This window comes from Oncorhynchus gorbuscha, unplaced genomic scaffold (assembly GCF_021184085.1).
Source record: "Oncorhynchus gorbuscha isolate QuinsamMale2020 ecotype Even-year unplaced genomic scaffold, OgorEven_v1.0 Un_scaffold_797, whole genome shotgun sequence".
NCBI classification, from domain to species: Eukaryota; Metazoa; Chordata; class Actinopteri; order Salmoniformes; family Salmonidae; genus Oncorhynchus; species Oncorhynchus gorbuscha.
Window position 1 is genome coordinate 1 of NW_025745814.1, and position 70,000 is coordinate 70,000.

Consider the following 70,000-nt stretch of genomic DNA (forward strand, 5'->3'; position numbering starts at 1 on the left):
GGAGCGATGTTTCAGATCTAGCCCCGCCCCTGTCACTCGGGGACGATGTTTCAGATCTAGCCTCGCCCCTGTCACTCGGGAGCGATGTTTCAGATCTAGCCCGCCCCCTGTCACTCGGGACGATGTTTCAGATCTCGCCCGCCCCCCTGTCACTCGAGGGAGCGATGTTTCAGATCTAGCCCCGCCCCCTGTCACTCGGGGCTTGATGTTTCAGATCTAGCCTCGCCCCTGTCACTCGAGGAAGCGATGTTTCAGATCTAGCCCTGCCCCCCTGTCTCTCGGGGGCGATGTTTCAGATCTAGCCCCGCCCCCTGTCACTCGGGAGCGATGTTTCAGATCTAGCCCCGTCCCCTGTCACCGGGGAGCGTTGTTTCAGATCTAGCCCCGCACCCTGTCATCGGGGAGCGATGTTTTGCTAGACCAGGAGGGGACCACCACTTCACACACTAGTCTTGTGTTCAAGACTTTGATGACAACTATGCAGCTGTTCTATAACTTTTCATTCATTGTCATGTCAAACAACACCGTAGGATGTCGAACAACACCGTAGGATGCCGAACAACACCGTAGGATGCCGACAACACCGTAGGATGTCGAACAACACCGTAGGATGTGAACAACACCGTGGGATGCCAAACAACACCGTGGGATGCCAAACAACACCCGTGGGGCCTGTCAAACACCGTAGGATGCCAAACAGATGTCGAACAACACTATAGGATGGCAAACAACACCGTAGGATGTCAAAACAACACTGTAGGATGCCAAACAACACCGTAGGATGTCAAAACACCGTAGGATGTCAAACAGATGTCGAACACTTGTGTAGGATGCCTAACAACACCGTAGGATGCCAAACAACACCGTAGGATGTCGAACAACACCGTGGATGTCGAACAAACACCGTGGGATGTCAAACAACACCGTAGGATGTCGAACAACACCGTAGGATGCCAAACAACACCGTAGGATGTCGAACAACACCGTAGGATGCCAAACAACACCGTAGGATGTCAAAACAACACCGTAGGATGTCAAACAGATGTCGAACAACACCGTAGGATGTTAGAACAACACTGTAGGATGCCAAACAACACCGTAGGATGCCAAACAACACTGTATTCAAAGTGCCCACTATTATATTCTAACTATAGAATTAGAATATTCATCCTATTTCCATGATTCTAACAGTTTTGTGTTTTGATCTAAATCGCAATTGCAATATTTGGTTAAAAAAAACACGGCTGCGATTGTTTGCCCATATCGTGCTGCCCTATTGTGGCAGTGTGGAAATGATCTCAAATTGAGTGCAGGAATTGCAAGAAACGTATGAACATGCTAAAGATGGTTATTTTGTTTGAAGTTTTATTGAACAGTTTATTAAACCAATCAGAATGGAGAATTATTTCACTATTCAAATAATATCATGCTTTCTTTTCAGCTATCAGATTGCGGTTCTTAGGGTGCTATTCAGATGTGTGTTTTTGGCTAACAGCAACAGTGTTTGGGCTAGCAGTAGCCTAGGCTAACAGTAACAGTGTTTGGGCTAGCAGTAGCCTAGGCTAACAGTGTTTGGGCTAGCAGTAGCCTAGGCTAACAGCAACAGTCTTTGGGCTAACAGTAGCCTAGGCTAGCAGCAACAGTGTTTGGCTAACAGTAGCCTCGGCTAACAGCAACAGTGTTTGGCTAACAGTAGCCTAGGCTAACAGCAACAGTGTTTGGCTAACAGTAGCCTAGGCTAACAGCAACAGTGTTTGGGCTAACAGTAGCCTAGGCTAACAGCAACAGTGTTTGGGCTAGCAGTAGCCTAGGCTAACAGCAACAGTGTTTGGGCTAACAGAAGCCTAGGCTAACAGCAACAGTGTTTGGCTAACAGTAGCCTAGGCTAACAGCAGTGTTTGGCTAACAGTAGCCTCGGCTAACAGCAACAGTGTTTGGCTAACAGTAGCCTCGGCTAAAAGCAACAGTGTTTGGCTAAGAGTAGCCTCGGCTAACAGCAACAGTGTTTGGCTAACAGTAGCCTAGGCTAACAGCAGCAGTGTTTGGCTAACAGTAGCCTAGGCTAACAGCAACAGTGTTTGGCTAACAGTAGCCTCGGCTAACAGCAACAGTGTTTGGCTAACAGTAGCCTCGGCTAAAAGCAACAGTGTTTGGCTAATGTTAGAGTTGCGTAAATTCAAATCTGGTATCAGGATAAATATAACAATGAGTCACCGATTTTATACTATGTATTTTTTATTAGCTAAGTCATAAATGGCAAATGCAATTTTTGTATATACGGGCTCACTGTAATACCACGCAGGGCAGAACAGGGAACTGACAAGACGTATGTAAAACAGTATTCTTTATACTGTGATAGACAGTTCCAACCCGTCTGTTGGCCTATCACAGTAGAGACTGGGCGTGGTTTAAACTTGCTCAGCCTATTGCAGGCGTTCAGGCGGGTCCCCGCCTCTTGGCGCTTCTGTTGATAGATGTAAATGTTGCTTGAAGAACATCCAGGGTCTCATGCTCCATACCGTTATCTCGCACCTGGCTCCTGTTATCTAACAAAAGACCGCTTGTTCTCGCAACACCCTGCTCTGAATGTGCCCCCTCCCCCAACTCATTGAACAGTTCCTGTCTTCATGCTACTCTGTATTTTTCCATCATGAGAAAATCCCATGGCCCTGAAACTGTTAACAATGTTTCATGTCAGCTATGTTGCATAACACATACATACATCCACACAAGCCAACAGCAGATAATATTCAATCATATATATGGTAATGGCTATAATGTAAAATACAGGATCCAACACTAACAATAGCCTCGGCTAACAGCAACAGTGTTTGTCTAACAGTAGCCTCGGCTAACAGCAGCCTGTTTGTCTAACAGTAGCCTGTTTGTCTAACAGTAGCCTAGGCTAACAGCAGCAGTGTTTGTCTAACAGTAGCCTCGGCTAACAGTCCTCAGAGCTGTAGGCTAACATTTAAAGTGTTTGTCTAAACAGTGCCTGTCAACAGCAGCAGTGTTTGTCTAAAGTAGCCTAGGCTAACAGTCCTCAGAGCTCCCAGCCTACATTTCTGCCAACCCTAAACAATGTCTGTCAACAATGTAACATGTTCATTAAATGCCCTACCATATCTCCCAGCCCTACCATATCTCCCAGCCCTACCATATCTCCCAGCCCTACCATATCGCCCAGCCCTACCATATTGTCCAGCCCTATTCAGCTCTCTACAGTATTACAATAACCACCAATTGTTAGTGACCAAAGCTAAAGAACTGCCATCTAAATAGACGGTTTCTCTACAAATGAAATGATCAGACATACACACCTGCAGCGATGAACACCGAAGCCTTACATATCTGATTCTGTAGAGGAAATAGGAAAAGTTGGTTTCTGTCAGTCAATGGATATATTATATTATGATTAACTCTCTTACACACGCACACACACGCACACACACACACACACACACACACACACACACACACACACACACACACACACACACACACACACACACACACACACACACACACACACACACACACACACACACACACACACACACACACACACACAGACACACACACAGAGAAGTCAGATTCTGAAAGAGAACTTAGCAACGTGTGGGACTCTACACCTGTACTTTAACTACTAACTATACCAGTAACTCACCCCAGGTGTACTCCTCTAACTACACTAGTAACTCACCCCAGGTGTACTCCTCTAACTACTAACTACACTAGTAACTCACCCCAGGTGTACTCCTCTAACTACACTAGTAACTCACCCCAGGTGTACTCCTCTAACTACTAACTACACTAGTAACTCACCCCAGGTGTACTCCTCTAACTACACTAGTAACTCACCCCAGGTGTACTCCTATAACTACTAACTACACTAGTAACTCACCCCAGGTGTACTCCTCTAACTACTAACTACACTAGTAACTCACCCCAGGTGTACTCCTCTAACTACACTAGTAACTCACCCCAGGTGTACTCCTCTAACTACACTAGTAACTCACCCCAGGTGTACTCTTCTAACTACACTAGTAACTCACCCCAGGTGTACTCCTCTAACTACACTAGTAACTCACCCCAGGTGTACTCCTCTAACTACACTAGTAACTCACCCCAGGTGTAGGTCTTCAGATTCTTCAGGTGACGGACTCTGCAGGTGTACTCCTCTAACTACACTAGTAACTCACCCCAGGTGTACTCCTCTAACTACACTAGTAACTCACCCCAGGTGTAGGTCTTCAGATTCTTCAGGTGACGGACTCTGCAGGTGTACTCCTCTAACTACACTAGTAACTCACCCCAGGTGTACTCCTCTAACTACACTAGTAACTCACCCCAGATGTAGGTATTCAGATTCTTCAGGTGACGGACTCTACAGGTGTACTCCTCTCCGCTGGCTGGTGTGAATCCAACACTCTTGGTGAGGTGGAACTGCCATCCCTGTTGGAAGGCCAGGTCTGTCTGCTTGGCGTCGGGGATCTCCACGCCGTTCTTCAGGAGCTGGATGCTGATGTCAGGGGGGTGGAAGCCACTCACGTGACAGATCAGGGTGTTGTCTTTCCCATATTCCCCTGGGTTACGGCTGTACACCTTCACCATGGGGGGAGCTACAGGTGGAAGAGGGAATCTTACAGTCAGGCAGGCGCCCGCACACACATAATCTGTATCACAGAAGTTTATTATCTTATTCTCACTATAAAAAATAAAATAGTAATCTCTCTGCTCAATATACATTTGCTTAAAAAGTGTAACCCATACAAAGTACACATTTGCTGTCGATTTAAGACATAAATTAAGGAAATACATAATTGTTTTCAGGAACGTCGTTGGTGAAATCAAATTAAGATCGTACACAACACAATCCCACCAATATAGCCGAATCATAATTACAAAGTCATTCCTATACTTTACTTACATTCTCGTGCGTTTATGGTCACCAACACGACGCAGAAAGCAACTACGGAAAAAAACGTTTTCATGATTTATTTTTTTCAAAGTCTTTCCAACGCTGAAAAATATGTCAAACTGGACAAAACCAACTGTCGCAAACAAAGAAATGAAACTGAAAGTCAAATATATATTTTCCTCTGTGTAGTGAAGCCACACCCTCTTTCGATTTATGCACCAATTGAAAATCCTACTTCACAGTTGCTATGCAGTCTTCTCCTGTTGATGCTTCTCCAGGCAGCCTGATGCAGTCAGTTACAAAGTTGACGCAGTCTTCATTTTATTAGTTACAATGTTGCACATATAAAGCATTGAGATAAAAGTATGTTGAAAAGCAAGGACATGTACAGTATAGTCACTATAAAGTATGGTGAAAGGCAAGGTACAGTATAGTCACTATAAAGTATGGTGAAAGGCAAGGTACAGTATAGTCACTATAAAGTATGGTTAAAGGCTAGGTACAGTATAGTCACTATAAAGTATGGTGAAAGGCTAGGTACAGTATAGTCACTATAAAGTATGGTGAAAGGCTAGGTACAGTATAGTCACTATAAAGTATGGTTAAAGGCTAGGTACAGTATAGTCACTATAAAGTATGGTGAAAGGCTAGGTACAGTATAGTCACTATAAAGTATGGTTAAAGGCTAGGTACAGTATAGTCACTATAAAGTATGGTTAAAGGCTAGGTACAGTATAGTCACTATAAAGTATGGTTAAAGGCTAGGTACAGTATAGTCACTATAAAGTATGGTGAAAGGCTAGGTACAGTATAGTCATAGTAAAGTATATCTCAAGGCTAGGTATAGTATAGTCATAGTAAAGTATGGTTAAAGGCTAGGTACAGTATAGTTATAGTAAATTATGGTTAAAGGCTAGGTACAGTATAGTCATAGTAAAGTATGGTTAAAGGCTAGGTACAGTATAGTTATAGTAAATTATGGTTAAAGGCTAGGTACAGTATAGTCATAGTAAAGTATGGTTAAAGGCTAGGTACAGTATAGTTATAGTAAATTATGGTTAAAGGCTAGGTACAGTATAGTCATAGTAAAGTATGGTTAAAGGCTAGGTACAGTATAGTTATAGTAAATTATGGTTAAAGGCTAGGTACAGTATAGTCATAGTAAAGTATGGTTAAAGGCTAGGTACAGTATAGTTATAGTAAATTATGGTTAAAGGCTAGGTACAGTATAGTCATAGTAAAGTATGGTTAAAGGCTAGGTACAGTATAGTTATAGTAAATTATGGTTAAAGGCTAGGTACAGTATAGTCATAGTAAAGTATGGTTAAAGGCTAGGTACAGTATAGTTATAGTAAAGTATGGTTAAAGGCTAGGTACAGTATAGCTACAATAAAGTATGGTTAAAGGCTAGGTACAGTATAGCCATAGTAAAGTATGGTTAAAGGCTAGGTACAGTATAGTCATAGTAAAGTATGGTTAAAGGCTAGGTACAGTATAGTTATAGTAAATTATGGTTAAAGGCTAGGTATAGTATAGTCATAGTAAATTATGGTTAAAGGCTAGGTATAGTATAGTCATAGTAAATTATGGTTAAAGGCTAGGTACAGTATAGTCATAGTAAAGTATGGTTAAAGGCTAGGTACAGTATAGTTATAGTAAAGTATGGTTAAAGGCTAGGTACAGTATAGCTACAATAAAGTATGGTTAAAGGCTAGGTACAGTATAGCCATAGTAAAGTATGGTTAAAGGCTAGGTACAGTATAGTCATAGTAAAGTATGGTTAAGGGCTAGGTACAGTATAGTCATAGTAAAGTATGGTTAAAGGCTAGGTACAGTATAGCCATAGTAAAGTATGGTTAAAGGCTAGGTACAGTATAGCCATAGTAAAGTATGGTTAAAGGCTAGGTACAGTATAGTCATAGTAAAGTATGGTTAAAGGCTAGGTACAGTATAGTTATAGTAAAGTATGGTTAAAGGCTAGGTACAGTATAGTCATAGTAAAGTATGGTTAAAGGCTAGGTACAGTATAGCCATAGTAAAGTATGGTTAAAGGCTAGGTACAGTATAGTTATAGTAAAGTATGGTTAAAGGCTAGGTACAGTATAGTCATAGTAAAGTATGGTTAAAGGCTAGGTACAGTATAGTCATAGTAAAGTATGGTTAAAGGCTAGGTACAGTATAGTTATAGTAAAGTATGGTTAAAGGCTAGGTACAGTATAGTTATAGTAAATTATGGTTAAAGGCTAGGTACAGTATAGTTATAGTAAAGTATGGTTAAAGGCTAGGTACAGTATAGTCATAGTAAAGTATGGTTAAAGGCTAGGTACAGTATAGTCATAGTAAAGTATGGTTAAAGGCTAGGTACAGTATAGCTACAATAAAGTATGGTTAAAGGCTAGGTACAGTATAGCCATAGTAAAGTATGGTTAAAGGCTAGGTACAGTATAGCCATAGTAAAGTATGGTTAAAGGCTAGGTACAGTATAGTCATAGTAAAGTATGGTTAAAGGCTAGGTACAGTATAGTCATAGTAAAGTATGGTTAAAGGCTAGGTACAGTATAGTTATAGTAAAGTATGGTTAAAGGCTAGGTACAGTATAGCTACAATAAAGTATGGTGAAAGGCTAGGTACAGTATAGTCATAGTAAAGTATGGTTAAAGGCTAGGTACAGTATAGTCATAGTAAAGTATGGTTAAAGGCTAGGTACAGTATAGTCATAGTAAAGTATGGTGAAAGGCTAGGTACAGTATAGTCATAGTAAAGTATGGTTAAAGGCTAGGTACAGTATAGTTATAGTAAAGTATGGTTAAAGGCTAGGTACAGTATAGCCATAGTAAAGTATGGTTAAAGGCTAGGTACAGTATAGCCATAGTAAAGTATGGTGAAAGGCTAGGTACAGTATAGTCATAGTAAAGTATGGTTAAAGGCTAGGTACAGTATAGTTATAGTAAATTATGGTTAAAGGCTAGGTACAGTATAGTCATAGTAAAGTATGGTTAAAGGCTAGGTACAGTATAGCCATAGTAAAGTATGGTTAAAGGCTAGGTACAGTATAGCCATAGTAAAGTATGGTTAAAGGCTAGGTACAGTATAGCCATAGTAAAGTATGGTGAAAGGCTAGGTACAGTATAGTCATAGTAAAGTATGGTTAAAGGCTAGGTACAGTATAGTCATAGTAAATTATGGTTAAAGGCTAGGTACAGTATAGTTATAGTAAAGTATGGTTAAAGGCAAGGTACAGTATAGCCATAGTAAAGTATGGTTAAAGGCTAGGTACAGTATAGTTATAGTAAAGTATGGTTAAAGGCTAGGTACAGTATAGTCATAGTAAAGTATGGTTAAAGGCTAGGTACAGTATAGTTATAGTAAAGTATGGTTAAAGGCTAGGTACAGTATAGCTACAATAAAGTATGGTGAAAGGCTAGGTACAGTATAGTCATAGTAAAGTATGGTTAAAGGCTAGGTACAGTATAGTTATAGTAAAGTATGGTTAAAGGCTAGGTACAGTATAGTCATAGTAAAGTATGGTTAAAGGCTAGGTACAGTATAGTTATAGTAAAGTATGGTTAAAGGCTAGGTACAGTATAGCTACAATAAAGTATGGTGAAAGGCTAGGTACAGTATAGTCATAGTAAAGTATGGTGAAAGGCTAGGTACAGTATAGTCATAGTAAAGTATGGTTAAAGGCTAGGTACAGTATAGTTATAGTAAAGTATGGTTAAAGGCTAGGTACAGTATAGCTACAATAAAGTATGGTGAAAGGCTAGGTACAGTATAGTCATAGTAAAGTATGGTTAAAGGCTAGGTACAGTATAGTCATAGTAAAGTATGGTTAAAGGCTAGGTACAGTATAGCCATAGTAAAGTATGGTTAAAGGCTAGGTACAGTATAGTCATAGTAAAGTATGGTTAAAGGCTAGGTACAGTATAGCCATAGTAAAGTATGGTTAAAGGCTAGGTACAGTATAGTCATAGTAAAGTATGGTTAAAGGCTAGGTACAGTATAGTTATAGTAAAGTATGGTTAAAGGCTAGGTACAGTATAGTCATAGTAAAGTATGGTTAAAGGCTAGGTACAGTATAGTTATAGTAAAGTATGGTTAAAGGCTAGGTACAGTATAGTCATAGTAAAGTATGGTTAAAGGCTAGGTACAGTATAGCCATAGTAAAGTATGGTTAAAGGCTAAGTACAGTATAGTCATAGTAAAGTATGGTTAAAGGCTAGGTACAGTATAGTTATAGTAAAGTATGGTTAAAGGCTAGGTACAGTATAGTCATAGTAAAGTATGGTTAAAGGCTAGGTACAGTATAGTCATAGTAAAGTATGGTTAAAGGCTAGGTACAGTATAGTCATAGTAAAGTATGGTGAAAGGCTAGGTACAGTATAGTCATAGTAAAGTATGGTTAAAGGCTAGGTACAGTATAGCCATAGTAAAGTATGGTTAAAGGCTAGGTACAGTATAGTCATAGTAAAGTATGGTTAAAGGCTAGGTACAGTATAGTCATAGTAAAGTATGGTGAAAGGCTAGGTACAGTATAGTTATAGTAAAGTATGGCGAAAGGCTAGGTACAGTATAGTCATAGTAAAGTATGGTTAAAGGCTAGGTACAGTATAGTCATAGTAAAGTATGGTTAAAGGCTAGGTACAGTATAGTTATAGTAAAGTATGGTTAAAGGCTAGGTACAGTATAGTCATAGTAAAGTATGGTTAAAGGCTAGGTACAGTATAGCCATAGTAAAGTATGGTTAAAGGCTAGGTACAGTATAGTCATAGTAAAGTATGGTGAACAAAAATATAAAACCAATATGTAGTGTTGGTCCCATGTTTCATGAGTTGAAATAAAAGATCACAGAAATGATCCATATGAACAAAAAGCTTACTGCTCTCAATTGTTGTTCACACATTTGTTTACATCCCTATTGGTGAGCATTTCTCCTTTGCCAAGATATTCTATTCACCTGACAGGTGTGGCATAGTAAGAAGCTGATAAAACAGCATGCTAATTCCACAGGTGCACCTTGTGCTGGGGTAATAAAAGGTCATTAAAATATTATTATTTGTTATTTATCCTCTTGCTCTTTTGCACCCCAGTATCTCTACTTCACTACTACTCCTCTACATCATCATCTGCACATCTATCACTCCAGTGTTAATGTTAAATTGTAATTATTAGAGATGATGTCACAGTAGGTGGCAGCATTGAAACCCTGAGAGATGCACTGCCACAGTAGGTGGCAGCATAGAAACCGAGAGATGCACTGTTCTGAGAGATGATGTCACAGTAGGTGGCACCATAGAAACCCAGAGAGATGCACTGCTCCGAGAGATGATGTCACAGTAGGTGGCACCATAGAAACCCTGAGAGATAATGTCACAGTAGGTGGCAGCATAGAAACCGAGAGATGCACTGCTCTGAAAGATGATGTCACAGTAGGTGGCACCATAGAAACCCAGAGAGATGCACTGCTCCGAGAGATGATGTCACAGTAGGTGGCTCCATAGAAACCCTGAGAGATGATGTCACAGTAGGTGGCACCATAGAAACCCTGAGAGATGCACTGTTCTGAGAGATGATGTCGCCAGTAGGTGGCTCCATAGAAACCCTGAGAGATGATGTCACAGTAGGTGGCACCATAGAAACCCTGAGAGATGCACTGTTCTGAGAGATGATGTCACAGTAGGTGGCTCCATAGAAACCCTGAGAGATGATGTCACAGCTGGACCCTGTTGGGGCTTATTTTCAGTGGAGGGAGGGAGAGAGGAGGGTGGGAGAGAGGAGGGAGGGAGAGAGAGGAGGGTGGGAGAGAGGAGGGTGGGAGAGAGGAGGGGGAGGGAGAGAGGAGGGTGGGAGAGAGGAGGGAGGGAGAGAGGAGGGAGGGAGAGAGGAGGGTAGGAGAGAGGAGGGTGGGAGAGAGGAGGGAGGGAGAGAGGAGGGTGGGAGAGAGGAGGGTGGGAGAGAGGGGAGGGAGAGAGAGGGAGGGTGGGAGAGAGGAGGGAGGGAGAGAGAGGGAGGGAGTCCCCACACGTCTAAAAAATAAATATCATGAATATACTTGATCCATCATTAATTATTGTTTTTATAGAAGAGAATGTGATTCTCAGCCAGAAATACCAGCAGATTTTCTAGAAGAGGTCACCCACACATTGTATTCTCAGCCAGAAGTACTGGCAGATTTTCTAGAAGAGGTCACCCACACATTGTATTCTCAGCCAGAAGTACTGGCAGATTTTCTAGAAGAGGTCACCCACACATTGGATTCTCAGCCAGAAGTACAGACAGATTTTCTAGAAGAGGTCACCCACACATTGTATTCTCAGCCAGAAGTACAGACAGATTTTCTAGAAGGGGTCACCCACACATTTGATTCTCAGCCAGAAATACCGGCAGATTTTCTAGAAGAGGTCACCCACACATTGGATTCTCAGCCAGAATTACTGGCAGATTTTCTAGAAGAGGTCACCCACACATAGTATTCTCAGCCAGAAGTACTGGCAGATTTTCTAGAAGAGGTGACCCACACATTGTATTCTCAGCCAGAAGTACTGGCAGATTTTCTAGAAGAGGTCACCCACACATTGTTTTCTCAGCCAGAAGTACTGGCAGATTTTCTAGAAGTGGTCACCCACACATTGTATTCTCAGCCAGAAGTACTGGCAGATTTTCTAGAAGAGGTCACCCACACATTGTATTCTCAGCCAGAAGTACTGGCAGATTTTCTAGAAGAGGTCACCCACACAACTGTAATCATTGAATTATTTAGTAATGATTCTCTACAACTTGAAACCCTTGAAACTGGCACCTTGGCACAAAGTGTTATCAAAAATGAAAATGAAAGCCCATGTTGAGCAGGGAAAATTACAGTCATCTCAGATCTAGTGTAGGGCTGGTCACAGATGGAATGGCCCCCTGTTCAGAAAGATGGGTAAAGGTAGGAGTTTTAGTTATGATTTAATCTAGTTACAGTTAATCTAATTAGATACAGTTTCAATAAATACATTCAAAAGTTTGGGGTCACTTCGAAATGTCCTTGTTTTCCATGAAAACAGTTTCATGAAATTAGTTTAAAAATGAATAGGAAATATAGTCAAGACGTTGACAAGGTTTTATAAATACCGATTTTTAATTGAAATAATAATTGTGTCCTTCAAACTTTGCTTTTTGCAGCAATTACAGCCTAGCAGATCTTTGGCATTATAGTTGTCAGTTTGTTGAAGTCATTTGAAGAGATTTCACCCCATGCTTCCTGAAGAACCTCAAACTAGACACTAATGTACTTGTCCTCTTGCTCAATTGTGCACCGGGGCCTCCCACTCCTCTTTCTATTCTGGTTAGCGCCAGTTTCCTCTGTTCTGTGAAGGGAGTAGGACACAGTGTTGTACGCGATCTTCAGTTTCTTGGCAATTTCTCGCATGGAATAGCCTTCATTTCTCAGAACAATAATACACTGACACGTTTCAGAAGAAAGTTATTTGTTTCTGGCCATTTTGAGCCTGTAATCGAACCCACAAATGCTGATGCTCCAGATACTCAACTAGTCTAAAGAAGGCCAGTTGTATTGCTTCTTTAATCAGAACAACAGTTTTCAGCTGTGCTAACATAATTGCAAAAGGGGTTTCTAATGATCAATTAGCCTTTTAAAATGATAAACTTGGATTAGCTAACACAACGTGCCATTGGAACACAGGAGTGATGGTTGCTGATAATGGGCCTCTGTACACCTATGTAGATATTCCATTAAAAAGCATCCGTTTCCAGCTACAATAGTCATTTACAACATTAACAATGTCTACACTGTATTTCTGATCAATTTGATGTTATTTAATGGACAAAAAAAACGAGTTTCTTTCAAAAACAAGGAAATTTCTAAGTGACCCCAAACTGAATGGTAGTGTACAGACACGCATGACTGTAAATCACATTGGATTAAAACATCTACAAAATGGCATATATTACTATTATAAATAAATATAAATGAATCTGAATACCTACCATTATGTCCTGCTCCAGATCCTTACATATCTGCCTCTGGAGAACACAACAACAACAGAGACAGAACTGTCATTGTTTTTACATTCAGACTCCCAACTTCTAACTACTAACTACACTAGTAACTCACCCCAGGTGTACTCCTCTAACTACACTAGTAACTCACCCCAGGTGTACTCCTCTAACTACACTAGTAACTCACCCCAGGTGTACTCCTCTAACTACACTAGTAGCTCACCCGAGGTGTACTCCTCTAAATACACTAGTAACTCACCCCAGGTGTACTCCTCTAACTACACTAGTAACTCACCCCAGGTGTACTCCTCTAACTACACTAGTAACTCACCCCAGGTGTAGGTCTTCAGATTCTTCAGGTGTCGGACTCTGCAGGTGTACTCCTCTCCGCTGGCTGGTGGAATCCAGCTCACTCTCCATCCCTGTTCAGTATATATATTGTCCAGTCTACCTCACCAGCTCACTCTCCATCCCTGTCCAGTCTACCTCACCAGCTCACTCTCCATCCCTGTTCAGTATATATATTGTCCAGTCTACCTCACCAGCTCACTCTCCATCCCTGTCCAGTCTACCTCACCAGCTCACTCTCCATCCCTGTTCAGTATATATATTGTCCAGTCTACCTCACCAGCTCACTCTCCATCCCTGTCCAGTCTACCTCACCAGCTCACTCTCCATCCCTGTCCAGTCTACCTCACCAGCTCACTCTCCATCCCTGTTCAGTATATATATTGTCCAGTCTACCTCACCAGCTCACTCTCCATCCCTGTCCAGTCTACCTCACCAGCTCACTCTCCATCCCTGTTCAGTATATATATTGTCCAGTCTACCTCACCAGCTCACTCTCCATCCCTGTCCAGTCTACCTCACCAGCTCACTCTCCATCCCTGTTCAGTATATATATTGTCCAGTCTACCTCAACAGCTCACTCTCCATCCCTGTCCAGTCTACCTCACCAGCTCACTCTCCATCCCTGTCCAGTCTACCTCACCAGCTCACTCTCCATCCCTGTTCAGTATATGTATTGTCCAGTCTACCTCACCAGCTCACTCTCCATCCCTGTCCAGTCTACCTCACCAGCTCACTCTCCATCCCTGTCCAGTCTACCTCACCAGCTCACTCTCCATCCCTGTCCAGTTTACCTCACCAGCTCACTCTCCATCCCTGTCCAGTCTACCTCACCAGCTCACTCTCCATCCCTGTCCAGTATATGTATTGTCCAGTCTACCTCACCAGCTCACTCTCCATCCCTGTCCAGTATATATATTGACCAGTCTACCTCACCAGCTCACTCTCCATCCCTGTCCAGTATATGTATTGTCCAGTCTACCTCACCAGCTCACTCTCCATCCCTGTCTAGTCTACCTCACCAGCTCACTCTCCATCCCTGTCTAGTCTACCTCACCAGCTCACTCTCCATCCCTGTCCAGTCTACCTCACCAGCTCACTCTCCATCCCTGTTCAGTATATATATTGTCCAGTCTACCTCACCAGCTCACTCTCCATCCCTGTCCAGTCTACCTCACCAGCTCACTCTCCATCCCTGTCCAGTCTACCTCACCAGCTCACTCTCCATCCCTGTCCAGTCTACCTCACCAGCTCACTCTCCATCCCTGTTCAGTATATATATTGTCCAGTCTACCTCACCAGCTCACTCTCCATCCCTGTCCAGTCTACCTCACCAGCTCACTCTCCATCCCTGTCCAGTCTACCTCACCAGCTCACTCTCCATCCCTGTTCAGTATATATATTGTCCAGTCTACCTCACCAGCTCACTCTCCATCCCTGTTCAGTATATATATATTGTCCAGTCTACCTCACCAGCTCACTCTCCATCCCTGTCCAGTCTACCTCACCAGCTCACTCTCCATCCCTGTCCAGTCTACCTCACCAGCTCACTCTCCATCCCTGTCCAGTCTACCTCACCAGCTCACTCTCCATCCCTGTTCAGTATATATATTGTCCAGTCTACCTCACCAGCTCACTCTCCATCCCTGTCCAGTCTACCTCACCAGCTCACTCTCCATCCCTGTCCAGTCTACCTCACCAGCTCACTCTCCATCCCTGTTCAGTATATATATTGTCCAGTCTACCTCACCAGCTCACTCTCCATCCCTGTTCAGTATATATATTGTCCAGTCTACCTCACCAGCTCACTCTCCATCCCTGTCCAGTCTACCTCACCAGCTCACTCTCCATCCCTGTCCAGTCTACCTCACCAGCTCACTCTCCATCCCTGTCCAGTCTACCTCACCAGCTCACTCTCCATCCCTGTCCAGTCTACCTCACCAGCTCACTCTCCATCCCTGTTCAGTATATATATTGTCCAGTCTACCTCACCAGCTCACTCTCCATCCCTGTCCAGTCTACCTCACCAGCTCACTCTCCATCCCTGTCCAGTCTACCTCACCAGCTCACTCTCCATCCCTGTTCAGTATATATATTGTCCAGTCTACCTCACCAGCTCACTCTCCATCCCTGTTCAGTATATATATTGTCCAGTCTACCTCACCAGCTCACTCTCCATCCCTGTCCAGTCTACCTCACCAGCTCACTCTCCATCCCTGTCCAGTCTACCTCACCAGCTCACTCTCCATCCCTGTCCAGTCTACCTCACCAGCTCACTCTCCATCCCTGTTCAGTATATATATTGTCCAGTCTACCTCACCAGCTCACTCTCCATCCCTGTCCAGTCTACCTCACCAGCTCACTCTCCATCCCTGTCCAGTCTACCTCACCAGCTCACTCTCCATCCCTGTTCAGTATATATATTGTCCAGTCTACCTCACCAGCTCACTCTCCATCCCTGTTCAGTATATATATTGTCCAGTCTACCTCACCAGCTCACTCTCCATCCCTGTCCAGTCTACCTCACCAGCTCACTCTCCATCCCTGTCCAGTCTACCTCACCAGCTCACTCTCCATCCCTGTCCAGTCTACCTCACCAGCTCACTCTCCATCCCTGTCCAGTCTACCTCACCAGCTCACTCTCCATCCCTGTCCAGTCTACCTCACCAGCTCACTCTCCATCCCTGTCCAGTCTACCTCACCAGCTCACTCTCCATCCCTGTCCAGTCTACCTCACCAGCTCACTCTCCATCCCTGTTCAGTATATATATTGTCCAGTCTACCTCACCAGCTCACTCTCCATCCCTGTCCAGTCTACCTCACCAGCTCACTCTCCATCCCTGTTCAGTCTACCTCACCAGCTCACTCTCCATCCCTGTCCAGTCTACCTCACCAGCTCACTCTCCATCCCTGTCCAGTCTACCTCACCAGCTCACTCTCCATCCCTGTTCAGTATATATATTGTCCAGTCTACCTCACCAGCTCACTCTCCATCCCTGTCCAGTCTACCTCACCAGCTCACTCTCCATCCCTGTTCAGTATATGTATTGACCAGCCTACCTCACCAGCTAACTCTCCATCCCTGTTCAGTATATATATATTGTCCAGTCTACCTCACCAGCTCACTCTCCATCCCTGTCCAGTCTACCTCACCAGCTCACTCTCCATCCCTGTGGACATTCTGAAGTCAGTAGGTCGTATGACCAAGGAGATATTGAAATACAAATGTAAAAAAAAGTTTGTACTTTGTTTACGCTCCCTAACTAACGAGGACTACAACATTTTGTTCACATTTCCACATGTTTATTCGCTTTGGAAAGCGAATTCATGTCAAAATCGTGAAAATAAGACCTGTGCAATGTTGTGCTGCAATGTTTTCCAACATCATGACACTTATTTGGAGTCTGTGGCTCAAGTGGTTTGAAAGCTATTGAGGTTTGAAATCGCGAATAGCCGTTGAATATCCAACTTGAAACTGTCTTTACCTCGGTAAACTATTATGACCCCTCTATAGAAAGGGAAGACTCTCACAAACACGTTTTGCACCTAGGTGTCATGACTCTTCAACACATACAAACGAATGGAAGTATGGAGGTAGCTTTGTGCCTACAAAAATAAGGGGTTAAATGACATATAGATCTAAAACAAACACTTCAAAAACCTTACGATTTATTTTTAGACTTTTTTTTGCTATTTAAGAATGTTATTCAATGCATATACAGTGCCTTGCGAAAGTATTCGGCCCCCTTGAACTTTGCGACCTTTTGCCACATTTCAGGCTTCAAACATAAAGATATAAAACTGTATTTTTTGTGAAGAATCAACAACAAGTGGGACACAATCATGAAGTGGAACGACATTTATTGGATATTTCAAACTTTTTTATCAAATCAAAAACTGAAAAATTGGGCGTGCAAAATTATTCAGCCCCCTTAAGTTAATACTTTGTAGCGCCAACTTTTGCTGCGATTACAGCTGTAAATCGCTTGGGGTATGTCTCTATCAGTTTTGCACATTGAGAGACTGAAATTTTTCCCATTCCTCCTTGCAAAACAGCTCGAGCTCAGTGTGCTACTTACATGCGTATATGGGCACTAATAGTAAACATCACATTCAATATTATATCAAGTAATAATAGCTGCCTAATACTTTGTTTATTGTTTCCTTAAAACAATGTTAAGGAAATATCTAACTGTTTTCACGAAGGTCATGGGTGACAAAGACAATCCCTTCAATAATTATGACAAAGTGATAACTCTTATCCTCCTACATTTTGCGTTTATGAACCCCAGGAAGACGCAGAAAGCGATCACGGACAAAACAGTTTATGATTTCTTTCCAAGGCTGAAAAAAATATAAAACTGCGACAAACAAAACAGACTTTGCAGCCGGTGTCTGAAAGCAAGCAAAATATATATTCTTCGTGATATGTAGTGAAGCCGCACCCACTTCGATTAATGCGCCAATTGAAAATCGTACTTCACAGTTGCTATGCAGGCTTCACCTCTCGATGTTTCTCTAGGTTGATCCAGGGTCGTCGCTAGTTAATACAGCCACAAAGTAATAATTATGGCTAAACCCCACCCATTTATCTGATTTTAAACCCAACCGTAACCACAGTTGCTATTAACTTTGTGCCTAACCTTAAATTGAGACCCAAAAGGTTACAGGGCTTAGAAGAGAAACAGCTTTTGTGAAATGAACGTGAGAATTGACTTTTTATAGCAGGTTAGGAGAATTTGGATAAGGTTTGGAAAAGGGTTTGCTGAAATGCAAAAGAAGAAAAAAACATGAATTTGACAAAAGCTGTATCCCTTCTAGCCATGGCAGTTTGTTACAAAGTTGACAAAAGCTGTATCCCTTCTAGCCATGGCAGTCTGTTACAAAGTTGACAAAAGCTGTATCCCTTCTAGCCATGGCAGTCTGTTACAAAGTTGACAAAAGCTGTATCCCTTCTAGCCATGGCAGTCTGTTACAAAGTTGACAAAAGCTGTATCCCTTCTAGCCATGGCAGTCTGTTACAAAGTTGACAAAAGCTGTATCCCTTCTAGCCATGGCAGTCTGTTACAAAGTTGACAAAAGCTGTATCCCTTCTAGCCATGGCAGTCTGTTACAAAGTTGACAAAAGCTGTATCCCTTCTAGCCATGGCAGTCTGTTACAAAGTTGACAAAAGCTGTATCCCTTCTAGCCATGGCAGTCTGTTACAAAGTTGACGCAATCTTCCTTTTACCAGTTACAATGCTGGACATGCATTGCATTGAGACAAAGTATGGTAATAAAGTATAGTGTATGATCTGATATGTCAACATGGTATCATCACCCATTATAATGCTGTAGACTACAGCTCTGCACGCATTGCCTACCTGCCTTGGCAATGTGAGTAGCTTATTACAAGTACATTACCGATTGAATGATTAATATAACTTATCAAAACGGACGTTTGAACATGACTGAGTCGATCACAACAAGTTCTTACAGTTAAGAGACATTTAATCAAGAAATATCATAAAAATGTCATGTTTGTCATTTATTATCATGTCTTGTCCCTGTGCTCCCCATTCTGTTCGTTTCCCTCTGCTGGTCTTATTGGGTTCTTTCCCTCTTTCTATCCCTCTCTCTCCCCCTCCCCCTCTCACTCTCTCGCTCTCTCTTCTCTCTATCGTTCCGTTCCTGCTCCCAGCTGTTCCTATTCCCCTAATCATCATTTAGTCTTCCCACACCTGTTCCCGATCCTTTCCCCTGATTAGAGTCCCTATTTATTCCTTTGTGTTCCGTTCCTGTCCCGTCGGTTCCTTGTTTAGTATTCACCATGCTGTGATTGCGTTTCGCCCTGTCCTGTCGTGTTTTTGCTGTGATTGTGTATCGCCCTGTCCTGTCGTGTTTTTTGCCTTCATCAGATGCTGCGTGTGAGCAGGTGTCTCTGTCTACTACGGCCTGCGCCTACCCGAAGCGACCTGCAGTCTGTGGCCGCTTCTCCAGTTATTCCCCTCTACAGACTAGAGGATTTCTGTTATTCCCTGTTTGGACTTAAATAAACGCTGTTTCTGTTAAGTCGCTTTTGGGTCCTCTTTCACCTGCATGACAGAAGGAACCGACCAAGGAATGGACCCAGCGACTTCAGACGCTCGTTACACTGCCGTCAAGATCCAAGGAGCCATGCTCGGCAGACACGAGCAGGAATTGTCTGCTGCTCGCCATGCCGTGGAGAACCTGGCCGCTCAGGTTTCCGACCTCTCTGGACAGTTCCAGAGTCTACGTCTCGTGCCACCTGTTACTTCCTGGCCTGCCGAGCCTCCAGAACCTAGGGTTAATAACCCACCTTGCTACTCCGGGCAGCCCACTGAGTGCCGCTCCTTTCTCACGCAGTGTGAGATTGTGTTCTCTCTCCAACCCAACACATACTCTAGAGAGAGCTCGGGTTGCTTACGTCATTTCACTCCTTACTGGCCGGGCTCGAGAATGGGGCACAGCTATCTGGGAGGCAAGGGCTGATTGCTCTAACAAGTTCCAGAACTTTAAAGAGGAGATGATTCGGGTTTTTGACCGTTCAGTTTTTGGTAGGGAGGCTTCTAGGGCCCTGGCTTCCTTATGCCAAGGTGAACGGTCCATAACGGATTATTCTATTGAGTTTCGCACTCTTGCTGCCTCTAGTGAGTGGAACGAGCCGGCGCTGCTCGCTCGTTTTCTGGAGGGACTCACGCAGTGGTTAAGGATGAGATTCTCTCCCGGGAGGTTCCTTCAGATGTGGACTCTTTGATTGCTCTCGCCATCCGCATAGAACGACGGGTAGATCTTCGTCACCGGGCTCGTGGAAGAGAGCTCGCATCAACGGTGTTTCCCTGCTCCGCATCGCAACCATCTCCCTCCTCTGGCTTTGAGACTGAGCCCATGCAGCTGGGAGGGATTCGCATCTCGACTAAGGAGAGGGAACGGAGGATCACCAACCGCCTGTGCCTCTATTGCGGAGTTGCTGGACATTTTGTTAATTCATGTCCAGTAAGAGGCCAGAGCCCATCAGTAAGCGGAGGGCTACTGGTGAGCGCTACTACTCAGGTCTCTTCATCTAGATCTTGTACTACTATGTCGGTCCATCTACGCTGGACCGGTTCGGGTGCTACATGCAGTGCCTTGATTGACTCTGGGGCTGAGGGTTGTTTCATGGACGAAGCATGGGTTCGGAAACATAACATTCCTTTCAGACCGTTAGACAAGCCTACGCCCATGTTTGCCTTAGATGGTAGTCATCTTCCCAGTATCAAATTTGAGACACTACCTTTAACTCTCACAGTATCTGGTAACCACAGTGAGACTATTTCTTTTTTGATTTTCCGTTCACCGTTTACACCTGTTGTTTTGGGTCATCCCTGGCTAGTATGTCATAATCCTTCTATTAATTGGTCTAGTAATTCTATCCTATCCTGGAACGTTTCTTGTCATGTGAAGTGTTTAATGTCTGCCATCCCTCCCGTTTCTTCTGTCCCTACTTCTCAGGAGGAACCTGGCGATTTGACAGGAGTGCCGGAGGAATATCATGATCTGCGCACGGTCTTCAGTCGGTCCCGAGCCAACTCCCTTCCTCCTCACCGGTCGTATGATTGTAGTATTGATCTCCTTCCGGGGACCACTCCTCCTCGAGGTAGACTATACTCTCTGTCGGCTCCCGAACGTAAGGCTCTCGAGGATTATTTGTCTGTGTCTCTTGGCGCCGGTACCATAGTGCCTTCTTCTTCTCCGGCCGGGGCGGGGTTCTTTTTGTTAAGAAGAAGGACGGTACTCTGCGCCCCTGCGTGGATTATCGAGGCTGAATGACATAACGGTTAAGAATCGTTATCCGCTTCCCCTTATGTCATCAGCCTTCGAGATTCTGCAGGGAGCCAGGTGCTTTACTAAGTTGGACCTTCGTAACGCTTACCATCTCGTGCGCATCAGAGAGGGGACGAGTGGAAAACGGCGTTTAACACTCCGTTAGGGCATTTTGAGTACCGGGTTCTGCCGTTCGGTCTCGCCAATGCGCCAGCTGTTTTTCAGGCATTAGTTAATGATGTTCTGAGAGACATGCTGAACATCTTTGTTTTTGTCTATCTTGACGATATCCTGATTTTTCTCCGTCACTCGAGATTCATGTTCAGCACGTTCGACGTGTTCTACAGCGCCTTTTAGAGAATTGTCTCTACGTAAAGGCTGAGAAGTGCTCTTTTCATGTCTCCTCCGTTACTTTTCTCGGTTCCGTTATTTCCGCTGAAGGCATTCAGATGGATTCCGCTAAGGTCAAGCTGTCAGTGATTGGCCCGTTCCAAGGTCACGTGTCGAGTTGCAGCGCTTTTTAGGTTTCGCTAATTTCTATCGGCGTTTCATTCGTAATTTCGGTCAAGTTGCTGCTCCTCTCACAGCTCTTACTTCTGTCAAGACGTGTTTTAAGTGGTCCGGTTCCGCCCAGGGAGCTTTTGATCTTCTAAAAGAACGTTTTACGTCCGCTCCTATCCTCGTTACTCCTGACGTCACTAGACAATTCATTGTCGAGGTTGGCCTTCAGAGGTAGGCGTGGGAGCCATTCTATCCCAGCGCTTCCAGTCTGACGATAAGGTTCATCCTTGCGCTTATTTTCTCATCGCCTGTCGCCATCTGAGCGCAACTATGATGTGGGTAACCGTGAACTGCTCGCCATCCGCTTAGCCCTAGGCGAATGGCGACAGTGGTTGGAGGGCGACCGTTCCTTTTGTCGTTTGGACAGACCATAAGAACCTTGAGTACATCCGTTCTGCCAAACGACTTAATGCCCGTCAAGCTCGTTGGGCGTTGTTTTTCGCTCGTTTCGAGTTTGTGATTTCTTACCGTCCGGGTAGCAAGAACACCAAGCCTGATGCCTTATCCCGTCTGTTTAGTTCTTCTGTGGCTTCTACTGATCCCGAGGGGATTCTTCCTTATGGGCGTGTTGTCGGGTTAACAGTCTGGGGAATTGAAAGACAGGTTAAGCAAGCACTCACGCACACTGCGTCGCCGCGCGCTTGTCCTAGTAACCTCCTTTTCGTTCCTGTTTCCACTCGTCTGGCTGTTCTTCAGTGGGCTCACTCTGCCAAGTTAGCTGGTCATCCCGGTGTTCGAGGCACTCTTGCGTCTATTCGCCAGCGCTTTTGGTGGCCGACTCAGGAGCGTGACACGCGCCGTTTCGTGGCTGCTTGTTCGGACTGCGCGCAGACTAAGTCGGGTAACTCTCCTCCTGCCGGTCGTCTCAGACCGCTCCCATTCCTTCTCGACCATGGTCTCACATCGCCTTAGGCTTCACTACCGGTCTGCCTTTGTCTGCGGGGAAGACTGTGAGAGCCGCCAATAAACGCAGGATTAAGAGTCCAAGGTATTGTTGCGGCCAGAGAGTGTGGCTTTCCACTCGCAACCTTCCTCTTACGACAGCTTCTCGTAAGTTGACTCCGCGGTTCATTGGTCCGTTCCGTGTCTCCCAGGTCGTCAATCCTGTCGCTGTGCGACTGCTTCTTCCGCGACATCTTCGTCGCGTCCATCCTGTCTTCCATGTCTCCTGTGTTAAGCCCTTTCTTCGCACCCCCGTTCGTCTTCCCTCCCCCTCCCGTCCTTGTCGAGAGCGCACCTATTTACAAGGTACATAAGATCATGGACATGCGTTCTCGGGGACGGGGTCACCAATACTTAGTGGATTGGGAGGGTTACGGTCCTGAGGAGAGGAGTTGGGTTCCGTCTCGGGACGTGCTGGACCGTTCACTCATCGATGATTTCCTCCGTTGCCGCCAGGATTCCTCCTCGAGTGCGCCAGGAGCGCTCGGTGAGTGGGGGTACTGTCATGTTTGTCATTTATTATCATGTCTTGTCCCTGTGCTCCCCATTCTGTTCGTTTCCCTCTGCTGGTCTTATTGGGTTCTTTCCCTCTTTCTATCCCTCTCTCTCCCCCTCCCCCTCTCTCGCTCTCTCTTCTCTCTATCGTTCCGTTCCTGCTCCCAGCTGTTCCTATTCCCCTAATCATCATTTAGTCTTCCCACACCTGTTCCCGATCCTTTCCCCTGATTAGAGTCCCTATTTATTCCTTTGTGTTCCGTTCCTGTCCCGTCGGTTCCTTGTTTAGTATTCACCATGCTGTGATTGCGTTTCGCCCTGTCCTGTCGTGTTTTTGCTGTGATTGTGTATCGCCCTGTCCTGTCGTGTTTTTTGCCTTCATCAGATGCTGCGTGTGAGCAGGTGTCTCTGTCTACTACGGCCTGCGCCTACCCGAAGCGACCTGCAGTCTGTGGCCGCTTCTCCAGTTATTCCCCTCTACAGACTAGAGGATTTCTGTTATTCCCTGTTTGGACTTAAATAAACGCTGTTTCTGTTAAGTCGCTTTTGGGTCCTCTTTCACCTGCATGACAAAAAAGCGCACATTTTTTGGTCACAATGATTTTGTATTTCTTTAACTTAAAAATATTTAGTCAAATAGTTGTCCAGTGTCAATAGTTTACCATTTATTTATTTAATCAAACTGAACAGAAAAGTGTTGTATAATACACCGAAAGACAGAACATATCTTTTTATTTTTTAAGTAATGTAAATACAGTTCTCTACTTGGCAAAATGTGCCTGTAAAAAGACCCCATTTATTACTGTTGATAATTGGTCAGGAATGTTGAAGGATAGACAGAAGATGAGATGTTATATTGATAAATGACTTCAAACCAAAATGAACGTTGATATTTACAGGTCACACAAATGCATATCCCATGGGCTTCCTCTGAAATAATTAGGGTTTAAAAAAATAAAATGCTGATCAAATATCAGACTTTACATTACACACTGTTGCTTATAGCTAAAACCACAGTCAAATAGTGCAAGTTATGGAGTTTGTTTATTTATTTATGAGAAAAAGTGTTCAAATCTAATGGTACCAATTTAAAGGAAATTAAAGTTTTTGTTTTTTAAAATCTAAAAATAAAGTACTTGATAAAAGCCTTTATTGTTTTTGAAAGAAGTGACTTTGAGAATGTTCATCAGAAGCTGTGCCATTTGTCAATTAAAAATATCTTGCCCCCCCCACAAAAAAAAAAAAATCTTAACAATTTTGTGTGTAAGTGTTTTAGTAATGATTGTCAATTTCAAAACCCTTGAAACTGGCACCGGCGCACAAAGTGTTACCAGAAAACGAAAACAAAAACCCAAGTTTGTCATCTCAGCTCTAGTTCAAGGCTGGCACGGATTGGACAAGCACAGATGGAATGTCTGCCTGTTAAGAAAGAAGGGTAAAGATATGAAGTTTAATTCTGTTTTAATCTAGTTAGCTACAGTTCATGTAATTAGCTACGGTTTCAACAAATAAATATACATAAATTCATCTGAATACCTACCATTATGTCCTGCTCCAGATCCTTACATATCTGCCTCTGGAGAACACAACAACAACAGAGACAGCATTGTTATTGTTTTACAGACTTCCACAAACTACATGTCTACATGAAATCAGTCTCTTACTGTAACTAATGGCTCATCAACTGGTATCTAAATCAATGACCACATAATGAACCTAGCTCTCCAGGGCCCTGTCCAGAAACAACTCCTGTAACTCACCCCAGGTGTACTCCTCTAACTACTAACTACACTAGTAACTCACCCCAGGTGTACTCCTCTAACTACACTAGGTGTACTCCTCTAACTACACTAGTAACTCACCCCAGGTATACTCCTCTAACTATTAACTACACTAGTAACTCACCCCAGGTATACTCCTCTAACTACACTAGTAACTCACCTCAGGTGTACTCCTCTAACTACACTAGTAACTCACCCCAGGTGTACTCCTCTAACTACACTAGTAACTCACCCCAGGTGTACTCCTCTAACTACACTAGTAACTCACCCCAGGTGTAGCTCTTCATATTCTTCAGGTGACGGACTCTGCAGGTGTACTCCTCTAACTACACTAGTAACTCACCCCAGGTGTACTCCTCTAACTACACTAGTAACTCACCCCAGGTGTACTCCTCTAACTACACTAGTAACTCACCCCAGGTGTACTCCTCTAACTACTAACTAAACCAGTAACTCACCCCAGGTGTACTCCTCTAACTACTAACTACACTAGTAACTCACCCCAGGTGTACTCCTCTAACTACACTAGTAACTCACCCCAGGTGTACTCCTCTAACTATACTAGTAACTCACCCCAGGTGTACTCCTCTAACTACACTAGTAACTCACCCCAGGTGTACTCCTCTAACTACACTAGTAACTCACCCCAGGTGTACTCCTCTAACTACTAACTAAACCAGTAACTCACCCCAGGTGTACTCCTCTAACTACTAACTACACTAGTAACTCACCCCAGGTGTACTCCTCTAACTACACTAGTAACTCACCCCAGGTGTACTCCTCTAACTATACTAGTAACTCACCCCAGGTGTACTCCTCTAACTACTAACTACACTAGTAACTCACCCCAGGTGTACTCCTCTAACTACACTAGTAACTCACCCCAGGTGTACTCCTCTAACTACACTAGTAACTCACCCCAGGTGTACTCCTCTAACTATACTAGTAACTCACCCCAGGTGTACTCCTCTAACTATACTAGTAACTCACCCCAGGTGTATACTCCTCTAACTATTAACTACACTACTAACTCACTCCAGGTATACTCCTCTAACTACACTAGTAACTCACCCCAGGTGTACTCCTCTAACTACACTAGTAACTCACCCCAGGTGTAGCTCTTCAGATTCTTCAGGTGACGGACTCAACAGGTGTACTCCTCTAACTACACTAGTAACTCACCCCAGGTGTACTCCTCTAACTACACTAGTAACTCACCCCAGGTGTACTCCTCTAACTATACTAGTAACTCACCCCAGGTGTACTCCTCTAACTACTAACTACACTAGTAACTCACCCCAGGTGTACTCCTCTAACTACACTAGTAACTCACCCCAGGTGTACTCCTCTAACTATACTAGTAACTCACCCCAGGTGTACTCCTCTAACTATACTAGTAACTCACCCCAGGTGTACTCCTCTAACTATACTAGTAACTCACCCCAGGTGTACTCCTCTAACTATTAACTACACTACTAACTCACTCCAGGTGTACTCCTCTAACTACACTAGTAACTCACCCCAGGTGTAGCTCTTCAGATTCTTCAGGTGACGGACTCAACAGGTGTACTCCTATAACTACACTAGTAACTCACCCCAGGTGTACTCCTCTAACTACACTAGTAACTCACCCCAGGTGTACTCCTCTAACTACACTAGTAACTCACCCCAGGTGTACTCCTCTAACTATACTAGTAACTCACCCCAGGTGTACTCCTCTAACTATACTAGTAACTCACCCCAGGTGTAGGTCTTCAGATTCTTCAGGTGACGGACTCTGCAGGTGTACTCCTCTCCGCTGGCTGGTGTGAATCCAACACTCTTGGTGAGGTGGAACTGCCATCCCTGTTCGAAGGCCAGGTCTGTCTGCTTGGCGTCGGGGATCTCCACGCCGTTCTTCAGGAGCTGGATGCTGATGTCAGGGGGGTGGAAGCCACTCACGTGACAGATCAGGGTGTTCTTATCGCCAAAGTTGCCAGGGTTACGGCTGTACACCTGCACCTTGGGGTGAGCTGGTAGAAATGCGAAAAGAAACGCCATAGGGAGATTCATAGGTTTTCATTCGTTTTAAAAGTTTTATTATTCAATTTGTAGGTATCGGAATACATAAATATATTCCTTTACATTTCACACAGGTAGGTGTAACAGTATAACATTAGACCGTCCCCTCGCCCATACCCGGGCGCGAACCAGGGACCCTCTGCACACATCAACAAAAGTCACCCAGCATCGTTACCCATCGCTCCACAAAAGCGCCGCCCTTGCTGAGCAAGTGACGTCACCGATTGAAACGCTATTTAGCGCGCACCACCGCTAACAAAGCTAGCCGTTTCACATCCGTTACATAGGCTATATATTTTAATAAAGTTATTTTAAAGTAAAGTACACTTAGGGACAAAGGTCTGTGAATGATCAGACATTCATTATGGCTCGAGCCAATACTGTCCGCCAAAGACAGCAGCCATTTCATTAAAAGTGAAAGTAAAATCTGGAGGGGATTACCAGCCATAACAAAATGTGGCGTCATGTCATTGTCGCCCTATACCAGGTAGGCTATAATATAACCTATCCACTGAAACAATCACTTAACGTTATATTTTGATCAGGTTAAAAACGTTACATTAGGTTTACATTACATGAACTTTACATTATGTAACATCACACTTCTCACAAAAATGTACAGGCATGCCAGCGAATAGTTGAGGAAAAATGACAAAAATGGCAAAAGGTTCATGCAAATTATTTAGCTAGGGCTCGAAGTTGTGGTGTCCTTCCTCCCACATGACATGACAATGTAGGGTTAACAAGAAACAGTGTTTAATAAACAAACCAAAAAAAAGCTACAGAAAAGTTATACGTTTGGTATTTAAATAAATATCCTAGTAAAAAAACGTAAAACTAAAATATAAACAGCGTACAAACAAACTGATGGTAAGAAATCGATAAAGACGTGCATTTCCAAACGTTGCGTTGATTTTATAAAACAAGATACTTACATTCTTTGGCCTCCACAGCGCTGTAAATGAGCCCAAGTACAACGATTGACAGAATAGACTTCATATTTGGTGTAATTCGGAATTATTCGTCCTCAAATAAAATAGAGAATGGAAAGATCCGTCTGCCTGTGCCTGGCTGTGGAAATAACTGAAAGTAATAGAAATAGACAGTCGTATAAATGCTCTCCAGGACCGCCTCCTCTCTGTTTTTAAAAGCCAATCAAAAATGGTAGATTTCTGTTGTTAGGCTAAAGAAAGCCGCACAGGTTAAACAGTTTATTAGGGAGGACTATAGTCTGCAAATAACCTGAAATCCAGGTGAGTTACCATAATAGCAATTTCGATGTATGTCGTGAGATATTATTATTTGACCATGCTGGTCATTTATGAACATTTTAACATCTTGGCCATGTTCTGTTATAATCTCCATCCGGCACAGCCAGAAGAGAACTGGCCACCCCTCATAGCCTGGTTCCTCTCTAGGTTTCTTCCTAGGTTTTGGCCTTTCTAGGGAGTTTTTCCTAGCCACCGTGCTTCTACACCTGCATTGCTTGCTGTTTGGGGTTTTAGGCTGGGTTTCTGTACAGTACTTTAAGATATCAGCTGATGTAAGAAGGGCTTTATAAATACATTTGATTTGAAATTTGATTTCATAATGTCATTTCACCTAGGCATCCATTTTGAGAAAAAAAAAATAGAATAGAATAGTTGTTTGGCCTTTTCAATATTTTGTGTCTCCATTGATCTAATTGTATTTGTATTTATTTAACTTTTATTTAACTAGGCAAGTCAGTTAAGAACAAATTCTTATTTACAATGATGGCCAACCCCGGACGACGCTGGGTCAATTGTGCGCAGCCCTATGGGATGTGCTACAGCCTCGAATCGAACCAGGGACTGTAGTGACGCCTCTTGCACTGAGATGCAGTGCATTAAGACTGCTGCGCCACTCGGGACCACAAATATATGAGTATGAGTAGAGTGAAAAGTTGCTAGAATGGTTACACAACATTACTTGTGTTGTGTAACCATAATACAATATTACAATGCATGTATCTCTTTAAAAATATGTGTATTTATATGCTATTTTCAGATTTTATTGAACAGAGGGAGGATGACAGTGTGGAAAGATAGTTTATATCAGGCAGCCACCGTAGACGTGCGGCATAGACCACCCTAGACCACAATACACGTACCTCTTTTAAATATGTTTTTTTGTTTTTGTTTTGAGTTATAGCATAAAGTTGAACATTGTCTACTCAACCGCTTTAATAGTTCCCTGAAAAAAAAGACCCTTTATCAACAGTTAGTGGTGTGTTGCGCTATTGCAGGTTTCACAGAAATCACGAGCCATGTCACATGACGAACGTGTACAAACCAAGCCGGAAGTGGAGTGACGAACTGACGCACGACGTCAACCGGAACAGCTGTGCAACGGCCCCAAAACAGAAAACATCAAGACAGTATTTTAGTCTGAATTAAAGCTGGATCAAGATGACTACACCTGAAAAATACCCCAGGTCTTCAATTGAAGATGATTTCAACTATGGAACAAATGTTGCGACAGCGAGTGTGCAAATCCGGATGGGTAAGAGAAGACCCGTTGTAAAGTCTATTTACCTAGCTAGCCTAGCTGATGATGGTTGCTAACTAGCAATCTTTTCAATATGTCTAGATCATGCCTTGCCAAATGAAATAAACGACGTGACATTTATCGTGGTGGCAACTAACTAAACGACCGAATCAAATACATCTGCTGCTATAGAATGTAACTAAATAAATCATGATTTTTCAATGAGCCTACTTCGCTGTCTTATCTATTTATTCTCTCCCCGGAAAAGATTTCCTGCGCAAGGTATACACCATCCTGTCTCTTCAGATCATCCTGACCACTGCTACCTCTGCTCTCTTCATGTACTGTGACACCATCAAGGACTTTGTCCATTCAAGGTAAATTGTGAACTATTAGTAGGCCTGCATAAATTGTGAACTATTAGTAGGCCTGCATAAATTGTGAACTATTAGTAGGCCTGCATAAATTGTGAACTATTAGTAGGCCTGCATAAATTGTGAACTATTAGTAGGCCTGCGTAATTCAATGGGCATATCTGGGAAACACTGTGGTAGAAGGGTAATGAGGGTGGGTATAATTTGTGTTATGTTCCAACAGGAATCTGTTCCAAAAATACCTTCGTAAATAACATGGTTGCCAACAAACAACGCATAGACAGTTGTATAGCGGCAGAATAAGATACCGGGTAGAGAGGGTGGGCTATTTCATTAAGTTTTTCACTCGCCACGTTTATTCCAAAAAATATCTGTCCTCTCTCTGGTAGCCTACGGACAAACATTAAGAATAAGCTGCGTGGTGAGTTGATGCCTATTCGGCAGCTAGTTAGCTAGGGAATTGATCATGATACTTTGCATGCGTTGTTTGTTTGGCATCCTTGTACTTTACAAAGTTTTTGGTTCAGATTCCTGTTGGAACATAACACAAATTATTACCTGGGTAATGATATTGGTATGATATCCAATCCTCCACCCCCAAATAGCCCTTTACACCAGCATTGTGCCTGTATGTATATACTGTAAGGAGACTTGTATTTTGGCTACCCGATGACATCAAATGCCGATTATTCTAATCTCTCCAGCCTGGGAGTCAGTCTGTTTCTGTCATGTTGTCGACTCCTCATGGCACTTTCAATGGAGTATGCAAGGGACAAGAGTCCAACCAGATGTGCAATAGTATAATCTGTCCCAACACGCTGCCTGGTTGGCTTGGTTCTGACTCTCTCATTGGTTCTGTACCCCCTCCAGTCCAGCGGTTGTGTTGGTGTCAGCCATTGGCTCCCTGGTGTTGATCATTGCCCTGGCCTTCTACAGACATCAACATCCCATTAACCTGTACCTGCTTGCCGCATTCGTAAGTTCTGGTTTGCACAGATTGTATCCCAAATGGCACCCTATTCCCTACATAGTGCACTACTTTTGACCAGGGCCCATAGGGTTCTGGTTGAAAGTAGTGCACTATATAGGAATAGTGGGCCTGGTTAAAAGTAGTGCACTATATATGGAATAGTGGCCCTGGTTAAAAGTAGTGCACTATATAGGGAATAGTGGCCCTGGTTAAAAGTAGTGCACTATATAGGGAATAGTGGCCCTGGTTAAAAGTAGTGCACTATATAGGGAATAGTGGCCCTGGTTAAAAGTAGTGCACTATATAGGGAATAGTGGCCCTGGTTAAAAGTAGTGCACTATATAGGGAATAGTGGCCCTGGTTAAAAGTAGTGCACTATATAGGGAATAGTGGCCCTGGTTAAAAGTAGTGCACTATATAGGGAATAGTGGCCCTGGTTAAAAGTAGTGCACTATATAGGGAATAGTGGCCCTGGTTAAAAGTAGTGCACTATATAGGGAATAGTGGCCCTGGTTAAAAAGTAGTGCACTATATAGGGAATAGTGGCCCTGGTTAAAAGTAGTGCACTATATAGGGAATAGTGGCCCTGGTTAAAAGTAGTGCACTATATAGGGAATAGTGGCCCTGGTTAAAAGTAGTGCACTATATAGGGAATAGTGGCCCTGGTTAAAAGTAGTGCACTATATAGGGAATAGTGGCCCTGGTTAAAAGTAGTGCACTATATAGGGAATAGTGGCCCTGGTTAAAAGTAGTGCACTATGTAATGAGTTTGTTTCAGCGAACATTGTTTTCTTTCTCTCTTTCAGACTCTGTTGGAGTCGGTCTCTGTTGCTACCGCAGGTGAGTTCTGCCTTTGCTTGATGTTGATTAATCTTTTGAGAAGTTTTCTTTTCTTTTTAGTTCAAAATATCCACCGCTTCTATATAAATTATAAATTATATTCATGTCTCAATAAATAGTCAATTAGTTAATCTACTGTGAGACACCTGTGACCTCATTAGTAATATGATTATTCATAGTTTATTATTCCCCTCAGGAAATATCGACCCCCTACTGTGTTTCCATAGCAACACCACAGGCTTCACTCCTGCCTGCATCTGACATGGTATCCTATTCACTATATAGGGAATAAGGTGCACTAATTAGTGCCCTTTGTAGGGAATAGGGTGCACTAATTAGTGCCCTTTGTAGGGAATAAGGTGCACTAATTAGTGCCCTTTGTAGGGAATAGGGTGCACTAATTAGTGCCCTTTGTAGGGAATAAGGTGCACTAATTAGTGCCCTTTATAGGGAATAGGGTGCACTAATTAGTGCCCTTTATAGGGAATAGGGTGCACTAATTAGTGCCCTTTATAGGGAATATTGTGCACTAATTAGTGCCCTTTATAGGGAATAGGGTGCACTAATTAGTGCCCTTTGTAGGGAATAGGGTGCACTAATTAGTGCCCTTTGTAGGGAATAGAGTGCACTAATTAGTGCCCTTTGTAGGAATAGAGTGCACTAATTAGTGCCCTTTGTAGGGAAAAGGGTGCACTAATTAGTGACCTTTATAGGAAATACGTTTCAATTTCAGACGCAGTCCTCGTTGTTTGTTCCCTCCTATACATTGTGAAACAGGCATGTGTTTGTGTTGTTGTCTCTGTAGTGACCTTCTATGAGTATTCCATCGTGCTCCAGGCCTTCTTCCTCACAGCAGCTGTGTTCCTTGGGCTGACTGCCTACACCTTCCAGTCTAAGAGAGACTTCAGTAAACTGGGAGCTGGGTAAGAGGCCTTAAACTCCTCTCATACACCTGGCTGTGTCTGAAATAGCACCCTCTTTTTCAACAGTAGTGCACTATGTAGGGAATAGGGTCAGGGTTCCATTTTTGATGCAAACCTACCTGTTAGCTGCTCACTGTTAGATATATATTACCTATTTATTATAGCTGCTACACTGTTACAGATATATTACCTATTTATTATAGCTGTTTCACTGTTACAGATATATTACCTATTTATTATAGCTGTTACACTGTTACAGATATATTACCTATTTATTATAGCTGTTACACTGTTACAGATATATTACCTATTTATTATAGCTGTTACATATATATTATCTATTTATTATAGCTGTTACAGATATATTACCTATTTATTATACCTGTTACAGATATATTACCTATTTATTATAGCTGTTACAGATATATTACCTATTTATTATAGCTGTTACAGATATATTACCTATTTATTATAGCTGTTACAGATATATTACCTATTTATTATAGCTGTTACACTGTTACAGATATATTACCTATTTATTATAGCTGTTACACTGTTACAGATATATTACCTATTTATTATAGCTGTTACATATATATTATCTATTTATTATAGCTGTTACAGATATATTACCTATTTATTATAGCTGTTACACTGTTGCAGATATATTACCTATTTATTATAGCTGTTACACTGTTACAGATATATTACCTATTTATTATAGCTGTTACACTGTTACAGATATATTACCTATTTATTATAGCTGTTACACTGTTACAGATATATTACCTATTTATTATAGCTGTTACAGATATATTACCTATTTATTATAGCTGTTACATATATATTATCTATTTATTATAGCTGTTACAGATATATTACCTATTTATTATAGCTGTTACAGATATATTACCTATTTATTATACCTGTTACAGATATATTACCTATTTATTATAGCTGTTACAGATATATTATCTATTTATTATACCTGTTACAGATATATTACCTATTTATTATAGCTGTTACATATATATTATCTATATATTATACCTGTTACAGATATATTACCTATTTATTATACCTGTTACAGATATATTACCTATTTATTATAGCTGTTACAGATATATTACCTATTTATTATAGCTGTTACACTGTTGCAGATATATTACCTATTTATTATAGCTGTTACAGATATATAACCTATTTATTATAGCTGTTACACTGTTACAGATATATTACCTATTTATTATAGCTGTTACAGATATATTACCTATTTATTATAGCTGTTACAGATATATTACCTATTTATTATAGCTGTTACAGATATATTACCTATTTATTATAGCTGTTACAGATATATTACCTATTTATTATAGCTGTTACAGATATATTACCTATTTATTATAGCTGTTACAGATATATTACCTATTTATTATAGCTGTTACAGATATATTACCTATTTATTATAGCTGCTACAGATATATTACCTATTTATTATAGCTGTTACAGATATATTACCTATTTATTATAGCTGTTACAGATATATTACCTATTTATTATAGCTGTTACAGATATATTACCTATTTATTATAGCTGTTACAGATATATTACCTATTTATTATAGCTGTTACAGATATATTACCTATTTATTATAGCTGTTACAGATATATTACCTATTTATTATAGCTGTTACAGATATATTACCTATTTATTATAGCTGTTACAGATATATTACCTATGTGTTTTCAGAGGTTATTTCTAAACACTAAGCATGGTCTCAGGTTTGTTAGTGCTGTCTTGATGACAACGTCCACAGGAGCCACTAACACCCCTCCTTGATAAAGCTTCACCCACAACTGTATGGTTGTCAACTACAGCCAGAGTGTATTAGGGTACCTGCTGGTTGAACAGAATCTGAATCTTCACTGTGTTCCAGACTGTTCTCCTGCCTGTGGATCCTGATCATCGCTGGTTTCATGAAGGTGAGTTATGTCCGTTTTACAGTTTCTGTTACCTGTTAAAATTCTGTTTTCCTTCAGGTTACTACAGTAGAGGTGGTTTCAGGTAGTGGTTACTATGGTAGAGGTGGTTACTATGGTAGAGGTGGTTACTATGGTAGAGGTGGTTACTGTGGTAGAGGTGGTTACTACGTGGTAGAGGTGGTTACTACGTGGTAGAGGTGGTTACTACGTGGTAGAGGTGGTTACTACGTGGTAGAGGTGGTTACTACGTGGTAGAGGTGGTTACTACGTGGTAGAGGTGGTTACTACGTGGTAGAGGTGGTTACTACGTGGTAGAGGTGGTTACTACGTGGTAGAGGTGGTTACTACGTGGTAGAGGTGGTTACTACGTGGTAGAGGTGGTTACTACGTGGTAGAGGTGGTTACTACGTGGTAGAGGTGGTTACTACGTGGTAGAGGTGGTTACTACGTGGTAGAGGTGGTTACTACGTGGTAGAGGTGGTTACTGTGGTAGAGGTGGTTACTACGTGGTAGAGGTGGTTACTACGTGGTAGAGGTGGTTACTACGTGGTAGAGGTGGTTACTACGTGGTAGAGGTAGGTCATTACCACTCTTTTCAATATCCATTATCTCCTAATTTTGCATTATTTTTCTTATAAGTAGTCATTCCTCATTAACGCCTTGTCAGTCAGTCATCCATCTATCATCCGTCCATTCAGACATCCTTAATCTATCCGTCAATCATCCATCTATCATCCGTCCATCCAGACATCCTTAATCTATCCGTCAATCAGTCATCCATCTATCATCTGTCCATTCAGACATCCTTAATCTATCCATCAATCATCCATCTATCATCCGTCCATTCAGACATCCTTAATCTATCCATCAATCATCCATCTATCATCCGTCCATTCAGACATCCTTAATCTATCCATCAATCAATCCATCTATCATCTGTCCATTCAGACATCCTTAATCTATCCATCAGTCAATCCATCTATCCACAGTTTAATCTGAGTCTCCTCCTCCTCTCCTCCCCCCCAGCTCTTCTTCCAGAACGACACAGTGGAGCTGCTGTTTGCTGGTGCGGGAGCTCTGTTGTTCTGTGGCTTCATCATCTCGACACCCACCTCCTGATGCACCAGCTGTCCCCTGAGGAGCACGTCCTGGCCTCCATTAACCTGTACCTGGACATCGTTAACCTCTTCCTGCACATCCTCCGCATGCTGGACTCCATGAAGAAAACTGACCTTCTATTACCTCATTTAGTGCACTACGTTTTGACCAGGGCCCTGTATGAACGTGAGTGCACAGTGAAGAATAGTGTGTGGTTTGGGACTTGGCCCCCGATTTAGGTGATCAGCTGCTTGGCTCACAGGGTGACATGGGATCGATTCAGTTCTCAATCCAGTAACATTTTCTTGGAATTATTTATAAAATCCTCATAGAAAAGAAAATGGGCATTTATCGATTCACCTCCATGAATTAAAAACTGATTTGCCCTCCATCTCTGATAGCCAACCCTGCTGTAGATCCTTCCAGTGATTGTGAAACATTAACCCGTGGTCTAAGTTTAACCCCTGGAGATAATATTATATTATAACCGGTGCCATTTTGTTTTTTAAGCATTTTGGATCTGGCTGTGTTTTGGACTTCTGTTTTTGTTCTTATTCTGTTTATTATTCTGAATGTAAAACAAACAACAAAACATCCTATTTAATTGTGGGCAGCTCGCTCAGTGAATGATTCCTTTCTGAATATTCAGGCATACGGATTACATAAGGTTGTTTTGGTGTAAAAATCGTTCTACTTTAGTTTTAACTTCCATCCCCCTCGCTTGCTGGTATACTGAATAAACTGGCCATGATCCTTCTAGAAAGACTTGAATAGTAGTCACAGAAAAGTTTGATAAAATACACTATTCTCCACTATTGACTTCACCAGAGAAAATGTATCACATAGCAACCTATTCCCTATATAGTGCACTACTTTTTACCAGAGGCCATGTCCCAAATGGGACCCTATACCCTATATAGTGCACTACTTTTGACCAGGGTCCACATCCCAAATGGGACCCTATTCCCTATATAGCGCACTACTTTTGACCAGGGGCCGCATCCCAAATGGGACCCTATTCCCTATATAGTGCACTACTTTTGACCAGGGTCCGCATCCCAAATGGGACCCTATTCCCTATATAGTGCACTACTTTTGTCCCAAATGGGACCCTATTCCCTATATAGTGCACTACTTTTGACCGGGTTCCGCATCCCAAATGGGACCCTATTCCCTATATAGCGCACTACTTTTGACCAGGGGCCACATCCCAAATGGGACCCTATTCCCTATATAGCGCACTACTTTTGACCAGGGGCCGCATCCCAAATGGGACCCTATTCCCTATATAGTGCACTACTTTTGACCAAAGCCATATGGGGCATTTGATGACAGAGATTTGATATGCCAGCAAACAGAGGGATCCTCTGGGACCAGGAAACTACCTGGTGGGCAGAAGAATGTACAGTAGAATACTACCACATCAGATGTCAGGAAAGGGAATCTGAAGAACACTACAGGTCTGAACACCAAGAGGTTTCCATTAGACATTGTGTAAATACTAATGAAGAGATTTTACTAGGCTCTATATTCTGTTTCCTCAGTCATTCATTTATTAACAAACTTGCAAGTTGCCACGTGGAATGTAAAGTAGTTGCACATCTATTCGGTAAACTGTGAATCAACCGTCTATTGTATATGCTTTGACTTCTTGATTAAATTGTAAAGTGGAGTGTTTTAGATTTTCATGTAGGTACGTCTGCTTCCTCTAAGACTCACAGCTGGAATCAATGCCAAAGGTGATTCAAACAGGTGTCGACTCAGGGAGCTGAATACTTACACAACAACTATATTTTAGTTATAAAACATTTATTCATCAAAAAAATTTTTTTTTTTTTTTAAATCTTCCACTTTGACCTTAGAGTATTTTGTGTAGATTGTTGACAAAAAAATGGATTAAATCCATTTTAATCCCACTTTGTAGCACCATACAATGTGAAGAAATCCAAGGGGTCAGAATACTTCTGCAAGGCACTGAATATACGGTCTAAACTATGTTTGGCTGATAAGTAGGAGCCCACTGTGTTGCTATGGTAAATCGGCTCTGTTATAATGTTTGGTCACAAATTCCATTCAACCTGCTCTAAACCTAAATATGTTCATACATTCCAAACACATTGAGTGTTTTGAGGAAGGGAAAGGCTAGCCTGATCTCATCTTGATGACCATAGGAGTTGGTTAGACAGCACAAATAGATCTTGGACCAGGCTAGGAAAAGGCTACATTTGGTCGACATAAAGCGCTGTGACCAATGAGTTCAGAGTAGGGACAAGTTCCATCAGATGCTCTAAGCTTCTAGTCACCAATGAGTTCAGGGTAGGGACAAGTTCCATTCAAATGCTCTGAGCTTCTAGAGTCACCAATGAGTTCAGAGTAGGGACAAGTTCCATTCAAATACTCTGAGCTTCTAGAGTCACCAATGAGTTCAGAGTAGGGACAAGTTCCATTCAAATACTCTAAGCTTCTAGAGTCACCAATGAGTTCAGAGTAGGGACAAGTTCCATTCAAATACTCTTGAGCTTCTAGAGTCACCAATGAGTTCAGAGTAGGGACAAGTTCCATTCAGATGTTCTGAGCTTCTAGAGTCACCAATGAGTTCAGGGTAGGGACAAGTTCCATTCAAATACTCTGAGCTTCTAGAGTCACCAATGAGTTCAGAGTAGGGACAAGTTCCATTCAAATACTCTAAGCTTCTAGAGTCACCAATGAGTTCAGGGTAGGGACAAGTTCCATTCAGATGCTCTGAGCTTCTAGAGTCACCAATGAGTTCAGGGTAGGGACAAGTTCCATTCAAATACTCTGAGCTTCTAGAGTCACCAATGAGTTCAGGGTAGGGACAAGTTCCATTCAAATACTCTGAGCTTCTAGAGTCACCAATGAGTTCAGAGTAGGGACAAGTTCCAATTCAAATACTCTGAGCTTCTAGAGTCACCAATGAGTTCAGAGTAGGGACAAGTTCCATTCAAATACTCTAAGCTTCTAGAGTCACCAATGAGTTCAGGGTAGGGACAAGTTCCATTCAAATACTCTGAGCTTCTAGAGTCACCAATGAGTTCAGAGTAGGGACAAGTTCCATTCAAATACTCTGAGCTTCTAGAGTCACCAATGAGTTCAGAGTAGGGACAAGTTCCATTCAAATACTCTGAGCTTCTAGAGTCACCAATGAGTTCAGAGTAGGGACAAGTTCCATTCAAATACTCTGAGCTTCTAGAGTCACCAATGAGTTCAGAGTAGGGACAAGTTCCATTCAAATACTCTGAGCTTCTAGAGTCACCAATGAGTTCAGAGTAGGGACAAGTTCCATTCAAATACTCTAAGCTTCTAGAGTCACCAATGAGTTCAGAGTAGGGACAAGTTCCATTCAAATACTCTAAGCTTCTAGAGTCACCAATGAGTTCAGGGTAGGGACAAGTTCCATTCAAATACTCTAAGCTTCTAGAGTCACCAATGAGTTCAGGGTAGGGACAAGTTCCATTCAGATGCTCTGAGCTTCTAGAGTCACCAATGAGTTCAGGGTAGGGACAAGTTCCATTCAAATACTCTGAGCTTCTAGAGTCACCAATGAGTTCAGGGTAGGGACAAGTTCCATTCAAATACTCTGAGCTTCTAGAGTCACCAATGAGTTCAGAGTAGGGACAAGTTCCATTCAAATACTCTTGAGCTTCTAGAGTCACCAATGAGTTCAGAGTAGGGACAAGTTCCATTCAAATGCTCTGAGCTTCTAGAGTCACCAATGAGTTCAGAGTAGGGACAAGTTCCATTCAAATACTCTAAGCTTCTAGAGTCACCAATGAGTTCAGAGTAGGGACAAGTTCCATTCAGATACTTTTAAGTCAGTGGTATTCAACATGTTTCAATGGGGACCTCATTTTCTCCTCAAGAATTTATTGCGACCTCACCCCGTATAACGTTAAATTCATTGTGTTTTCACACCCTCATCAAAATGAAAAGAAACAAACAAATACATTTATTCAATAAACATTGAAAAAAAAAATCTTTATTTAAAAAAAATATATATATTTGTCCCACACAATAATATGTACTCTTTATAATAATAAGTATTCTTAATTCGCGACCCCATTGCAGTTCCCCGAACCTGACTGAAGTCCACTGTTCTAGAGCCACTAACGAGTTCAGAGCAAGGGAGGGGGTTGGGGGGGGCTACATTTGGTCAACAGAAAGTCCATTATTCAGTAGCCTGTTATGCATAAAGCTTCTCAGAGTATGAGAGCTGATCTAGGATCAGGTCATCCCCCCCCCCTGTCCATGTAATCTGATTCATTGTGATCTAAATGATACAACTGATCCTAGGTCAACATTCTGAGACGGTTGATGAGTCCCAGCTCCTTCAGTAAGTCAGGCTGTTGTCTGAGGTCTGTCTTCAGTGACTCGGGGATGTCCAGTCTGCCGTAGTCCTCCTCTTCTACCAGATTACGGATTAGCATCAGACAACACTCCTGCAGAGAGTACACTGGAACACAGAGAGAAACAATGATGTCTGTGAAACCTATCAACAGTCCTGTAGAGAGTACACTGGAACACAGAGAGAAACAATGATGTCTGTGAAACCTATCAACAGTCCTGTAGAGAGTACACTGGAACACAAAGAGAAACAATGATGTCTGTGAAACCTATCAACAGTCCTGTAGAGAGTACACTGGAACACAGAGAGAAACAATGATGTCTGTGAAACCTATCAACAGTCCTGTAGAGAGTACACTGGAACACAGAGAGAAACAATGATGTCTGTGAAACCTATCAACAGTCCTGTAGAGAGCACACTGGAACACAGAGAGAAACAATGATGTCTGTGAAACCTATCAACAGTCCTGTAGAGAGTACACTAGAACACAGAGAGAAACAATGATGTCTGTGAAACCTATCAACAGTCCTGTAGAGAGTACACTGGAACACAGAGAGAAACAATGATGTCTGTGAAACCTATCAACAGTCCTGTAGAGAGTACACTGGAACACAGAGAGAAACAATGATGTCTGTGAAACCTATCAACAGTCCTGTAGAGAGTACACTGGAACACAGAGAGAAACAATGATGTCTGTGAAACCTATCAACACTCCTGCAGAGTACACTGGAACACAGAGAGAAACAATGATGTCTGTGAAACCTATCAACAGTCCTGTAGAGAGCACACTGGAACACAGAGAGAAACAATGATGTCTGTGAAACCTATCAACAGTCTTGCAGAGAGTACACTGGAACACAGAGAGAAACAATGACGTCTTTGAAACTTGACGTGTTTTTACACATTCCTGGTCAGAGCTGGTCCCAGATCTGTCAATACTCCCTGGACATTGTTGGTCCCAGGCCTGTCAACACTCCTGGACAGAGCTGGTCCCAGGCCTGTCAACACTCCTGGACAGAGCTGGTCCCAGATCTGTCAACACTCCTGGTCAGAGCTGGTCCCAGGTCTGATTGTGCTTTTTGTCTACTCAATCGCCAAGCCAAATGATTTGTTACGACAATTCCATCAGGAGTTGGCCAGATCAGAAAAAGACCAGGCTACTATAAAGACCAGGGACCCAGGTTACTATAAAGGCCAGGGACCCAGGCTACTGTAAAGACCAGGGACCCAGGCTACTATAAAGACCAGAGACCCAGGCTACTATAAAGACCAGGGACCCAGGCTACTATAAAGACCAGGGACCCAGGCTACTATAAAGACCAGGGACCCAGGCTACTGTAAAGACCAGGGACCCAGGCTACTGTAAAGACCAGGGACCCAGGCTACTATAAAGACCAGGGACCCAGGCTACTATAAAGACCAGGGACCCAGGCTACTGTAAAGACCAGGGACCCAGGCTACTATAAAGACCAGGGACCCAGGCTACTATAAAGACCAGGGACCCAGGCTACTATAAAGACCAGGGACCCAGGCTACTATAAAGACCAGGGACCCAGGCTACTATAAAGACCAGGGACCCAGGCTACTATAAAGACCAGGGACCCAGGCTACTATAAAGACCAGGGACCCAGGCTACTATAAAGACCAGGGACCCAGGCTACTATAAAGACCAGGGACCCAGGCTACTATAAAGACCAGGGACCCAGGCTACTATAAAGACCAGGGACCCAGGCTACTATAAAGACCAGGGACCCAGGCTACTATAAAGACCAGGGACCCAGGCTCCTATAAAGACCAGGGACCCAGGCTCCTATAAAGACCAGGGACCCAGGCTCCTATAAAGACCAGGGACCCAGGCTACTATAAAGACCAGGGACCCAGGCTACTATAAAGACCAGGGACCCAGGCTACTATAAAGACCAGGGACCCAGGCTGCTATAAAGACCAGGGACCCAGGCTACTATAAAGACCAGGGACCCAGGCTACTATAAAGACCAGGGACCCAGGCTACTATAAAGACCAGGGACCCAGGCTACTATAAAGACCAGGGACCCAGGCTACTATAAAGACCAGGGACCCAGGCTACTATAAAGACCAGGGACCCAGGCTACTATAAAGACCAGGGACCCAGGCTACTATAAAGACCAGGGACCCAGGCTGCTATAAAGACCAGGGACCCAGGCTGCTATAAAGATCAGGGACCCAGGCTACTATAAAGACCAGGGACCCAGGCTGCTATAAAGACCAGGGACCCAGGCTACTATAAAGACCAGGGACCCAGGCTACTATAAAGACCAGGGACCCAGGCTACTATAAAGACCAGGGACCCAGGCTACTATAAAGACCAGGGACCCAGGCTGCCCCAGGGACCCAGGCTGCTAAAAGACCAGGGACCCAGGCTGCTATAAAGACCAGGGACCCAGGCTACTATAAAGACCAGGGACCCAGGCTACTATAAAGACCAGGGACCCAGGCTACTATAAAGACCAGGGACCCAGGCTACTATAAAAGACCAGGGACCCAGGCTACTATAAAGACCAGGGACCCAGGCTACCAGGGACCCAGGCTACTATAAAGACCAGGGACCCAGGCTACTATAAAGACCAGGGACCCAGGCTACCCAGGGACTACTATAAAGACCAGGGACCCAGGCTACTATAAAGACCAGGGACCCAGGCTACTATAAAGACCAGGGACCCAGGCTACTATAAAGACCAGGGACCCAGGCTACTATAAAGACCAGGGACCCAGGCTACTATAAAGACCAGGGACCCAGGCTACTATAAAGACCAGGGACCCAGGCTACTATAAAGACCAGGGACCCAGGCTACTATAAAGACCAGGGACCCAGGCTACTATAAAGACCAGGGACCCAGGCTGCTATAAAGACCAGGGATCCAGGCTGCTATAAAGACCAGGGACCCAGGCTACTATAAAGACCAGGGACCCAGGCTACTATAAAGACCAGGGACCCAGGCTACTATAAAGACCAGGGACCCAGGCTACTATAAAGACCAGGGACCCAGGCTGCTATAAAGACCAGGGACCCAGGCTACTATAAAGACCAGGGACCCAGGCTACTATAAAGACCAGGGACCCAGGCTACTATAAAGACCAGGGACCCAGGCTACTATAAAGACCAGGGACCCAGGCTACTATAAAGATCAGGGACCCAGGCTACTATAAAGATCAGGGACCCAGGCTACTATAAAGACCAGGGACCCAGGCTACTATAAAGACCAGGGACCCAGGCTACTATAAAGACCAGGGACCCAGGCTACTATAAAGACCAGGGACCCAGGCTACTATAAAGACCAGGGACCCAGGCTACTATAAAGACCAGGGACCCAGGCTACTATAAAGACCAGGGACCCAGGCTACTATAAAGACCAGGGACCCAGGCTACTATAAAGACCAGGGACCCAGGCTACTATAAAGACCAGGGACCCAGGCTACTATAAAGACCAGGGACCCAGGCTACTATAAAGACCAGGGACCCAGGCTACTATAAAGACCAGGGACCCAGGCTGCTATAAAGACCAGGGACCCAGGCTACTATAAAGACCAGGGACCCAGGCTGCTATAAAGACCAGGGACCCAGGCTGCTATAAAGACCAGGGACCCAGGCTACTATAAAGACCAGGGACCCAGGCTACTATAAAGACCAGGGACCCAGGCTACTATAAAGACCAGGGACCCAGGCTACTATAAAGACCAGGGACCCAGGCTACTATAAAGACCAGGGACCCAGGCTACTATAAAGACCAGGGACCCAGGCTACTATAAAGACCAGGGACCCAGGCTACTATAAAGACCAGGGACCCAGGCTACTATAAAGACCAGGGACCCAGGCTACTATAAAGACCAGGGACCCAGGCTACTATAAAGACCAGGGACCCAGGCTACTATAAAGACCAGGGACCCAGGCTACTATAAAGACCAGGGACCCAGGCTACTATAAAGACCAGGGACCCAGGCTACTATAAAGACCAGGGACCCAGGCTACTATAAAGACCAGGGACCCAGGCTACTATAAAGACCAGGGACCCAGGCTACTATAAAGACCAGGGATCCAGGCTGCTATAAAGACCAGGGACCCAGGCTACTATAAAGATCAGGGACCCAGGCTACTATAAAGACCAGGGACCCAGGCTACTATAAAGACCAGGGACCCAGGCTACTATAAAGACCAGGGACCCAGGCTACTATAAAGACCAGGGACCCAGGCTACTATAAAGACCAGGGACCCAGGCTACTATAAAGACCAGGGACCCAGGCTACTATAAAGACCAGGGACCCAGGCTACTATAAAGACCAGGGACCCAGGCTACTATAAAGACCAGGGACCCAGGCTACTATAAAGACCAGGGACCCAGGCTACTATAAAGACCAGGGACCCAGGCTACTATAAAGACCAGGGACCCAGGCTACTATAGAGACCAGGGACCCAGGCTACTATAAAGACCAGGGACCCAGGCTACTATAAAGACCAGGGACCCAGGCTACTATAAAGACCAGGGACCCAGGCTACTATAAAGACCAGGGACCCAGGCTACTATAAAGACCAGGGACCCAGGCTACTATAAAGACCAGGGACCCAGGCTACTATAAAGACCAGGGACCCAGGCTACTATAAAGACCAGGGACCCAGGCTACTATAAAGACCAGGGACCCAGGCTACTATAAAGACCAGGGACCCAGGCTACTATAAAGACCAGGGACCCAGGCTACTATAAAGACCAGGGACCCAGGCTGCTATAAAGACCAGGGACCCAGGCTACTATAAAGACCAGGGACCCAGGCTGCTATAAAGACCAGGGACCCAGGCTGCTATAAAGACCAGGGACCCAGGCTACTATAAAGACCAGGGACCCAGGCTACTATAAAGACCAGGGACCCAGGCTCCTATAAAGACCAGGGACCCAGGCTACTATAAAGACCAGGGACCCAGGCTCCTATAAAGACCAGGGACCCAGGCTACTATAAAGACCAGGGACCCAGGCTACTATAAAGACCAGGGACCCAGGCTACTATAAAGACCAGGGACCCAGGCTACTATAAAGACCAGGGACCCAGGCTACTATAAAGACCAGGGACCCAGGCTACTATAAAGACCAGGGACCCAGGCTACTATAAAGACCAGGGACCCAGGCTACTATAAAGACCAGGGACCCAGGCTACTATAAAGACCAGGGACCCAGGCTACTATAAAGACCAGGGACCCAGGCTGCTATAAAGACCAGGGACCCAGGCTGCTATAAAGACCAGGGACCCAGGCTACTATAAAGACCAGGGACCCAGGCTACTATAAAGACCAGGGACCCAGGCTCCTATAAAGACCAGGGACCCAGGCTACTATAAAGACCAGGGACCCAGGCTCCTATAAAGACCAGGGACCCAGGCTACTATAAAGACCAGGGACCCAGGCTACTATAAAGACCAGGGACCCAGGCTACTATAAAGACCAGGGACCCAGGCTCCTATAAAGACCAGGGACCCAGGCTACTATAAAGACCAGGGACCCAGGCTACTATAAAGACCAGGGACCCAGGCTACTATAAAGACCAGGGACCCAGGCTACTATAAAGACCAGGGACCCAGGCTACTATAAAGACCAGGGACCCAGGCTACTATAAAGACCAGGGACCCAGGCTACTATAAAGACCAGGGACCCAGGCTACTATAAAGACCAGGGACCCAGGCTACTATAAAGACCAGGGACCCAGGCTACTATAAAGACCAGGGACCCAGGCTACTATAAAGACCAGGGACCCAGGCTACTATAAAGACCAGGGACCCAGGCTACTATAAAGACCAGGGACCCAGGCTACTATAAAGACCAGGGACCCAGGCTGCTATAAAGACCAGGGACCCAGGCTGCTATAAAGACCAGGGACCCAGGCTACTATAAAGACCAGGGACCCAGGCTACTATAAAGACCAGGGACCCAGGCTCCTATAAAGACCAGGGACCCAGGCTACTATAAAGACCAGGGACCCAGGCTCCTATAAAGACCAGGGACCCAGGCTACTATAAAGACCAGGGACCCAGGCTACTATAAAGACCAGGGACCCAGGCTCCTATAAAGACCAGGGACCCAGGCTACTATAAAGACCAGGGACCCAGGCTACTATAAAGACCAGGGACCCAGGCTACTATAAAGACCAGGGACCCAGGCTCCTATAAAGACCAGGGACCCAGGCTACTATAAAGACCAGGGACCCAGGCTACTATAAAGACCAGGGACCCAGGCTACTATAAAGACCAGGGACCCAGGCTACTATAAAGACCAGGGACCCAGGCTACTATAAAGACCAGGGACCCAGGCTACTATAAAGACCAGGGACCCAGGCTACTATAAAGACCAGGGACCCAGGCTCCTATAAAGACCAGGGACCCAGGCTACTATAAAGACCAGGGACCCAGGCTACTATAAAGACCAGGGACCCAGGCTACTATAAAGACCAGGGACCCAGGCTACTATAAAGACCAGGGACCCAGGCTACTATAAAGACCAGGGACCCAGGCTACTATAAAGACCAGGGACCCAGGCTGCTACAAACAATACTGGAACACAGAAAGAAACAATCAAAATAACTTTTTGAAACAAGTAATGCATGTGTGGGTGGTGACAGGAACAACAACTTGAGGGGAAGTCTCTCAATAGTCTAGGTTTTCATCTCCTTGTCTGTTGCCTAGGCCTACCATTTATTTATTTTTAAACAGCCTATTTAATTTTTTTATTTTTTATTTTACCTTTATTTTACTAGGCAAGTCAGTTAAGAACAAATTCTTATTTTCAATGACGGCCTAGGGACACTGTGTTATTGACTTGTTAATTGTTTACTCCATGTGTAACTCTGTGTTGTCTGTTCACACTGCTATGCTTTATCTTGGCCAGGTCGCAGTTGCAAATGAGAACTTGTTCTCAACTAGCCTACCTGGTTAAATAAAGGTGAAATAAAAATATAAAAAATAAACTGCCTGTTCAGGGGCAGAACGACAGACTTGTACCTTATCAGCTCGGGGATTTGAACCTAGTAGCCTGGGACAGGGAACATGTCAATGCTATTATTGGTTTGACTCCTTTATATCGAGGTAGGTGACAACGAGGAAAGGAAACGACAGCACTAGGAAGTGTAGTGTACAACAGGTGTCTGTCAACGGGGTTGATGGGAAGCAACATAGAGAGGGACACACCTGGGGTAGCTATGACAACATTCAGAAACCTGGGGTCACCGTCCTCTTCATATTCGGTGGCAGCTGTTGGCATATAAACATCTTGCTGATTAGCTAAAAGTTTCGCCCCATTTCGAGCGGCTCTGAAAACCCATGGATGCGCTGCGGAGAGAGTGGGAATGAGATGGAGGGAAATTACATGTCACGAACAACAGCTTTCGGCTACAAATCATTCAATTCAACATTTGGGAAAGGCTCATAGCCGAGTAATGTTTTGTTGGGGTTTAACTGTCCTCTTGGTTCAACCCATAGCTAAATTACATTACATGTTAAACGTAATACAGATCAAGTATTTGAGTAACACAAAAAAGACATGAGGGAGGGACTCACTCAGAAAAGTATTCATACTTAATAACCCGTTCGTTCGTATATCGCCATAAGAAACTGGATGTCCGGAATAATCCAACCACCATGCTCGGGCGCTTTGTTTCGACTGATTAATAAAATTAACGTGGGTTTTGATGTCAGCATTTAGAGACCGGAGAGCTTTATTTTCCACGCTCACTACTTCCTGCTCCTCCATGACGATAATGCCACGACGATGTCATTCCCTAAACCAATCACGAGAGGTCGCTGTTGTTCAGCGCTCTGACGGGTCAGACATGAAACGTCATTCTCGGAACAACAGATGCCAATTGTCCAATAGAGTCCAATATAGTCTTATAGAGTCCAGTATAGTCCAATAGAGTCCAGTAGAGTCCAATATAGTCTAATAGAGTCCAGTATAGTCCAGTATAGTCCAATAGAGTCCAGTATAGTCCAATAGAGTCCAGTATAGTCCAGTATAGTCCAATAGAGTCCAGTAGAGTCCAGTAGAGTCTAATAGAGTCCAATAGAGTCCAGTAGAGTCCAGTAGAGTCCAATAGAGTCCAGTAGAGCCCAATAGAGTCCAGTAGAGCCCAATAGAGTCCAGTAGAGTCCAATGGAGTCTAATAGACTCCAAAAGAGTAATGTAATTTTATAGACTCCAATGGAGTCTAAAATAATCTTATAGAATCCAATAGAGTCCTCTTAAAGATCTCTGAGGGAGTCCTGTGTTATGCAGTAGTTAATGATGTGTAGTCCAGTAGAGTCCAATAGAGTCCTCTTAAAGATCTCTGAGGGAGTCCTGTGTTATGCAGTAGTTAATAATGTGTAGTCCAGTAGAGTCCAATAGAGTCCAGTATAGTCCAATAGAGTCCTCTTAAAGATCTCTGAGGGAGTCCTGTGTTATGCAGTAGTTAATGATGTGTTAACAACATTAAGGGTGTGTGTGTGTGTGTGTGTGTGTGTGTGTGTGTGTGTGTGTGTGTGTGTGTGTGTGTGTGTGTGTGTGTGTGTGTGTGTGTGTGTGTGTGTGTGTGTGTGTGTGTGTGTGTGTGTGTGTGTGTGTGTACTTGCAAGTAGAAAAAAACATGTTGACTCACCGTACTTGTAGAGACACGCCAGCAATGCCATCCTCCTCTTTCATGTTGCCTAAACGGTCTTTGACTCTTGTCACACAGGACACGCTTTTAGTTGTTGTTGACCCTGGCTATCTGGATAAAATGCTCCTTTCATGGGCAACGATGCGCCAGGCCAGCTAGTTAACATTAACAAGCTACATCTGGCTACACGTTGAACTTCCACCCTCTCAGGCCAGGGGCACAATGTATGAATTTACGGTTGGCTTGTCACGGCCGTCGTTCAAGGAACACCCGCGGTGCAGCGTGGTGGGCGTACATTTTCTTTTTTTTTTGTAAAATGTCACCAACAAAACAAGAAATAGCAAACACGACCGTGCCGCTTACAAGGGCTATAGTGCCCCTAACAAAGACAACTTCCCACAATCACAACAGGGGAAAGGCTGCCTAAGTATGATTCCCAATCGGAGAAAACAATAGACAGCTGTCCCTGATTGAGAACCATACCCGGCCAAAACATAGAAATACAAAAACATAGAATGCCCACCCAAATCACACCCCGACCAAAGCAAAATAGAGTTATAAAAAGTCTCTCTAAGGTCAGGGTGTGACATGGATCAGAATTGCCGTTATAATCATTGCCAGAATGGAGAATTAAGTAACACCACAAGTCCAAATCCCTATCTCCATCCATGGCAAATTTAGGAATGGGACAATTTTAGCTAGCTAGCTAGCCACCGGAGGTAACATGGTGTTACCTTGGATTGTAAACTGTCATGGTCAAAACATATAGATTCAATGGTTGTAAAGACGGGGAAAGGTCTGTAATAAAGAGATGCTCAGCTTTTTTGACACCACACTCCACAAAGCAAGTCCTGCAGCCTCTAGTTTTATCTCATCTTGATTATTGCCCGGTCATATGGTCAGGTGCTGCAAAGAAGGGCCTAGAAAAAGGGCAGCTGGTCCAGAACAGAGTGGCAGTGTAATCAGAGGGCTAATTATCAACACTACACCTGTCAGTCTCTCTTGGCTAAGAGTTGAGGACAGACCGGACTGACTGCATCACTTCTTCATTATCAACACTACGCCTGTCAGTCTCTCTTGGCTAAGAGTTGAGGACAGACCGGACTGACTGCATCACTTCTTCATTATCAACACTACGCCTGTCAGTCTCTCTTGGCTAAGAGTTGAGGACAGACCGGACTGACTGCATCACTTCTTCATTATCAACACTACGCCTGTCAGTCTCTCTTGGCTAAGAGTTGAGGACAGACCGGACTGACTGCATCACTTCTTCATTATCAACACTACGCCTGTCAGTCTCTCTTGGCTAAGAGTTGAGGACAGACCGGACTGACTGCATCACTTCTTCATTATCAACACTACGCCTGTCAGTCTCTCTTGGCTAAGAGTTGAGGACAGACCGGACTGACTGCATCACTTCTTCATTATCAACACTACGCCTGTCAGTCTCTCTTGGCTAAGAGTTGAGGACAGACCGGACTGACTGCATCACTTCTTCAATATCAACACTACGCCTGTCAGTCTCTCTTGGCTAAGAGTTGAGGACAGACCGGACTGACTGCATCACTTCTTCATTATCAACACTACGCCTGTCAGTCTCTCTTGGCTAAGAGTTGAGGACAGACCGGACTGACTGCATCACTTCTTCATTATCGACACTACGCCTGTCAGTCTCTCTTGCCTAAGAGTTGAGGACAGACCGGACTGACTGCATCACTTCTTCATTATCGACACTACGCCTGTCAGTCTCTCTTGGCTAAGAGTTGAGGACAGACCGGACTGACTGCATCACTTCTTCATTATCAACACTACGCCTGTCAGTCTCTCTTGGCTAAGAGTTGAGGACAGACCGGACTGACTGCATCACTTCTTCATTATCAACACTACGCCTGTCAGTCTCTCTTGGCTAAGAGTTGAGGACAGACCGGACTGACTGCATCACTTCTTCATTATCAACACTACGCCTGTCAGTCTCTCTTGGCTAAGAGTTGAGGACAGACCGGACTGACTGCATCACTTCTTCATTATCAACACTACGCCTGTCAGTCTCTCTTGGCTAAGAGTTGAGGACAGACCGGACTGACTGCATCACTTCTTCATTATCAACACTACGCCTGTCAGTCTCTCTTGGCTAAGAGTTGAGGACAGACCGGACTGACTGCATCACTTCTTCATTATCAACACTACGCCTGTCAGTCTCTCTTGGCTAAGAGTTGAGGACAGACCGGACTGACTGCATCACTTCTTCATTATCAACACTACGCCTGTCAGTCTCTCTTGGCTAAGAGTTGAGGACAGACCGGACTGACTGCATCACTTCTTCAATATCAACACTACGCCTGTCAGTCTCTCTTGGCTAAGAGTTGAGGACAGACCGGACTGACTGCATCACTTCTTCAATATCAACACTACGCCTGTCAGTCTCTCTTGGCTAAGAGTTGAGGACAGACCGGACTGACTGCATCACTTCTTCATTATCAACACTACGCCTGTCAGTCTCTCTTGGCTAAGAGTTGAGGACAGACCGGACTGACTGCATCACTTCTTCATTATCAACACTACGCCTGTCAGTCTCTCTTGGCTAAGAGTTGAGGACAGACCGGACTGACTGCATCACTTCTTCATTATCAACACTACGCCTGTCAGTCTCTCTTGGCTAAGAGTTGAGGACAGACCGGACTGACTGCATCACTTCTTCATTATCAACACTACGCCTGTCAGTCTCTCTTGGCTAAGAGTTGAGGACAGACCGGACTGACTGCATCACTTCTTCAATATCAACACTACGCCTGTCAGTCTCTCTTGGCTAAGAGTTGAGGACAGACCGGACTGACTGCATCACTTCTTCATTATCAACACTACGCCTGTCAGTCTCTCTTGGCTAAGAGTTGAGGACAGACCGGACTGACTGCATCACTCCTTCATTATCAACACTACGCCTGTCAGTCTCTCTTGGCTAAGAGTTGAGGACAGACTGGACTGACTGCATCACTTCTTCAATATCAACACTACGCCTGTCAGTCTCTCTTGGCTAAGAGTTGAGGACAGACCGGACTGACTGCATCACTTCTTCATTATCAACACTACGCCTGTCAGTCTCTCTTGGCTAAGAGTTGAGGACAGACCGGACTGACTGCATCACTTCTTCATTATCAACACTACGCCTGTCAGTCTCTCTTGTCTAAGAGTTGAGGACAGACCGGACTGACTGCATCACTTCTTCATTATCAACACTACGCCTGTCAGTCTCTCTTGTCTAAGAGTTGAGGACAGACCGGACTGACTGCATCACTTCTTCAATATCAACACTACGCCTGTCAGTCTCTCTTGGCTAAGAGTTGAGGTCAGACCGGACTGACTGCATCACTTCTTCATTATCAAAACTACGCCTGTCAGTCTCTCTTGGCTAAGAGTTGAGGACAGACCGGACTGACTGCATCACTTCTTCATTATCAACACTATGCCTGTCAGTCTCTCTTGGCTAAGAGTTGAGGACAGACCGGACTGACTGCATCACTTCTTCATTATCAACACTACGCCTGTCAGTCTCTCTTGTCTAAGAGTTGAGGACAGACCGGACTGACTGCATCACTTCTTCATTATCAACACTACGCCTGTCAGTCTCTCTTGTCTAAGAGTTGAGGACAGACCGGACTGACTGCATCACTTCTTCAATATCAACACTACGCCTGTCAGTCTCTCTTGGCTAAGAGTTGAGGACAGACCGGACTGACTGCATCACTTCTTCATTATCAACACTACGCCTGTCAGTCTCTCTTGGCTAAGAGTTGAGGACAGACCGGACTGACTGCATCACTTCTTCATTATCAACACTACGCCTGTCAGTCTCTCTTGTCTAAGAGTTGATGACAGACTGGACTGACTGCATCACTTCTTCATTATCAACACTACGCCTGTCAGTCTCTCTTGGCTAAGAGTTGAGGACAGACCGGACTGACTGCATCACTTCTTCATTATCAACACTACGCCTGTCAGTCTCTCTTGGCTAAGAGTTGAGGACAGACTGGACTGACTGCATCACTTCTTCATTATCAACACTACGCCTGTCAGTCTCTCTTGGCTAAGAGTTGAGGACAGACCGGACTGACTGCATCACTTCTTCTTTTTTATAAGAAACGTTCATGTGTTTAAAATTCCAAATTGTTTGTTTGTGTTACACACAGTTCTGACACACACACACACTTACCCCACCAGTAGTTCTGAGTGATTAGCGATTGTGAGGTCGGTTAGTTTCCGGTTCGTTTATATAAAAAAAAAATCACGATTTTCGGTTTGGATAATAAAAAATAAAAAAACATTAAATGCACTATGCATTATGTGATTTGAATTCTGTAACAAAGAATAAAACAATGAATAAAAGTCCCATGATGCTAGTGATTTACCATTACTGCTTATCACTTATCAACCATCATTGATACACTTTACTTTAATCAAATATTTCAGTTGTGTTTATTACATTAGTTTTATTTGATGACTTTATTATTTCATTCCAAATCCTCATCTCTATCGAGTTGCTGTCTGATTAAATCACAATTCTAGTAGTTCTTAAAAGTAAAAAATTTAGGACGGCTGAATACCAACTGTCAATCATTCATGTATTTTCAGGTAGAGACACAGTCACAAGCGACTCTTCTGTTTCTTACGTAGCAGGTCGCAAAAGAAACAGACGGACAATGGATTATGGTCGTTGTAGTTCATTATCACGTTTTCTGCACTAAACTATGGCCTGTTGGAAACTACAACTCCCTGCTACGTCGCACAGTTGGTGCATGTTCCTAATAAAATACCAATACCAAAAATGTAAACGTTGTCAATCTTATCGTCATCCTAATATGAATCTGCTGTAATTAAATCCCAACTCCACTCATCTATGTTTTGTTGCCTCTCTAGCTAACTGCAGCATCACATGTTTAAACGGAGGGACGTGCTTCCACCCAGGGAAGTGTATCTGTCCTGCAGGCTACGAGGGACCACGCTGTGGGATCAGTGAGTTACACTTTACCTAAAAACTACTACTGCTACTACTACTACTACTACTACTACTACTACTACTACTGGGACCACGCTGTGGGATCAGTGAGTTACACTTTACCTAACAACTACTACTGCTACTACTACTACTGCTACTACTACTACTACTACTACTACTACTACTGCTGCTACTACTACTACTACTACTACTACTGGGACCACGCTGTGGGATCAGTGAGTTACACTCTACCTAACAACTACTACTGCTACTACTACTACTGCTACTACTACTACTACTACTACTACTACTGCTACTACTACTACTGCTACTACTACTACTACTACTACTACTACTGCTACTACTACTACTACTACTACTACTACTACTACTACTACTACTACTACTGGGACCACGCTGTGGGATCAGTGAGTTACACTTTACCTAACAACTCTACTACTACTACTACTACTACTACTGCTACTACTACTACTACTGCTACTACTACTACTACTACTGGGACCACGCTGTGGGATCAGTGAGTTACACTTTACCTAACAACTACTACTACTGCTACTACTGCTACTACTACTACTACTACTACTACTACTGGGACCACGCTGTGGGATCAGTGAGTTACACTTTACCTAACAACTCTACTACTACTACTACTACTACTACTACTACTACTACTACTGCTACTACTGCTACTACTACTACTACTACTACTACTACTGGGACCACGCTGTGGGATCAGTGAGTTACACTTTACCTAACAACTCTACTACTACTACTACTACTACTACTACTACTACTACTACTACTACTACTACTACTACTGCTACTGTTTATCCTGTTACCACCCATACACTGGTGTGTTTATCCTGTTACCACCCATACACTGGTGTGTTTATCCTGTTACCACCCATACACTGGTGTGTTTATCCTGTTACCACTGGTGTGTTTATCCTGTTACCACCCATACCCTGGTGTGTTTATCCAGTTACCACCCATACCCTGGTGTGTTTATCCAGTTACCACCCATACCCTGGTGTGTTTATCCTGTTACCACCCATACACTGGTGTGGTTATCCTGTTACCACTGGTGTGTTTATCCTGTTAACACTGGTGTGTTTATCCTGTTAACACTGGTGTGTTTATCCTGTTACCACTGGTGTGTTTATCCAGTTACCACTGGTGTGTTTATCCTGTTACCACTGGTGTGTTTATCCTGTTACCACTGGTGTGTTTATCCTGTTACCACTGGTGTGTTTATCCTGTTACCACTGGTGTGTTTATCCTGTTAACACTGGTGTGTTTATCCTGTTACCACTGGTGTGTTTATCCTGTTACCACCCATACACTGGTGTGTTTATCCTGTTACCACCCATACACTGGTGTGTTTATCCTGTTACCACTGGTGTGTTTATCCTGTTACCACTGGTGTGTTTATCCTGTTACCACTGGTGTGTTTATCCAGTTACCACCCATACACTGGTGTGTTTATCCTGTTACCACCCATACACTGGTGTGTTTATCCTGTTACCACTGGTGTGTTTATCCTGTTACCACCCATACACTGGTGTGTTTATCCTGTTACCACTGGTGTGTTTATCCTGTTAACACTGGTGTGTTTATCCTGTTACCACCCATACCCTGGTGTGTTTATCCAGTTACCACTGGTGTGTTTATCCTGTTACCACCCATACCCTGGTGTGTTTATCCAGTTACCACCCATACCCTGGTGTGTTTATCCAGTTACCACCCATACCCTGGTGTGTTTATCCTGTTACCACCCATACACTGGTGTGGTTATCCTGTTACCACTGGTGTGTTTATCCTGTTAACACTGGTGTGTTTATCCTGTTAACACTGGTGTGTTTATCCTGTTACCACTGGTGTGTTTATCCAGTTACCACTGGTGTGTTTATCCTGTTACCACTGGTGTGTTTATCCTGTTACCACTGGTGTGTTTATCCTGTTACCACTGGTGTGTTTATCCTGTTAACACTGGTGTGTTTATCCTGTTACCACTGGTGTGTTTATCCTGTTACCACCCATACACTGGTGTGTTTATCCTGTTACCACCCATACACTGGTGTGTTTATCCTGTTACCACTGGTGTGTTTATCCTGTTACCACTGGTGTGTTTATCCTGTTACCACTGGTGTGTTTATCCAGTTACCACCCATACACTGGTGTGTTTATCCTGTTACCACCCATACACTGGTGTGTTTATCCTGTTACCACTGGTGTGTTTATCCTGTTACCACCCATACACTGGTGTGTTTATCCTGTTACCACTGGTGTGTTTATCCTGTTAACACTGGTGTGTTTATCCTGTTACCACTGGTGTGTTTATCCAGTTACCACTGGTGTGTTTATCCAGTTACCACCCATACACTGGTGTGTTTATCCTGTTACCACTGGTGTGTTTATCCTGTTAACACTGGTGTGTTTATCCTGTTACCACCCATACACTGGTGTGTTTATCCTGTTACCACTGGTGTGTTTATCCTGTTAACACTGGTGTGTTTATCCTGTTACCACCCATACACTGGTGTGTTTATCCTGTTACCACCCATACACTGGTGTGTTTATCCTGTTACCACTGGTGTGTTTATCCTGTTACCACTGGTGTGTTTATCCTGTTACCACCCATACACTGGTGTGTTTATCCTGTTAACACTGGTGTGTTTATCCTGTTACCACTGGTGTGTTTATCCTGTTACCACCCATACACTGGTGTGTTTATCCTGTTACCACCCATACACTGGTTCGAGTGCATTGCTCAACACACACCGCCTCCCCTGATCCAACCCACTCTTCTTCTACCCCTTGGTCTGTTTTCCATCCCTCCATTCTCTGATCTTTAGACAGACAGACAGACAGACAGACAGACAGACAGACAGACAGACAGACAGACAGACAGACAGACAGACAGACAGACAGACAGACAGACAGACAGACAGACAGACAGACAGACAGACAGACTGACTGACTGACTGACTGACTGACTGACTCCAGGCTTCATCCTCTACAGCTCCATCCTCTACAGCTCCATCCTCTACAGCTCCATCCTCTACAGCTTCATCCTCTATAGCTCCATCCACTACAGCTTCATCCTCTACAGCTCCATCCTCTACAGCTCCATCCTCTACAGCTTCATCCTCTACAGCTCCATCCTCTACAGCTCCATCCTCTACAACTCCATCCTCTACAGCTCCATCCACTACAACTTCATCCTCTACAGCTCCATCCACTACAACTCTATCCTCTACAACTCCATCCTCCACAACTCCATCCTCTACAGCTCCATCCTCTACAACTCCAACTCCATCCACAGCTCCATCCTCTACAGCTCCATCCACTACAACTCTGGTCTCTACAGCTCCATTCTCTACAACTCCATCCACTACAGCTCTGGTCTCTACAGCTTCATCCTCTACAGCTTCATCCACTACAGCTCCATCCACTACAGCTCTGGTCTCTACAGCTCCATCCTCTACAGCTCCATCCACTACAGCTCCATCCACTACAGCTCTGGTCACTACAGCTCCATCCACTACAGCTCTGGTCTCTACAACTCCATCCTCTACAGCTTCATCCTCTACAGCTCCATCCTCTACAACTCCATCCTCTACAACTCCATCCCCTACAACTCCATCCACTACAGCTCCATCCACTACAACTCCATCCACTACAACTCCATCCTCTACAACTCCATCCACTACAACTCCATCCCCTACAACTCCATCCACTACAACTCCATCCACTACAACTCCATCCACTACAGCTCCATCCTCTATAACTCCATCCACTACAGCTCCGTCCTCTATAACTCCATCCACTACAACTCCATCCTCTACAACTCCATCCCCTACAGCTCCATCCTCTATAACTCCATCCACTACAGCTCAATCCTCTATAACTCCATCCACTACAGCTCCATCCTCTATAACTCCATCCACTACAGCTCTATCCTCTACAACTCCATCCTCTACAACTCCATCCTCTACAACTCCATCCACTACAACTCCACCCTCTACAACTCCATCCACTACAGCTCCATCCTCTACAGCTCCATCCTCTACAACTCCATCCCCTACAGCTCCATCCTCTACAGCTCCATCCACTACAACACTACAACTCCATCCCCTACAGCTCCATCCTCTACAGCTCCATCCTCTACAGCTCCATCCTCTACAGCTCCATCCTCTACAGCTCCATCCTCTATAACTCCACCCTCTACAGCTTTAGCCTCTATGTGTGTTTAGTACAGTTCAAAACCAAGCGAATATTTACCATATTATGGTCTGGTCTGGTGTCTAGACCTGTTTAATAGTATGTGTGTGTGTGTGTTCTCTCTGATGTCACAGTGTGATCTGGCCAGGCTGGGCACAGTGAGCCCACAGGCCTTTGTTGGCATAGACAGGGATTTACTAGGCTGGTACTTTACCGGCTCACAGACATGGGATCAAATACCATTTCAAATCCCCTCAGACCTGGGTTCAGATACTATTTAAAATCCCCTCAGACCTGGGTTCAGATACTATTTAAAATCCCCTCAGACCTGGGTTCAGATACTATTTAAAATTAGATTTGTACCTTGTCAGCTCGGGGAGTTGAACTTGCAACCTTCCGGTTACTAGTCCAACGCTCTAACCACTAGGCTACCCTGCTGCCTCAGGTGAAGGAGAAGCAAGAGAGGGAGCTAGCTATATTGCGTTGTATTTTCTTTCACTTTGACTTTCACTTAGCGAGCGAATTCAGCTTAATAGTTTAGCCTACTCAAACACCCTGCTCAAACAGAGGGATGCTATGTGAGCTACACAGGACCTAGGAGGCTATAACAGAGGGATGCTATGTTAGCTAGCTGGCTATAACAGAGGGATGCTATGTTAGCTAGCTGGCTATAACAGAGGGATGCTATGTTAGCTAGCTGGCTATAACAGAGGGATGCTATGTTAGCTAGCTGGCTATAACAGAGGGATGCTATGTTGGCTAGCTGGCTATAACATAGGGATGCTATGTTAGCTAGCTGGCTATAACAGAGGGATGCTATGTTAGCTTGCTGGCTATAACAGAGGGATGCTATGTTAGCTAGCTGGCTATAACAGAGGGATGCTATGTTAGCTAGCTGGCTATAATAGAGGGATGCTATGTTAGCTAGCTGGCTGTAACAGAGGGATGCTATGTTAGCTAGCTGGCTATAACAGAGGGATGCTATGTTAGCTAGCTGGCTATAACAGAGGGATGCTATGTTAGCTAGCTGGCTATAACAGAGGGATGCTATGTTAGCTAGCTGGCTATGACAATCCGACACTGGAACACTTCCAAGTCAAATTAAGCTTTTGGTTTTGTTAATTTATTGCTACTGCCGGTATAACTGCTAAACTGCTTGCTGACGGTACACTGTACTGCACGATTGTAGCGGGTTTACCATCGAGTTAGTTCTAGTAGCTATGTTGACTATGACGTTAGCTAAAATTAATGGTGACAACGATGTAGGCTGTGTGTAGTGGTTAGCGGTTATGATATGAAGGTTAGGCTTGGAAAGTTTTTTTCGCCTGCTCACAGACAGCTGACTGTTGTGCACTGAAGTCCCCAAGTGAAGGGAAAAGGTGAGAGGAGGAGAGCGCATTGATGCGAGAAGGAATCATAGCTACAACGATCAAAGTGATCATGCTGTTTGTACGTGGCTGCTATGAAAGTGAACAGTTTTTCTTGTGATCAGGGGTGTAATTATTCAGCCGATTTGGTTGAAAAACGTTCTTAAAACAGAACGAAACTGGGATAAACCTAACTGAATTTGTCCAATAGAAACTCTCGTTTGCAACTGTTGGAATAATGATTACACCCTCGATCAGCTAGATGCAGACAGGAGTGTGCAAGGCGGTATTGAATGTGTCACTGTCTGTCACAAATGTCTCTTGATCTGTGTACCTACCATGTAAACTGTCATTCATAGGCTAGGTTGTATGACGGGTATAGGGAAAATCTGAGTGTCACGTTGGAGCCTAAACCTATCGATGTTACATTGAGCTGGGTGAATGGAATATGAATGACAGTCATCCAATAGGCTGTAAAATAACATTTTTGAAAATGATCGTCCTCCCTCAGCTTAAAAGGGCAGTGACTGCCACTGCTAGGATTATGGTCATGATCATTATAGGACCAATTAACAGCTGTCTATTCATTCTGTATAACATCCACCTGATGATTACTCATCACACAAAAAGACCAATGAACAGCTGTCTATTCATTCAGTATAACATCCACCTGATGATTACTCATCACACAAAAAGGACCAATTAACAGCTGTCTATTCATTCAGTATAACATCCACCTGATGATTACTCATCACACAAAAAGGACCAATTAACAGCTACAGAGTAGAAGCATATAACATCCACACGATCATCTAGTAAGACTATCCATCTGGAGCGTAGCATGCTAGTAAGGCTATCCATCTGGAGCGTAGCATGCTAGTACGGCTATCCATCTGAAGCGTAGCTTGCTAGTAAGGCTATCCATCTGGAGCGTAACATGCTAGTAAGGCTATCCATCTGGAGCGTAGCATGCTAGTAAGGCTATCCATCTGGAGCGTAGCATGCTAGTAAGGCTATCCATCTGGAGCGTAGCATGCTAGTAAGGCCATCCATCTGGAGCGTAGCATGCTAGAAAGGCTATCCATCTGGAGCGTAGCATGCTAGTAAGGCTATCCATCTGGAGCGTAGCATGCTAGTAAGGCTATCCATCTGGAGCGTAGCATGCTAGTAAGGCCATCCATCTGGAGCGTAACATGCTAGTAAAGGCTATCCATCTGGAGCGTAGCATGCTAGTAAGGCTATCCATCTGGAGCATAGCATGCTAGTAAGGCTATCCATCTGGAGCGTAGCATGCTAGTAAGGCTATCCATCTGGAGCGTAGCATGCTAGTAAGGCTATCCATCTGGAGCGTAGCATGCTAGTAAGGCTATCCATCTGGAGCGTAACATGCTAGTAAGGCTATCCATCTGGAGCGTCCATCCATCTGGAGCGTAGCATGCTAGTAAGGCTATCCATCTGGAGCGTAGCATGCTAGTAAGGCTATCCATCTGGAGCGTAGCATGCTAGAAAGGCTATCCATCTGGAGCGTAGCATGCTAGTAAGGCTATCCATCTGGAGCGTAGCATGCTAGTAAGGCTATCCATCTGGAGCGTAGCATGCTAGTAAGGCTATCCATCTGGAGCGTAGCATGCTAGTAAGGCTATCCATCTGGAGCGTAGCATGCTAGTAAGGCTATCCATCTGGAGCGTAGCATGCTAGTAAGGCTATCCATCTGGAGCGTAGCATGCTAGTAAGGCTATCCATCTGGAGCGTAGCTTGCTAGTAAAGCTATCCATCTGGAGCGTAGCATGCTAGTAAGGCTATCCATCTGGAGCGTAGCATGCTAGTAAGGCTATCCATCTGGAGCGTAGCATGCTAGTAAGGCTATCCATCTGGAGCGTAGCATGCTAGTAAGGCTATCCATCTGGAGCGTAGCATGCTAGAAAGGCTATCCATCTGGAGCGTAGCATGCTAGTAAGGCTATCCATCTGGAGCGTAGCATGCTAGTAAGGCCATCCATCTGGAGCGTAGCATGCTAGAAAGGCTATCCATCTGGAGCGTAGCATGCTAGTAAGGCTATCCATCTGAAGCGTAATATAACCAGGTAAAGACCTCGACAAGTAAAATCACAATCATGAAACCAAATGTAGCATTTACAAACTGTTTATTTAAATAATACATTACATTACATAAACAACAACAACAACATTACTTTAAAGGTTTTGTTACGATATATTAGACAGCTCATGTAGTGTCATCATGTTATAAACTAAATATAAAATAAAAACACTAAATAGTAACGTTTTTTTTAAGACAAATGTACTTGTTGTTTAATACTACTGAATTATGTCATCTAAAATAAAAACGACTAGATAAATACTCAACGAAAAAGTGGTTCACAACAAAAAAAAGTGTATTTAATCTGAATGTTAAAAATAAACGGATTACATCATATTTATCTGGGAAACTTTAAAGATTTGAATAGGATTTACACCGGAGATCAAGTCAGGGGGTAGAGATTACAGTTTCAACTGAAGACAGTAGAGATTCTTCTATATATTCAAACATTTATAGTTGAGGATTGTATTTCTTATTGCTTTCTTTGGCTTTCTTTCTTTCAGGAAGAGTGTTGCTGGTATGGTGATATAGTGTTGCTGGTATGGTGATATAGTGTTGCTGGTATGGTGATATAGTGTTGCTGGGCTGGTGACATAGTGTTGCTGGTATGGTGACATAGTGTTGCTGGTATGGTGGTATAGTGTTGCTGGTATGGTGACATAGTGTTGCTGGGCTGGTATGGTGACATAGTGTTGCTGGTATGGTGACATAGTGTTGCTGGGCAGATATGGTGACATAGTGTTGCTGGTATGGTATGGTGACATGGTGTTGCTGGTATGGTATGGTGACATAGTGTTGCTGGTATGGTGATATAGTGTTGCTGGGCTGGTATGGTGACATAGTGTTGCTGGTATGGTGATATAGTGTTGCTGGTATGGTATGGTGACATAGTGTTGCTGGTATGGTGACATAGTGTTGCTGGTATGGTATGGTGACATAGTGTTGCTGGTATGGTGACATAGTGTTGCTGGTATGGTGACATAGTGTTGCTTGTATGGTGACATAGTATTGCTGGTATTGTGACATAGTGTTGCTGGTATGGTGACATAGTGTTGCTGGGCTGGTATGGTGACATATTTTTGCTGGTATGGTGACATAGTGTTGCTGGTGTGGTGATATAGTGTTGCTGGTATGGTGACATAGTGTTGCTGGTATGGTGACATAGTGTTGCTGGGCTGGTATGGTGACATAGTGTTGCTGGTATGGTGATAGTGTTGCTGGTATGGTGGTATAGTGTTGCTGGTATGGTGATATAGTGTTGCTGGTATGGTGACATAGTGTTGCTGGTGTGGTGACAGTGTTGCTGGTATGGTGATATAGTGTTGCTGGTTTGGTGACATAGTGTTGCTGGTATGGTGACATAGTGTTGCTGGTATGGTGATATAGTGTTGCTGGTATGGTGACATAGTGTTGCTGGTATGGTGACATAGTGTTGCTGGTATGGTGACATAGTGTTGCTGGTATGGTGACATAGTGTTGCTGGTATGGTGACATAGTGTTGCTGGTATGGTGATATAGTGTTGCTGGTATGGTGACATAGTTTTGCTGGTATGGTGACATAGTGTTGCTGGTATGGTGACATAGTGTTGCTGGTATGGTGATATAGTGTTGCTGGTATGGTGACATAGTTTTGCTGGTATGGTGACATAGTGTTGCTGGTATGGTGACATAGTGTTGCTGGTATGGTGATATATATATATATATATATTTTACCTGGGAAATGGTTCACACAGCCGGGTAAACCTTTAGGAACCCTCTATCTAAGAGCGTAAGAAAATGAGATGAGTGTGTGTGTCTGTAGGAGCAGCTGACCATGTAGATTGGTCTAGGGTAGGTAGGTAGTGGGAGGGGATGAGGATAGGTATCTAAGGTAGCTAGGTAGTGGGAGGGGATGAGGATAATTATCTAAGATAGCTAGGTAGTGGGAGGGGCTGAGGATAGGTATCTAGGTAGTGGGAGGGACTGAGGGTAGGTATCTAAGGTAGCTAAGTAGTGGGAGGCGATGAGGGTAGGTAGGTAGTGGGAGGGGATGAGGATAGCTAGGTAGTGGGAGGGGATGAGGATAGGTATCTAAGGTAGCTAGATAGTAGGAGGGGATGAGGATGGGTATCTAAGGTAGCTAGGTAGTGGGAGGGGATGAGGATAGGTATCTAAGGTAACTAGGCAGTGGGAGGGGATGAGGATAGGTATCTAAGGTAGCTAGGTAGTGGGAGTGGATGAGGATAGGTATCTAAGGTAGCTAGGTAGTGGGAGGGGATGAGGATACCTAGGTAGTGAGAGGGGATGAGGATGGGTAGGTAGTGGGAGGGGATGAGGATAGCTAGGTAGTGAGAGGGGATGAGGATGGGTAGGTAATGGGAGGGGATGAGGATAGCTAGGTAATGGGAGGGGATTAGGATAGCTAGGTAATGGGAGGGGATTAGGATAGCTATGTAATGGGAGGGGATTAGGATAGCTGGGTAATGGGAGGGGATTAGGATAGCTAGGTAATGGGAGGGGATGAGAATAGCTAGGTAATGGGAGGGGATTAGGATAGCTAGGTAATGGGAGGGGATTAGGATAGCTAGGTAATGGGAGGGGATGAGGATAGGTAGGTAATGGGAGGGGATTAGGATAGCTAGGTAATGGGAGGGGATGAGGATAGGTAGGTAGTGGGAGGGATTAGGATAGCTAGGTAATGGGAGGGGATTAGAATAGGTAGGTAGTCGGAGGGGATGAGAATAGGTAGGTAGTCGGAGGGGATGAGGATAGGTAGGTAATGGGAGGGGATTAGGATAGCTAGGTAATGGGAGGGGATTAGGATAGGTAGGTAATGGGAGGGGATTAGGATAGCTAGGTAATGGGAGGGGATTAGGATAGCTAGGTAATGGGAGGGGATTAGGATAGCTAGGTAATGGGAGGGGATTAGGATAGCTAGGTAATGGGAGGGGATTAGGATAGCTAGGTAATGGGAGGGGATTAGGATAGCTAGGTAATGGGAGGGGATTAGGATAACTAGGTAATGGGAGGGGATGAGGATAGCTAGGTAATGGGAGGGGATGAGGATAGCTAGGTAATGGGAGGGGATTAGGATAGCTAGGTAATGGGAGGGGATTAGGATAGCTAGGTAATGGGAGGGGATTAGGATAGCTAGGTAATGGGAGGGGATTAGGATAGCTAGGTAATGGGAGGGGATTAGGATAGCTAGGTAATGGGAGGGGATGAAGATAGCTAGGTAATGGGAGGGGATGAGGATAGGTAGGTAGTCGGAGGGGATGAGGATAGGTAGGTAATAATGGTGTATAACATCACGTATGGGTATCAGTAGTCTACCACAGAGGAGAGGAGGTCCTGGGTGACTGGTCTGCAGACCTGGGTTCAAACTACTTTAAATAGTTAAACATGCTTATTAATATATTGTTGATTGAGTTTGTCTGGCTTAACAGACCAGTAGCACAGTCCTAAAACCGCAAAATCCACCCATCAAACCCCCGCCCATCAGACCCCGCCCACCAGGCCGCACCCACAGACCCCGCCCATCAGACCCCACCCATCAAACCCCTCCCACCAGGCCGCACCCATCAGGCGCCGCCAACCGGACTAGAGCAGATGCTGAAAGTATCTGAAAGATGTTGAATAGTGTTTGAACCCAGGTGTGGTTGTCTGGACCCGGCTCTTATACCACGTAATTGGTCTCTGCTGGGATGTCGGCATCGGGGACGTCTTTCACCTCCTTGGCAGAGGAGGAGTGCTGCTGAGGCTTGTGTTTAGGGCCTGATGAGAGACGATGGGTGTTAGAGGCACCTCCTCTGTATCCTGAGAGAGAGAGAGAGAGAGAGAGAGAGAGAGAGAGAGAGAGAGAGAGAGAGAGAGAGAGAGAGAGAGAGAGAGAGAGAGAGAGAGAGAAAAGGAGAGAGGGAGGGGGGTGAGTAGAGAGAGAGGAGGGAGGGAGGGAGGAAAAGAAAGAGAGGGGTGAGTAGAGAGAGAGGAGAGAGAAAGGGAGGGAAAGAGGGGGGTGAGTAGAGAGAGAGGAGAGAGAAAGGGAGGGAGGGAGGGAAAGAGGGAAAGAGTGGGGTGAGTAGAGAGAGAGGAGAGAGAAAGGGAGGGAGGGAAAGTAGAGAGAGGAGAGAGAGGAGAGAGGGGGAGGGAGGGAAAGAGAGGGGTGAGTAGAGAGAGAGGAGAGAGAAAGGGAGGGAGGGAAAGTAGAGAGAGGAGAGAGAGAGGAGAGAGAAAGGGAGGGAGGGAGGGAAAGAGAGGGGTGAGTAGAGAGAGAGGAGAGAGAGAGGAGAGAGAAAGGGAGGGAGGGAGGGAAAGAGAGGAGAGAGAAAGGGAGGGAGGGAAAGTAGAGAGAGGAGAGAGAGAGGAAGGTGGAAGGTAAGGTGATGGAAGGTAGAGGTGTAGAGGTCCTGAGGGGAGCACCACTCACCACTAGTCATGTGTTCCTATTGTTTCTAGTGTTTATAAGCCTCTGTTCCGATCTGGAACCAAATCAACGAGACTAATGACCGCTAATGACCCAACACCAAACAAACACCAAGAAGTAGCCTGTGTGTGTGTGTGTGTGTGTGTGTGTGTGTGTGTGTGTGTGTGTGTGTGTGTGTGTGTGTGTGTGTGTGTGTGTGTGTGTGTGTGTGTGTGTGTGTGTGTGTGTGTGTGTGTGTGTGTGTGTGTGTGTGATGTTGCAGATGGGTTTATTTTTTAATTAACCTTTTATTTAACTAGGAAAGTCAGTTAAGAATTCTTATTTAATAATGACGGCCTACAACGGGCCAAACCCGATCGAGAGCAGCCCTATGGGACTCCCAATCATGGCCGGTTGTGATACAGCCTGGATTCGAACCAGGGTGTCTGTAGTGACACCTCTAGCACTGAGACGCAGTGCCTTTAGAGAGGGAGCCCCAACATCTGACCTGGTGTTTTCCTCAGAGGCTCAACGAACAGCAGAGAAACTAACAACTCAAAGTGTAGAGTGGAGTTGAGCTTCTCAGAGCCCAAGCCTCTTCTTCTTCATTCAATGCTTCTATGAGCTGAACCCAAGTCAGCGTGGTGTTGAGTTACCCTATTCCCTGGCCCATTGTACACTAATTACCACCAGGCCTCATACAGCTCTGGTCAAACGTGGTGCACTATATATAGGGAATAGGGTGCCATTTGGGACAGCCTAAATCACTGTGGTGTTGCGTTACCGTGGGATTACATGTGATCCATCACCCTACAGGTGGCAGTCGACTGCCAGGTCTACATACCAAATGGAATCATATTCCCTACATGGCGCACTACCAGAGTAATAGTGATTAACCCTCATCAAAAGTACTGCACTATGTAGGGAATAGGGTGCTATTTGGGATGCCACCTTGGGAAAGTGGCTTTATGAGGGGGGGGGGGGAACGCAGCTTTGTAATGTGATTGTGTTACTAAACCACTAAACTCACTCTATTACAGTGTTACTAAACTCACTCTACTACAGTGTTACTAAACTCACTCTACTACAGTGTTACTAAACCACTAAACTCACTCTACTACAGTGTTACTAAACTCACTCTACTACAGTGTTACTAAACCACTAAACTCACTCTACTACAGTGTTACTAAACTCACTCTACTACAGTGTTACTAAACGACTAAACTCACTCTACTACAGTGTTACTAAACTCACTCTACTACAGTGTTACTAAACTCACTCTATTACAGTGTTACTAAACTCACTCTACTACAGTGTTACTAAACTCACTCTACTACAGTGTTACTAAACCACTAAACTCACTCTACTACAGTGTTACTAAACTCACTCTACTACAGTGTTACTAAACTCACTCTACTACAGTGTTACTAAACCACTAAACTCACTCTACTACAGTGTTACTAAACTCACTCTACTACAGTGTTACTAAACCACTAAACTCACTCTACTACAGTGTTACTAAACTCACTCTACTACAGTGTTACTAAACCACTAAACTCACTCTATTACAGTGTTACTAAACTCACTATACTACAGTGTTACTAAACCACTAAACTCACTCTACTACAGTGTTACTAAACCACTAAACTCACTCTACTACAGTGATACTAAACTCACTCTATTACAGTGTTACTAAACCACTAAACTCACTCTACTACAGTGTTACTAAACCACTAAACTCACTCTACTACAGTGTTACTAATCCACTAAACTCACTCTACTACAGTGTTACTAAACTCACTCTACTACAGTGTTACTAAACCACTAAACTCACTCTACTACAGTGTTACTAAACCACTAAACTCACTCTACTACAGTGTTACTAAACCACTAAACTCACTCTACTACAGTGTTACTAAACTCACTCTACTACAGTGTTACTAAACCACTAAACTCACTCTACTACAGTGTTACTAAACCACTAAACTCACTCTACTACAGTGTTACTAAACCACTAAACTCACTCTACTACAGTGTTACTAATCCACTAAACTCACTCTACTACAGTGTTACTAAACTCACTCTACTACAGTGTTACTAAACCACTAAACTCACTCTACTACAGTGTTACTAAACCACTAAACTCACTCTACTACAGTGTTACTAAACCACTAAACTCACTCTACTACAGTGTTACTAAACCACTAAACTCACTCTACTACAGTGTTACTAAACTCACTCTACTACAGTGTTACTAAACTCACTCTACTACAGTGTTACTAAACCACTAAACTCACTCTACTACAGTGTTACTAAACTCACTCTACTACAGTGTTACTAAACCACTAAACTCACTCTACTACAGTGTTACTAAACTCACTCTACTACAGTGTTACTAAACCACTAAACTCACTCTATTACAGTGTTACTAAACTCACTATACTACAGTGTTACTAAACCACTAAACTCACTCTACTACAGTGTTACTAAACCACTAAACTCACTCTACTACAGTGATACTAAACTCACTCTATTACAGTGTTACTAAACCACTAAACTCACTCTACTACAGTGTTACTAAACCACTAAACTCACTCTACTACAGTGTTACTAATCCACTAAACTCACTCTACTACAGTGTTACTAAACTCACTCTACTACAGTGTTACTAAACCACTAAACTCACTCTACTACAGTGTTACTAAACCACTAAACTCACTCTTGTTACAGTGGCGTCCATGCCAGCCCTCCTTACACAGGCACTTGTTAGGTTCCACACAGGTCCCATGGGCTCCACAGCTGGGCTCACAGACAGCTGCATTATCAGACACTCATATTATCAGAGACACACATTACACACAGACACACACACACACACACACACACACACACACACACATTACACAGACACACATTGTCAGAGACACATTGTCACACACACACACACACATTCACAACACATGATAACATGACTTTCACATACAAAACACAACACACACACTGTCTCATTCTTCACACACACACATGTCATGTGTTCCATTATACACACACACACAGCTCATCCCACACACACACAGTCAGGATACACACACGGTCAGACATACACAGACATACACACATTATCAGAGATACACATTGTCAGAGACGCATATTGTCAGAGACACATATTATCAGAGACACACATTATCAGAGACACACATTATCAGAGACACACATTATCAGAGAGACATATTGTCAGAGACATATTATCAGAGACACATATTGTCAGGGACACATATTATCAGAGACACATATTGTCAGGGACACATATTATCAGAGACACATATTATCAGAGACACACATTGTCAGAGACACATATTGTCAGAGACACACATTATCAGAGACACACATTATCAGAGACACACATTATCAGAGACACATTGTCAGGGACACATTATCAGAGACATATTGTCAGAGACATATTGTCAGGGACACACATACATATTCTAACACATGATAACATGACTTTCTGATACAAAACACAACATGGCACTGTCTCATTCTTCCATACCACATGTCATGTGTTCCATTATATCCCCTCAGCTCATCCCGAGGCGGGAGCCGTTTCCGGGGTGGGGTTAGACACCCTTGGAACACAGGTAGCCGTGGAAACCCTTGTCACATTTGCATTTGTTTTTCCCAGTGCATTTTCCTCCGTTCCTGCAGGCCTGGAGACATTTACCTGGGAGACACAGACACATGTAGAGTACTACTCATCTACACTGTACAGTTAACCCAAGGCCTCAGCCTAACGATTTGGAGACATTTACCTGGGAGACACAGACACATGTAGAGTACTACTCATCTACACTGTACAGTTAACCCAAGGCCTCAGCCTAACGATTTGGAGACATTTACCTGGGAGACACAGACACATGTAGAGTACTACTCATCTACACTGTACAGTTAACCCAAGGCCTCAGCCTAACGATTTGGAGACATTTACCTGGGAGACACAGACACATGTAGAGTACTACTCATCTACACTGTACAGTTAACCCAAGGCCCCAGCCTAACGATTTGGAGACATTTACCTGGGAGACACAGACACATGTAGAGTACTACTCATCTACACTGTACAGTTAACCCAAGGCCTCAGCCTAACGATTTGGAGACATTTACCTGGGAGACACAGACACATGTAGAGTACTACTCATCTACACTGTACAGTTAACCCAAGGCCCCAGCCTAACGATTTGGAGACATTTACCTGGGAGACACAGACACATGTAGAGTACTACTCATCTACACTGTACAGTTAACC

At 44.0% G+C, this 70,000-nt stretch overlaps 5 protein-coding genes across 7 annotated transcripts in view; 1 reads left to right on the forward strand and 4 right to left on the reverse strand.

Moving 5' to 3' along the window:
• Window positions 1-2,058: 2,058 nt before the first annotated feature.
• On the reverse strand, window positions 2,059-5,089 carry LOC124020279 (beta-2-microglobulin-like). 3 transcript variants are annotated; one of them, XM_046335625.1, is made up of 4 exons: window positions 4,931-5,089; window positions 4,350-4,622; window positions 3,321-3,357; window positions 2,059-2,464 (listed from the first exon to the last, which is right to left on the reverse strand). In XM_046335625.1, exons 1-3 carry the CDS (start codon window positions 4,992-4,994, stop codon window positions 3,344-3,346), a joined length of 351 nt encoding a protein of 116 aa, XP_046191581.1. In that variant the 5' UTR covers window positions 4,995-5,089; the 3' UTR covers window positions 2,059-2,464; window positions 3,321-3,343. The 3 variants fall into 3 exon arrangements, with proteins under 3 accessions (XP_046191581.1, XP_046191582.1, XP_046191580.1); XM_046335626.1 differs by lacking the exon at window positions 2,059-2,464 and adding an exon at window positions 2,625-2,675; XM_046335624.1 differs by lacking the exon at window positions 2,059-2,464 and having other exon boundaries at window positions 3,150-3,357.
• Window positions 5,090-23,724: 18,635 nt separating this feature from the next.
• LOC124020278 (beta-2-microglobulin-like) lies at window positions 23,725-28,251 on the reverse strand. The gene is made up of 4 exons (XM_046335623.1): window positions 27,850-28,251; window positions 26,593-26,865; window positions 24,613-24,648; window positions 23,725-24,491 (listed from the first exon to the last, which is right to left on the reverse strand). Exons 1-3 carry the CDS (start codon window positions 27,911-27,913, stop codon window positions 24,635-24,637), a joined length of 351 nt encoding a protein of 116 aa, XP_046191579.1. The 5' UTR covers window positions 27,914-28,251; the 3' UTR covers window positions 23,725-24,491; window positions 24,613-24,634.
• LOC124020277 (protein lifeguard 4-like) lies at window positions 28,034-35,645 on the forward strand. The gene is made up of 8 exons (XM_046335622.1): window positions 28,034-28,167; window positions 29,181-29,437; window positions 29,691-29,799; window positions 30,667-30,772; window positions 31,573-31,606; window positions 32,412-32,529; window positions 34,466-34,511; window positions 35,538-35,645. The coding sequence occupies exons 2-8, from the start codon at window positions 29,344-29,346 to the stop codon at window positions 35,628-35,630; spliced, it is 600 nt and encodes a 199-aa protein (XP_046191578.1). The 5' UTR covers window positions 28,034-28,167; window positions 29,181-29,343; the 3' UTR covers window positions 35,631-35,645.
• Window positions 35,646-39,586: 3,941 nt separating this feature from the next.
• On the reverse strand, window positions 39,587-47,719 carry LOC124020280 (von Hippel-Lindau disease tumor suppressor-like). Its single transcript, XM_046335627.1, has 3 exons — window positions 47,542-47,719; window positions 47,173-47,313; window positions 39,587-40,080 (listed from the first exon to the last, which is right to left on the reverse strand). Exons 1-3 carry the CDS (start codon window positions 47,555-47,557, stop codon window positions 39,917-39,919), a joined length of 321 nt encoding a protein of 106 aa, XP_046191583.1. The 5' UTR covers window positions 47,558-47,719; the 3' UTR covers window positions 39,587-39,916.
• A 17,133-nt stretch (window positions 47,720-64,852) lies between these two features.
• wif1 (wnt inhibitory factor 1) overlaps window positions 64,853-70,000 on the reverse strand; it is a 65,445-nt gene continuing 60,297 nt past the window's right edge. The window contains exons 8-10 of the mRNA XM_046335619.1: window positions 69,323-69,418; window positions 68,417-68,512; window positions 64,853-65,111 (exon numbers count right to left, since the gene is read on the reverse strand). Of these exons, the coding sequence (XP_046191575.1) occupies window positions 64,972-65,111; window positions 68,417-68,512; window positions 69,323-69,418 (332 nt within the window). The 3' untranslated portion in view covers window positions 64,853-64,971. The remainder of the gene's footprint in view (window positions 65,112-68,416; window positions 68,513-69,322; window positions 69,419-70,000) is intronic.

What these genes read in the sequence shown, in the direction of transcription:
- LOC124020280 (XM_046335627.1), bottom strand. An exon ending in TGTTGTCATAGCTACCCCAG is followed by an intron (nt 40,081 to 47,172) that starts GTGTGTCCCTCT and finishes TCTGTGTTCCAG; the next exon opens with TGTACTCTCTGCAGGAGTGT.
- LOC124020277 (XM_046335622.1), top strand. Translation starts at nt 29,344, where the DNA reads ATGACTACACCTGAAAAATACCCCAGGTCTTCAATTGAAGATGATTTC. An exon ending in TTCAGTAAACTGGGAGCTGG is followed by an intron (nt 32,530 to 34,465) that starts GTAAGAGGCCTT and finishes ACTGTGTTCCAG; the next exon opens with ACTGTTCTCCTGCCTGTGGA. An exon ending in TCATCGCTGGTTTCATGAAG is followed by an intron (nt 34,512 to 35,537) that starts GTGAGTTATGTC and finishes CCTCCCCCCCAG; the next exon opens with CTCTTCTTCCAGAACGACAC.
- LOC124020278 (XM_046335623.1), bottom strand. Translation starts at nt 27,913, where the DNA reads ATGAAGTCTATTCTGTCAATCGTTGTACTTGGGCTCATTTACAGCGCT. An exon ending in CGCTGTGGAGGCCAAAGAAT is followed by an intron (nt 26,866 to 27,849) that starts GTAAGTATCTTG and finishes CATTTCTACCAG; the next exon opens with CTCACCCCAAGGTGCAGGTG.
- LOC124020279 (XM_046335625.1), bottom strand. Translation starts at nt 4,994, where the DNA reads ATGAAAACGTTTTTTTCCGTAGTTGCTTTCTGCGTCGTGTTGGTGACC. An exon ending in GACCATAAACGCACGAGAAT is followed by an intron (nt 4,623 to 4,930) that starts GTAAGTAAAGTA and finishes TTCCACCTGTAG; the next exon opens with CTCCCCCCATGGTGAAGGTG.